Source organism: Polyodon spathula, unplaced genomic scaffold, assembly GCF_017654505.1.
Source record: "Polyodon spathula isolate WHYD16114869_AA unplaced genomic scaffold, ASM1765450v1 scaffolds_61, whole genome shotgun sequence".
NCBI classification, from domain to species: domain Eukaryota; kingdom Metazoa; phylum Chordata; class Actinopteri; order Acipenseriformes; family Polyodontidae; genus Polyodon; species Polyodon spathula.
In genome coordinates, this window is record NW_024471555.1 from 146,729 (window position 1) to 218,817 (window position 72,089).

The window sequence follows — 72,089 nt, forward strand, 5'->3', positions numbered from 1 at the left end:
CTGCTGGTCTGCATTCAATAGCACAATTTTTAACAGCATCGGTGCAGAGCAGCATTTTTAAACTCAAGATTCTACACTGCTTCAGAGACCAAAATAGCAGGGGGGCCAAGTCTATCCACCGTGCAATCAGCAACACAACTCTATCTGCAGACTGCCTACAATAGCTGTAAAGTCTAAAGATAACCCACAGTTTTTCCAGGACATCACACACGATTCCTAGAGTTTGTTACAAATGCTTCTGAAGGAAACCTCTCAATAAGTCCACAATACATTGCATGTGCTTTGCTATCGCATTCCATATTCTCTGAACTAACATTCCCAGACAGATCTGTAGCTTGAGGCCATCCCTCTAGTTTTAAGGACCACATGATAATATTAGTGTTCCAGTTTTTTTTTTTTTTTTTTTTTTTTTTTGTGGGTGGGTAGGGTAGTAGGAGTTTCAGAGGGTGCTGGGGAGGGAGTGAGCAGAGGACAGGGTATGGGTGAGGGAGGAGTCAAGGGCTGCAGAGGGTGGTGGGGAGGGAGTGAGCAGAGGACAGGGTATGGGTGAGGGAGGAGTCAAGGGCTGCAGAGGGTGGTGGGGAGGGAGTGAGCAGAGGACAGGGTATGGGTGAGGGAGGAGTGTAGAGTTTGCAGATATCTGCGATTTTGGATGAGAAGAAGGAGGCAAAGTCATCAGCCGAGATGGAGGAGGGTGGAAGAGGAAGGAGGGCTGAGGAGGGAGAAGGTAGAGAAGTTTACAGGGATTGCGAGTGGAAAACTGAATGATAGAGTGGAAGTAGGAGCATTGGGCAGAGTTTAGTGTAGTAGAGAGGAGCGAGCGATAGAGATCCAAGGCAGCAGGGAGATTGGTTTTATGACTTATTCAAGCCCACTTTTCTGTGCTCTTTCTAAAACTCTCACAGCAGTCTCATGAGACTCAGAATATAATAATACTTTTTACAGCTTTGCCTAGATTCCAGAGAACATGTTTTCTCCTTTTAGAAAAAAAGGTTTTAAAAAAAAGCCCTTGTAAAAAAAAACCCTATAGATATAAATTTACAGAAAATTAAAGACGTGTATTGCCATTTTCACAGATATGGAGAAAAATGTGTATGTCTGTATAAACGGGTGAACATTTGAAAAATATTGTAGTTTTCTTAGACAAAAACATGTCATTTCTAAATGAACAGAGCTAACGAGGGCTGCCCTGTACATAGTAGCAAACTACCGTCCACCAGCTGTTTCCTGCTGTCTTTTTCTGTCGGCCAACACACAAACCCAGGCCGACTGGCCCCTCCCCTTTAATCTCCACCTGTCGACCCCCGTGTGGTTTCAGGAGAGATGGCTGCTGCTTTAGAGTGGTTTTGTCGAGCAGCGAGAGATTGATTAATTAGACACTGCGGGTGAATAATAACAGTGAACATAGTGATTCGGGAGACGAGGATACAGGGTCACATCAGCAACCCTGCCACATTACATAATGGCATTGGGGACCTGTGACGAAGTGTCTAAACACACACACACAATATCGTCTGTGTGACACGATCCAGATAGTGAAGAACGTGACGACGTGGCAAGCAGGTGAGTGCTTTTATTATAATCTGCGACTGCTTTTCTTTTCTATGTTTTTAGTCGTACCGTCTTATTATTGTCATGTTTGGGATATTGTATCGCGCCTGTCGGTGGCAGAACGGGACAGGTGCAGAATTGTCACTCCCGTAGTACTGTCAGTATCTCTATCTGTAGCCTGTAGTTTTTGCATTTAGAAAATGACTATTCTTAATAAAACAACAACTTCAATATTTACTGATAATAACCCCCAAAAATGGCCGATAAATACACTAAAGAAAGGGCTGTAGTGTGTTAGCTCGAGTGACACTAGGCTGGTTATGTTTTGGGACTCTACGGTTGCTTTGGTAACAATATTATTTTATATATAGCGATAGAGGGAGCGAGAGATGATTTCCTATTTTACTTTTTTTTTGAATTACTAATTCAACCAATTATTGTTGAACTAAAACGTACTTCTTAATGGCCGTATACTGCTCAATAATGGCATACAGACGGTACAAAGGTTATAATGGAGTTTTGTGAGTCCTGTATACTGTTGTGTGAGTTGCAGATCATTATCTGAACAAGTGACCGGATAGAAATAAAGCAGGCGCGTTTCTGTTTGAGCTCAGACACTGGGTGGATTCAGTTTAGGGACCAAGCATAGGACAGGAGAGAAAGAGAGTTGGGCTGGTGAAGCGGGCAGAAAATTGTTATTGCAAACAGAGGGTCTGTCTGCGTGGCTTTTGTTTGTATGTGGGCAGATAACGTGACATGTCAATTTTGCTGTCCGATGATAATTATGTCTATGGAATAAATGAATATAAAAATCTGCTATATATACAATAAATGTACAATATTTTATTTATAAAGCAACTAGTGTATTTGTCTTGAATTATTATCATACTTATGGTTTTTGAGCTTTCAAAGTGTAAAAGTGTCCTTCAGTATTATTGTCCGAAAGCTTATTCATTTTCATAAACTTAAAAAAAGGGGGAAAACTCAGAATAAAACAATTAATGAAATACATCAGCATGATTCTTTGAGGGTCTTTTGTTATAAGGATACATGCTGCCTGATTATTTAAATTCACAATGAGCTTTTTATGAGAAATACTTTTGTCCGAGAAATTGATGTCCTCAAATGTCCTGAGGTGCACCCAACATTAAACAGCCATTTTAGACCATATTGCCTGAAGATTTCACGTGACCTATGACCTCAGTATACTCCGAAGTCAGAAAGCGACCCAGCACATGTGGAGCAAGGTCAGTGTGTCTCTCATAAATGTTAAAGATGCATATTCATGGCCCCTTCAGTGTAACTCAAAAAATAAGGTGATAACAAAGAAATATTTTAAAAATGAACATCTCTAGATATTTGATTGTTATAGAATTTCTTCAATGCCATTGCTTTGCATATGTGGCCTAATAATTGTCTGTTACATTAGCATTAGATGGAAAATGTCCTTCAGTGTAACCGGAAATGCCCTTTGGTGTAACCAGACTTAGGGTGCTGATTACACTGAATGACTTTAGGCATGATCTCTCAATCTAACAGATTTATTGATTACTTATGATGAAGAGCCAATAAACTTTTTTTTAATTTTTTTTATTAATAGCCAAGTTTAAAATGACACACTTATATACATTTTTCAATTTTTCTTCATTTTCAGATGCCCTTGTCAAGCAGGGAAAAGGTAGCTCATATAGAGCCTGTGTTAATGAAGACCCAATAGCAAGAGCAACCTACCTTTCCAAAAGGCGCTGAAGGTGCTTTTTCATGTTTTTCACTTTATAATACAGAATCTGATAACACATTATAGTCCAGCTAATAAGCACAACAAATAGGCAAGACTGCACATTTTTCAAATGTGAAACTTTGCAAGTGTAGCGTGCACGGGGGAAGGCAGCAGCAGGGCTGGTATGTGACGGAATCACATACAAAGACATAAGCCCGATATATGCTCCTTGCAAAGGAGCCGGCTCTTTTGTACAGCGGTGTTGGCGCTGTGCTTCAGTGCGAGAGGTCCAGAGTTCGCGCCCGCCCTCCGCCTGTGTGTGGATTGCCTCGCCCTGTGTAATGCACCTGCCTGTGGGAATTGGGATCGCTACACATACAACTTGAGGATCTGAACACTGTCTGCTGTCATGGCAATTGATCAATGCCCCCTAGAGCCCACCTGTAGTTGCCATCTTGTGGACAGCATAAGTAAGCAATTTACCAGCGGAAGGTTTTTGACCAAAGTTTAATTAATAAAAGGTCAGTTAAGGCTCAGAATGTGTACATGAATGGGAGGATTATCATACAGCAATCAGTAAAGCAGCTCTTGAATTGACAAGGGAAGCAGTCACAAAAATGCATAGCAACTGTTTCATGCATTTTCCATGTTACTGCACTAGCTTTATGTAATTTACTCTACAATTGCATTGATAAATGGTATAAAAGTATATATAATATTTTCATTTAAAAAAGTAATACATTTTGACAAAAAAATTACCCCAACCCTTTTCTTAGGAACATGAAGAAAAATGACATTTCCCCTTCATGCAGCTCAAATGTCCCTGTCCCTGATGAGATACTAGCAGGCAAGTTTGTTTGTTTGTCATGTACGATGAACTACCATGCATTGGACAAGCTGTTAAGGAGGTAGAAAGAGAAGGTTGAAGTAAACTGCATGAGTCAGTTAACTGATAAGAGTTAATTTGTCCTGCCTAGAGTTTCTGATGTCATTTTTATTACAGGTCAGATATTGTTGCAGTAATTACTGAGCCAGAGCCTTCCACTTCCAGATATTCCACTCTGTGCAGCGCTGACTGGATGAAACGTGCACAAGCCTGCTAGCTGTTGACTTTCCAGTATGATACTTTCAAAGTGCCTAAGGCAAAATGTTATTGTTGTTTTTCTCATGTTTTGTTAAATTTCTGTTCTGTTCCTGTGTTCACCAATGTTGATTAGTAGTAATTAAAAAAAAAAAAAAAAAACAATGCAAATGACCAATAAAGTTAAACAATGATTCACTACTGATGTGTCTGTTTTCCTTTAAGATGATAAATATATAATTTAGGTCTGTATTTTAATTAAATAGGCCATGGTTTGAGTATAACAATCAGAAGTCCTCTGGGGTAGCCTGCTTTGCTCCTATGATGTAACCCATGTGTTAATTGTATTAGTGCAGATATTTTTGTGAAACTTGTTGTGTCTATACAAACACATAGAATATATCAATTAAATGTGGTAATCTTGTGAGCTCATGCTAAAAATGTGGAATCATCACAAAGAAAATGAAGAAAAATAAATAAATATGGAAATATAATTGTATGCTTGTGAAGCAGGATAGCTAAATAGTAATATATGAATGTTTTTGTGGATAGAAACTGTACATAAGGTTATTTATTTCTAGAAAAATGTGTAGTTACACCAAAGAACAAGCAGAAAATAGATAAATTAAGGTGTGACAAGCATATATATGGATGGTACACATTCACAGGAAACCAAAAATACTAATTGCATTAATTTTTAAGACATTAAAGTTTTTTTCCACTTTTGAAAACCTTATCCGTCACATGCCCATGTGCATATCATACCCAGTACTTTGACGCATTTAAAACAAGTGTCTAGGACAGGGCTTCCCAGCCCTGGTCCTGGGGACCCCCTGCTGTGTCTTCTGGTTTTCATTCCAACTGAGCGCTCTAGACCCTTCATTGCACGAATAATGTGCTTAATTAGACTTTTATTGCTTGTTTTCAGCTCTCAAACAGTTGCAGATTTCAAGTTAGCTATAACATTTTATAAGTAACTTGAACTCTGCAACTTTTTAGGACCTGGGAACAATTTTAAAAATGTCTAATTAAGCAAATTATTAGTTCAATTAACGGTCTAGTTAAGTAATTGAGAGGTTGGAATGAAAACCAGAAGACACGGGGGTTCCCAGTAAGGATGAGGCGATGCATCATATCCATAGTCAAGCCTGTGCATCATTTTTGTGTAATGGGTTTAAGCAAATAAAAGTGTTTATTTTGCATTAAATTTGGAATCTGCAAATATGTTTTGCATTAAGCGCAGAGCTTCTCTACTCCCCTCAGGTCTCTCATCGAATCTGCATGTGATTCAGCTCCCCCTCTCCCCCTGCCCTGCACCCTTTGAGTGTTTACTGATGGAATTGCATCTGTGAGGGCAGGAGTCTTCAAAGTAACAGAGCAAGTTTGGCAATTATTTTCTAAAGACAGCAAGACAGTAAAGTAATGTTTGGGATACTCCGGTAACACAACTAATCTGAGTGACCATTTAATGAGATTGCACCCTCCAAAAATTCAAACAAAATCTGCATTTATTCATCTGAACAACCCTGGAGAAAAAATGAAGAAAAACTACCAATAATGCTGAGCAGATTGTAAGCAAGTGCCAGTCATCGCTTAAAACTAAATGTGGACACTATCATGTTCCTTAACACAATTAAAATAGAAGCCATGGACAACAGTCTTGTCACTAAACTGCTGTGGACAGTGATAACTTTTTTAAAATTAGTTTTTTTTTTCTTCTCTTGATTGGTTGTTACTCTGACTTCTTATGGATATAAATAACTTTTTTTGGATTTTGCTTTGACCTCAACTGGTACAAATCAACATGAATAAGGTAAAAAGGTAAAAAAAAAAAAAATATATATATATATATATATATATATATATATATATATATATATATATATATATATATATATATAGTATTTGTACATTAATAGTGCAAAATTATTACGTATTATAAAAAATTCCACATGTATTACTGTCGAGGTTTTTTTCCACAGCTCCACATGTATTACTGCAGGGGTTTTTTTATTTGTTTTTTGTACACACTTTCATAATGTCAATAAATCAATGCATCTGCTTTTTATTTATCGATAGTGAAAAATTAGGCATCATCCCAGCCTTGGTCTTCAGGACCAGGGTTGGAAAGCCCTGATTTAGGGGCTTGCCCAATTAAAACAAGCTTGCTATAGTAAAAGCATAGAAAAGTGTGCTGGAGTACACAGTAGGTGAACATTGTAAAGTCTAGAGAGGTGTGGTATAGCATGAATGGCAAACCATGGTACCTTCATTGTATAACTACAGTGCAAATGTACCGTGGTTAATGTAAAAGGTGACCAAAGTGAAAGTATGGTTTGATCTCGGTAGCAGGGCTTGAATACCACACAGGTGAACTTCAGGGGAGTTTGTGGAAAGGAGGGTTTGACGAGTAGGCTTGGTGTTACACAGTTTGATTGAGTAAATCATTTCTCCATGAAAATGTCTAATGGAATCATCTGGCATTCGGGACCTATTACAGCAGGGGTCTCCAACCCTGGTCCTGGAGAGCTGCTCTGGCTGCTGGTTTTCATTTCAATCAATCTCTCTTACCAAGATTAACAAGTGTTCCAGATCTCTGCCACTGATTATGTAAAGACACATATAAAACCTGCTGGATTGGGGCTCTCCAGGACCAGGGTTGGAGACCACTGTATTACAGGGATGGAAATAGCAGTTTGATCCATTCCTGGTTTTACTATGAGTTTAAGAAGACACACATGACTTGTACACACTGGGGCTAATCAAGCTTTTATTAAAACCTGGAATGGTTGAAACTGCTGTGCAATAAGAGTTTTATTTCCATCCCTGTGGAATGATTTGCTGAGAGTGGCTTAATGGTTTATAGTTGTTACACTTCAGCACATTCCTGTGTCTGTTAAACCAGTTGATATTAGGTGATCTTTGTGATGGCTGACACCCTGTTTCGCTCACTCCCTATGGCAGGTGATCTCTTGCCCTGACTGCACTCTGAGATGGAGGCGGCGGTGTTGGAGGAGGACCCCAGTGGTGCCCCGGGCCTCGACTCTCTCTCCCTCTCCTCCCTGCTGTCTCCAGACCTTGAAGAGGGAGAGGGGCTGGGCGGAGGGGAGGGGGATGTGGAGTTGAACCCCTACGATGGGCTGCCCTTCTCCTCACGCTACTACGAGCTGCTGAAGGAGCGCAGGCAGTTGCCGGTCTGGAGCGTCAAGTACGAGTTCCTGGAGAGCCTGGAGAGCAGCGGGGTGGTCGTCGTCTCAGGGGACCTGGGGGCCGGCAAGAGCACACAGGTGAGGGGCGGACAACCTGCGCACTGCAGCTCTCGCACTGCATCACTGAGGAAGTGTTGCCTCACAAGAAATCGCATCACGTCTGGTGTGTGGCTGCCTCCCTGCAGCTGTGCACTAAGGGAGACCCACATCAGAACTAAGACCGGTCATCAGATCTCACTCTGCTCGCTCTAGTAGATCCTGCAGCTCTCGGCACTGAGGGAGACCCACATCAGAACTAAGACCAGTCATCAGATCTCACTCTGCTCGCTCTAGTAGATCCTGCAGCTCTCGGCACTGAGGGAGACCCACATCAGAACTAAGACCAGTCATCAGATCTCACTCTGCTCGCTCTAGTAGATCCTGCAGCTCTCGGCACTGAGGGAGACGCACATCAGAACTAAGACCAGTCATCAGATCTCACTCTGCTTGCTCTAGTAGATCCTGCAGCTCTCTGCACTGAGGGAGACCCACATCAGAACTAAGACCAGTCATCAGATCTCACTCTGCTTGCTCTAGTAGATCCTGCAGCTCTCTGCACTGAGGGAGACCCACATCAGAACTAAGACCAGTCATCAGATCTCACTCTGCTCGCTCTAGTAGATCCTGCAGCTCTCGGCACTGAGGGAGACCCACATCAGAACTAAGACCAGTCATCAGATCTCACTCTGCTCGCTCTAGTACATTTGGACTGGGGGGTGGTGGTACCTATAGTGGTTGTAGTGCGCCATTAAAATATGTACTGAATACCTAGTGTACAAGACAATATAAGAGATGTGCTGTGATAGAATGTGTTTGAAACATACAAAATATACACTGACACTAATCATTTTACTTTAAAAAACTGAGCACCATCCGCCACTACCCCCTCTGGCTTGTGTTATCCAGGGGCAGACCTTTAATTTCTTCTTTCGCCGTCTCGACAGCAAAGATATAGTGTAAACTGTATTGAAAGAAATGTCTCAAAACCACTCTGCTCTTTGGGATTTTTTTTTGTTAAGTGCCCGGACAACCTGAAAAAAATGAATGTAAACTGTGCAAGCGACTTGTATCTTGGGGTCACCTGACAAGAGTAAGTTCATATTATTAGTTAGTAGTGTTAATATTTTTAGCAGCAGTAAAATGTGACTGATAACCTGCTTGGAATGGTGACTGTTAAATAAAGCTTTGTTTTGCCTGAGTCCGCTGCTGTTGGTGCTGCTGCAATGCAAGCTTACTGTATAGATCACAAGCAGCATCAATTGTTTAAATAAACAATGTGTATTTATATGTCAATTATAAAAAACATGATTACTGTCCTATATAACACATTTTAAACTATATGTGAATGTTTTATTGCATTTATATGGATTACCTGTAAAATAGGATTTTCAATCAAATAAACAAGTAGCTATGGTGACGTCACCAGTAAATTATGCAAATGAGTACCATCGACGGTTCAAACCTTCGAAGGTCAAAATGTACCCTTCGTTGCAGTCCTAGTGTTTTCCCTGCTGGTGACAAAGTAAAGCCAAGTTTAAAAGAGAAATCGATTTGTGTAGTGTTTAATATTGGAAATCTAGCAAAATGATTCTAATATGAACACTAACCCTGCCCCCACCAGCCCTGGTATTTAAGCAAATAAACCCTAAATAAACAAGTAATGTTTTAACATCGCAAAGACTTAACTGCAGAGTAAAAAAAAAAAAAACACATACACATCATATTGAAATGTTTATATTTATGGTTGTAATTACAGTTGGTAGTGGAGATATGTATTGTTGAACACATTTTTGGATAGTGTAATGTTTTTAGAATAGTGTGTTGCTTAAATCTTGCATCGATTTCAGACTGTAGCATTCATGATTCACGTGCACTGTCCTTGGAAGGGATAACGTGATCAGGTCCTGTTTGGCCAAATCTATAGCAGATGTTATGGATGTTTGCTTTTTATTGCCATCAGTAACTCCATCCACAATAGTTCTGAATGTTTTCATTTCAAATTGTGAAGCATTGATCTTGTGTTTTTGTGGTACGGCAATTTTGTTTGGCATAATTATTTACATACCACGGTTTTCTCGTCCGATTCCTCAGAGTACTTCCAAATATAGAACAAACTCAGAAAAAATGCTTGTCATTAACATTATTACCCTGCCTTGGAATTGATACCATACCACGCCTACTACAGGCATGAACACACACAGCGTGCACCAGTTAAGTGTCAATCTTTCTGTTGCACCAGTTGGAAAAGCTACTTGGAGGCACTTGCCAAACCCCTTCCTTTTGATAATGTCTGCCCTTACTGTGTCACTAGAGCAGTCTGATACGCAACGGACTACTGAGGATGATAAATTAGTAAAATGAATGTAAAAAAAAAAAAAAATGCGTTTGGTGAAATTTGTCACGTGATCGTTTATACGTCTAGCATATTATTAAACGTTTAAGCACTTCTTTAGCGTTTATACATTTTAAAATTCCCATTCCTGTGAGACCCCTTCCAGAGAGATGGAGGAAAACCTTAAATAACAGTTATACACGTAATATTCGATTGAATGGCAGAATGTTTTCACTCTTGTTCTGCGCAGTGCTCCAGTGAATGACAGTGTGTTTGTCTTGTTCTGCGCAGTGCTCCAGTGAATGACAGCGTGTTTGTCTTGTTCTGCGCAGTGCTCCAGTGAATGACAGCGTGTTTGTCTTGTTCTGCGCAGTGCTCCAGTGAATGACAGCGTGTTTGTCTTGTTCTGCGCAGTGCTCTAGTGAATGGCCTCCTCTCGTTTGTAAACTTTCTTATGTTCTGCGCAGTGTTGCAGTGAATGACAGTGTTTCACTCTTGTTCTGTGCAGTGCTCCAGTGAATGACAGAGTGTTTCACTCTTGTTCTGTGCAGTGCTCCAGTGGATGACAGAGTGTTTGTCTTATTCTGCGCAGTGCTGTAGTGAATGACAGTGTGTTTGTCTTGTTCTGCGCAGTGCTCTAGTGAATGGCCTCCTCTTGTTTGTAAACTTTCTTATGTTCTGCGCAGTGTTGCAGTGAATGACAGTGTTTCACTCTTGTTCTGTGCAGTGCTCCAGTGGATGACAGAGTGTTTCACTCTTGTTCTGTGCAGTGCTCCAGTGAATGACAGCGTGTTTCACTCTTGTTCTGCGCAGTGCTCCAGTGAATGACGATGTGTCTCTGTGTTCCTCTCCTCAGATCCCGCAGTGGTGTGCAGAGTATGCTCTCTCACTGCAGTTTTCCAGCGGTCTGGTTGCCTGCACTCAGCCTCACAGCCTTGCTGCCATAGGTCTGGCGCTGCGAGTGGCGGATGAGATGGAGCTGAACCTGGGCCTGGAGGTGGGATACCGGGTCCCTTACCAGGACTGCTGCAACTCAGACACCATGCTGCGGTACTGTAGGAGTTGCCTCGCCCTCACAGATGCTTAATCTATACACTGCACAGTGTAGTCTTCTGTGTTGTTCTGTTGAGATCCCAGTACAGTGTGTTCCAGTCTTGTTTGAAACCACTGCTTCACCAGTAAGGTGTGTGTGTACCTCTGTAACCCTAACCCCTAACTCTGTGACGCTTTCTCTCTGTGTGTTCAGGTTTGTGAGTGACTCTGTGCTGCTCAGTGAGATGATGTCGGATCCACTGCTTCACCAGTACGGTGTTCTCGTGATCGATGAGACCCAGGAGCGCACTGTGCCCACGGACGTGCTGCTGGGACTGCTGAAGGATGTGTGGCAGCAGAGAGCGGAGCTGCGTGTGGTCGTGGTGACGGCACCTTTTCTGCAGCCCAGGCTGGAGCACTTCTTTGGGGAGGCAGTGCCGCTAGTCATCGTGCCCCGGAACAGACCTGTCACCTTGGAAACGGTGTACCGCGACCCACAGTCACGGGACTGGCACTCTGCCGCCTGTCACGTGGTCCTGGACATTCATCGCAAGGCAGAGCCTGGAGACGTGCTTGTCTTCCTGCCCAGCTCGCAGGTACGGTGGGAGGGAGGACACTTTGTGATGAGCATTTTATAGCAACAGGCAGCTGACCTGTTTGACTCAGGATAATTTGCCAATAGTGAGTCTTGAAACATCTTTGTCTTGTACACACACTTAAATATGGTGCATGTTTTATCCTGCTAAAGTGCTGTTTAAAAACACAGGGCTTGATTCTCAGAGCTACAGTACTGCAAATCAGCATTGGCCCAATCTTTTTTTATTTTTTATTTTTTTTTTTTTTCCTAAAATGCAAAACAGCATTGTAAAACAAATTAAGAACAACTTAAAACTACTTTGAAATTTTGTGACTGGCTTAGCTTTATGGAGTGTGTTTTTTCTTTCTGAAAATTAAAATGTGCATGTCTTTGTGAATCTAGCCAAGTTTTTTTACGTGTTCAAGTACATTTAGGAGTATATACTGTAAGTATATAATTCAAGTACATATAGCACAGTGGGGTTTCAGAGCTTGCGCTTGAGGGGTTAAAAACTGATTAGGTGTAACATTTGGACCTTGTGTGTGCTGGTTGATGTGGTGACAAGAATACAAACCAAACCCAAATCACAGCCGGATACTATACTAGTAATGTAATGCGTTGCTAATAGCTGTGCAAAGGCAAGGGAAACAGAAATACTTTGTTTTATATGCTGTGTTACATACAGCTTTTGCCGTTTTGGACATTTGCTAACCATCAGAAATGTGAAATGAATGCAGTGCTGTTTGTGAGGAGAGCAGTGACATGTAAAGAGTCACCCAGCAGGACCAGCTGTCTGTGGTGCTGCTCAGCTGCTCCTCTCCTTTACCCTTTAAATCCTAGAAAAATCTGAGTGCAGGGACTGGATGGGAGGCAGTGTGGTCAGAAAGCTATGGGACTGGTATGGAGGCAGTGTGGTCTAGAGCTGAGAGACTGGCAGGGAGACAGTGTTGTCTAGAGCGGAGGGCTGGCAGGAAGGCAGTGTGGTCTAGAGCTGAGAGACTGGCAGGGAGGCAGTATGGTCTAGAGCGGAGGGCTGGCAGGAAGGCAGTATGGTCTAGAGCGGAGGGCTGGCAGGAAGGCAGTGTGGTCTAGAGCTGAGAGACTGGCAGGAAGGCAGTGTGGTCTAGAGCGGAGGGCTGGCAGGAAGGCAGTGTGGTCTAGAGCTGAGAGACTGGCAGGGAGGCAGTATGGTCTAGAGCTGAGGGACTGGCAGAGAGGCAGTGTGGTCTAGAGCGGAGGGCTGGCAGGAAGGCAGTATGGTCTAGAGCGGAGAGACTGGCGGAAGGCAGTGTGGTCTAGAGCTGAGTGACTGGCAGGGAGGCAGTGTGGTCTAGAGCGGAGGGACTGGCGGGAGGCAGTGTGGTCTAGAGCGGAGGGACTGGCAGGGAGGAAGTGTGGTCTAGAGTGGAGGGACTGGCAGGGAGGCAGTGTGGTCTAGAGCGGAGGGACTGGCAGGGAGGCAGTGTGGTCTAGAGCGGAGGGACTGGCGGGAGGCAGTGTGGTCTAGAGCGGAGGGACTGGCAGGGAGGAAGTGTGGTCTAGAGTGGAGGGACTGGCAGGGAGGCAGTGTGGTCTAGAGCGGAGGGACTGGCAGGGAGGCAGTGTGGTCTAGAACAGCGGGACTGGCAGGGAGGCAGTGTGGTATAGAGCTGAGAGACTGGCAAGGAGGCAGTGTTGGTCTAGTGATTTAAAGCTGAGTGACTGGGTGGGAGGCAGTGTGGTCTCAGGTTAGAGCGAGTGACTGTGATGGAGGCTGTGTGATCTCATGATTAGAGCTGAGGAATTGGGAGGCAGTGTCGTCTAGTGCATCAAGGTGAAAGTATCTTGTTTTATAATTGCTTTAGAGATTGTATTTGGATCTTACAAGAGGTTGTTAATGTGAGGCCTGCATGCTTTGATGCATCACAGCACCCTTTTATAAATCATTGAAATGCTGGAGTAAGACCAGTTGGCTTGCGTGCTGTCACAAGTCATAGGTCACATGCTAATTTACAAACAATATCTCCTTTGTCCACTGTTGTAAAAGAGGTTTGTGATTAAGAATACTTTACTATAAACTATCTAACCATAGGCTGCATCCCTGCAATGTGTGTTCTAAGGGCACTGTGCCTTTAAGGGTGCCCAGTCCTCCCCTTTAAGAGTAAAGCTCCCTGCCTGCCAGCCAGCTTGGGAATGCTGGGTTGCAATCCTGTTTCAAGGGGGGGGGGGGGGGGGGGGGGGGGGGGAGAGAACAGGGGGTGGGGAGGGGCTGGGGGGGGGGGTCCAGTTGGTGACACCATACGTCCGTAAACACTGTGTGGTATGCAACCATTTGTATATACACGATGTTATTATATCCGAACGAGTATAAACCCTTGTTTGTTTTGCATTTAAAACCTTTATAAACCAATTATTATTTTATACATAAACCCCAATATTAAACACACTACATACAACAGAAAACACTTATAAACATAAATGGGCGGGACACTCCGCCACAGGCTCTGACTGTGGTTTGGTGGAGCCCCAGAGCCTTAGAAATGGCTTTGTAACCCTTTCCAGATGGTAGGCATCAACAACTTTTTTCCAGAGGTCTTCAGGAATTTATTTTGATCGTGGCGTGATGTGCCTCTAGAACCTGTGTGCTGACAATTTCACTCTGATGGTAAGGACCAGTTATTCAGATTTATATTGAGAAGGGCTGGCCCAGATCAGGCCTGACTGTTAACCAAAGTATTCAAACAGCTGACCCTAATTATCCCTTTAATTGGGTTGAGTTAACTAGGGGGGGACAATAACTTTTTCACACCTGAAGATTGCATGTTTGATTACTGTGCACACCAAACAAATGAAAGAAGCACCAAACTTTGGTGTCATTTTTTCTCTCAGACTCCTTCTATCTAGTACTACAACCAACAAAAAGATCTGACCAAATTCAATGTGGAAAAATGTGCAAAAATGCAGAAAATCAGACAGGGGGCAAATATTTTTTCTCTGTACTGTATTAATATGTGTGTGTGTGTGTGTGTGTGTGTGTGTGTGTGTGTGTGTGTGTGTATATATATATATATATATATATATATATATATATATATATATATATATATATATATATATATATATATATACACACACACACACTTATATTTAGCCCAAATATAAGGCAAGTTTTTTTTTTTTTTTTTTTATGAAAATAAGATTTGAAAAATATAACTAGCCTTGTCAAGTCAAGGCTGTTGTGAAAGTATGTATTGAGTACAGTATACAGTAATGAAAATGGATCAAACTAGCTGCAGTGATCATGTGGAACAGAGTGGATTGAAAAGGGGTCAAGTATCACAGGGATTATGAAGAAGTTATGATGCAATTTAAGATCATGTTCATCACAAAAGCTGATTCATTCAGCAATTATCATGTCACTTAAAACAACACAGGCAGGGACAAAACAAATGCTGTTGAACGCCCAGGAAATTGTTTTGTGGACTATGGGTTGTCTGTGTTTCCTAATTTCTGGCTTACCTAACAAGTAAGTTACAATATGTAAACAGTTGTTATGGCATTACCATATAGGAATATAAACCTGTATTTCTGGATTACAAACAACTATCCAAACTTCACTGCATCAGAAATTGTGTACCACTGACGTATTGGTGAGCAAAGAAATGTTTGTTTTTCCATATTCACTGCTGAAGTTCTCATCTGCTTTATATAGTTCCGTCTTCACAGACAAAATATGACAAAATGGATATTATAGGTCATAACAGACAATTGATATGAACTAATTACAGAGTATAGATACTGAAGCGTATGTTATTGGTAATCAAACACCTAACAATTCCGTTAATTGCAGTGTTGCTGATCCACACAGGTTTTGCAGGGTCCTCAGTTCTATTTCTTGTCAATCCCCATTTAGTCGCTGCCTCTGTTGATGAGTGGGATCAGAAATGGAGGGTTGTGGCCCCTGTTCCCTAAGATGACTTGATCTTTGATGTTTTCAGCGGCCGTCGCATGCGTGTTTATACGTAACTTTCGGTTTTATTCCAGCCAGCACAGTTCTTGAGTGGGTGTGGCCGTACACCACACAAAATCTATCATAGCTTTGTTGTTCATTAATATGTTTAACCGCGTGAAAACTATCATTTCTATTGATGAAACCTATACAGAAATGTATTGGTGTGATTGACCTGCATGATACACTGTAACCTGTCCTGATCTGAGCTGATATGCCCTTGTAAAGAGTTACTGAACAGCCTGGAGGGATTACAACAAAACCTGTTTCTCTGATTATCATGCTTTCTTCACGGTTGTCCTTGTTCAGAAATCAATTTTAAGCAATGATTGTCAGGTCATGTCAGGTAAGTATTTGTCTTTGTATCTGTTCATTGTTCACCTAGAGCCTGTTCAGTATCACTTTTTAAATTCTACTTCTGGGAAATCTTTGATCTCAGACTTCTATGGGAATGAGATGATTTCAGGTGCTGATGACAAAGTAGCTTCTCACCTCCCTGTGTGTGTAATTTCATTGCATTAACCCTTTGCGGTCCATTTATTCGGCACTTGTCAGGCACGTCAGGTCCAATTTATTTTCACATGTGCTGTTTAAGAGTTTTCAGAGTAAAACAGGTTTAAAAGGCACTGAATTGCAAAAGGACACTTCAGTAACCAAGCCCCACCCCTTGTTCGCTGTGTTTTTCACATACCTCTTTATAGACGTGCATACTGATAAATCCTCTCCTGATCACTTGTTTTATCACCAAACTCTTCAATAATGCGATCCAAGTCATTATTTTGTTATTATAACTTCTCAAAAAGCTTTTCATATGTCCAGGATATTCTTTGAGCGCTTGATGCAGAAGCAGCTACCTCCTTTGTTTATGTCCGTGTTATTTCTTTGGTGCACGGGGTTATCAGGTACGCCCTTTTTTAATTAATTTTTTTGGCTTCATTCGGCTCCTATCGGTCTCACTCGGCCATTGAAAGGTTTTTTTTCTGCTTTTTCCGGAGAAAAACAACTAAAGACCTGTGCTTTACGTCTTTTTGATGATGTTGGACAGGGTCTGACATCGGACTGGAAAGGGAAAATTGTAATGTCGGACCTGGTCCAACATAGGGTCGCAGAGGGTTAAAGCTACATCACCCAGATCTCCTCGCTGCTTCTCGCCCACAGGTTTACAACCCTCGAATCAGAGCGGACTCGCAGGTGTTTCGAACAATCAGCAAGAGTCAAGCGGAGCTGCGGAGACAGAGGGTGAACAGCAGTAGTGCTGGTAAGATTCAGCGTCTACTGAAGTGGATGAGACTGCTTTTTGGACTGGTATGAAGCTTGGCAAGGACATCGTTTAGCAGCTGCCGCTGCATATGTACGCTTGTCGTTCACACTTTCATTTTTGTATGTGTTACTGTGGAAGTCGAGCATGGTGATAGCAGTTTTCATTATACAAGTAGCTCTAAGTGCAGTGTTTACACCAGTGCCAGTCGGGTGATGTATTGTACTAACACAAGCTACTCTTACTAACATAAGTTACTCTCAGTAGATCACTTTTAAAGGGTTAACAGCAACTATGCATTCCCAAACAAGTATCTTAACCACTGGCAAAACTGTACTAATGTATGCGTCCTGTGTGTACTGTATGTATTAGAATGGGCATGGTGGGGTAACTGCTGCTTGTACCTCAAGGGATAAAAGTAAATGGAGAGACTGCTTTCTCATGTTTAATCCATGTGGTGCGTGTTGTGAAATGCAATAATATTCTGCTATAATTAGTTATAAAAAAAGCAATGCACTGGTGTTCCCTTCTGTAACAACCAAAGAGAGCCCCCCTCACCCCTTACAACAATAGCTGAGCTGCAAAGAGAGCCCCCCTCACCCCTTACAACAATAGCTGATCTGCAAAGAGAGCCCCCCTCACCCCTTACAACAATAGCTGAGCTGCAAAGAGAGCCCCCCCTCACCCCTTACAACAATAGCTGATCTGCAAAGAGAGCCCCCCCTCACCCCTTACAACAATAGCTGAGCTGCAAAGAGAGCCCCCCCTCACCCCTTACAACAATAGCTGAGCTGCAAAGAGAGCCCCCCTCACCCCTTACAACAATAGCTGAGCTGCAAAGAGAGCCCCCCCTCACCCCTTACAACAATAGCTGAGCTGCAAAGAGAGCCCCCCCTCACCCCTTACAACAATAGCTGAGCTGCAAAGAGAGCCCCCCTCACCCCTTACAACAATAGCTGAGCTGCAGAGAGAGCCCCCCCTCACCCCTTACAACAATAGCTGAGCTGCAAAGAGAGCCCCCCCTCACCCCTTACAACAATAGCTGATCTGCAAAGAGAGCCCCCCTCACCCCTTACAACAATAGCTGAGCTGCAAAGAGAGCCCCCCTCACCTCTTACAACAATAGCTGATCTGCAAAGAGAGCCCCCCTCACCCCTTACAACAATAGCTGAGCTGCAGGGAGAGCCCCCCTCACCCCTTACAACAATAGCTGAGCTGCAAAGAGAGCCCCCCTCACCCCTTACAACAATAGCTGAGCTGCAAAGAGAGCCCCCCCTCACCCCTTACAACAATAGCTGAGCTGCAAAGAGAGCCCCACCTCACCCCTTACAACAATAGCTGAGCTGCAGAGAGAGCCCCCCTCACCCCTTACAACAATAGCTGAGCTGCAGAGAGAGCCCCCCTCGCCCCTTACAACAATAGCTGAGCTGCAGAGAGAGCCCCCCCTCGCCCCTTACAACAATAGCTGATCTGCAAAGAGAGCCCCACCTCACCCCTTACAACAATAGCTGAGCTGCAAAGAGAGCCCCCCCTCACCCCTTACAACAATAGCTGAGCTGCAAAGAGAGCCCCCCTCACCCCTTACAACAATAGCTGAGCTGCAAAGAGAGCCCCCCTCACCCCTTACAACAATAGCTGAGCTGCAAAGAGAGCCCCCCCTCACCCCTTACAACAATAGCTGAGCTGCAGAGAGAGCCCCCCCTCGCCCCTTACAATAGCTGATCTGCAAAGAGAGCCCCCCTCACCCCTTACAACAATAGCTGAGCTGCAAAGAGAGCCCCCCCTCACCCCTTACAACAATAGCTGAGCTGCAAAGAGAGCCCCCCTCACCCCTTACAACAATAGCTGAGCTGCAAAGAGAGCCCCCCTCACCCCTTACAACAATAGCTGAGCTGCAAAGAGAGCCCCCCTCACCCCTTACAACAATAGCTGAGCTGCAAAGAGAGCCCCCCTCACCCCTTACAACAATAGCTGAGCTGCAAAGAGAGCCCCCCCTCACCCCTTACAACAATAGCTGAGCTGCAAAGAGAGCCCCCCTCACCCCTTACAACAATAGCTGAGCTGCAAAGAGAGCCCCCCTCACCCCTTACAACAATAGCTGATCTGCAAAGAGAGCCCCCCCTCACCCCTTACAACAATAGCTGAGCTGCAAAGAGAGCCCCCCCTCACCCCTTACAACAATAGCTGATCTGCAAAGAGAGCCCCCCCTCACCCCTTACAACAATAGCTGAGCTGCAAAGAGAGCCCCCCCTCACCCCTTACAACAATAGCTGATCTGCAAAGAGAGCCCCCCTCACCCCTTACAACAATAGCTGAGCTGCAAAGAGAGCCCCCCCTCACCCCTTACAACAATAGCTGAGCTGCAAAGAGAGCCCCCCTCACCCCTTACAACAATAGCTGAGCTGCAAAGAGAGCCCCCCTCACCCCTTACAACAATAGCTGAGCTGCAAAGAGAGCCCCCCCTCACCCCTTACAACAATAGCTGAGCTGCAAAGAGAGCCCCCCCTCACCCCTTACAACAATAGCTGAGCTGCAAAGAGAGCCCCCCTCACCCCTTACAACAATAGCTGAGCTGCAAAGAGAGCCCCCCTCACCCCTTACAACAATAGCTGAGCTGCAAAGAGAGCCCCCCTCACCCCTTACAACAATAGCTGAGCTGCAAAGAGAGCCCCCCCTCACCCCTTACAACAATAGCTGAGCTGCAAAGAGAGCCCCCCCTCACCCCTTACAACAATAGCTGAGCTGCAAAGAGAGCCCCCCTCACCCCTTACAACAATAGCTGAGCTGCAAAGAGAGCCCCCCTCACCCCTTACAACAATAGCTGAGCTGCAAAGAGAGCCCCCCTCACCCCTTACAACAATAGCTGAGCTGCAAAGAGAGCCCCCCCTCACCCCTTACAACAATAGCTGAGCTGCAAAGAGAGCCCCCCCTCACCCCTTACAACAATAGCTGATCTGCAAAGAGAGCCCCACCTCACCCCTTACAACAATAGCTGAGCTGCAAAGAGAGCCCCCCTCACCCCTTACAACAATAGCTGAGCTGCAAAGAGAGCCCCCCTCACCCCTTACAACAATAGCTGAGCTGCAAAGAGAGCCCCCCTCACCCCTTACAACAATAGCTGAGCTGCAAAGAGAGCCCCCCCTCACCCCTTACAACAATAGCTGAGCTGCAAAGAGAGCCCCCCTCACCCCTTACAACAATAGCTGAGCTGCAAAGAGAGCCCCCCTCACCCCTTACAACAATAGCTGAGCTGCAAAGGCAGGCTGAAAGAACTGACACCATTAAGCCTATAATTATTTAAAGTCTTTAAAATCTTAAAAGAAGTTGATATGGTTAACTCAAACTAATACTAGCGCAGTACAGAAACGAGAATCAGAGGACACGGTTGAAAATGAAGTCAATCAATCAATCAAGCAATCTTTATTTTTGTATAGCGCCTTTAACGAGGGCCGCCACAAAGCACTTCACATGAAGACAATAAACAAATAAAGTAATAACAGTAATTGCAGTAACAAGAACAATACCCATAAAATAGTTGAACATGTTTCAAATAAATAAATCTGTAAAATAATGCTAAATTGTAAAATATGCCATATAGAGATGAGATAACATCATTTTAGAATATCACCTAGTCATGTTTCTGAAGGAGACTTCATCACACACAGAGTGGTGAGGGTGTGGAACGGGTTACCTAGTCATGTTTCTGAAGGAGACTCTTCATCACACACAGAGTGGTGAGGGTGTGGAACGGGTTACCTAGTCATGTTGCTGAAGGAGGCTCTTCACACAGAGAGCGGCGAGGGTGTGGAACGGGTTACCTAGTCATGTTTCTGAAGGAGACTCTTCACACAGAGAGTGGTGAGGGTGTGGAACGGGTTACCTAGTCATGTTTCTGAAGGAGACTCTTCATCACACACAGAGTGGTGAGGGTGTGGAACGGGTTACCTAGTCATGTTGCTGAAGGAGGCTCTTCACACAGAGAGTGGTGAGGGTGTGGAACGGGTTACCTAGTCATGTTGCTGAAGGAGACTCTTCATCACACACAGAGTGGTGAGGGGATGGAATGGGTTACCTAGTCATGTTGCTGAAGGAGACTTCACACAGAGAGGGGCGAGGGTGTGGAAGGAGACTCTTCTTCACACAGAGAGTGGTGAGGGGATGGAATGGGTTACCTAGTCATGTTGCTGAAGGAGACTCTTCTTCACACAGAGAGTGGTGAGGGGATGGAATGGGTTACCTAGTCATGTTGCTGAAGGAGACTCTTCTTCACACAGAGAGTGGTGAGGGTGTGGAACGGGTTACCTAGTCATGTTTCTGAAGGAGACTCTTCACACAGAGAGTGGTGAGGGTGTGGAACGGGTTACCTAGTCATGTTGCTGAAGGAGACTCTTCATCACACAGAGAGTGGTGAGGGGATGGAATGGGTTACCTAGTCATGTTGCTGAAGGAGACTCTTCTTCACACAGAGAGTGGTGAGGGTGTGGAATGGGTTACCTAGTCATGTTGCTGAAGGAGACTCTTCTTCACACAGAGAGTGGTGAGGGGATGGAATGGGTTACCTAGTCATGTTGCTGAAGGAGACTCTTCTTCACACAGAGAGTGGTGAGGGTGTGGAATGGGTTACCTAGTCATGTTGCTGAAGGAGACTCTTCTTCACACAGAGAGTGGTGAGGGTGTGGAATGGGTTACCTAGTCATGTTGCTGAAGGAGACTCTTCTTCACACAGAGAGCAGTGAGGGGATGGAATGGGTTACCTAGTCATGTTGCTGAAGGAGACTCTTCTTCACACAGAGAGTGGTGAGGGTGTGGAATGGGTTACCTAGTCATGTTGCTGAAGGAGACTCTTCACACAGAGAGTGGTGAGGGTGTGGAATGGGTTACCTAGTCATGTTGCTGAAGGAGACTCTTCATCACAGAGAGTGGTGAGGGTGTGGAACGGGTTACCTAGTTATGTTTCTGAAGGAGACTTCATCACACACAGAGCGGCGAGGGTGTGGAACGGGTTACCTAGTCATGTTGCTGAAGGAGGCTCTTCACACAGAGAGTGGTGAGGGTGTGGAACGGGTTACCTAGTCATGTTGCTGAAGGAGGCTCTTCACACAGAGAGTGGTGAGGGTGTGGAACGGGTTACCTAGTCATGTTGCTGAAGGAGACTTCATCACACACAGAGTGGTGAGGGTGTGGAACGGGTTACCTAGTCATGTTTCTGAAGGAGGCTCTTCACACAGAGAGTGGTGAGGGTGTGGAACGGGTTACCTAGTCATGTTGCTGAAGGAGACTTCATCACACAGAGTGGTGAGGGTGTGGAACGGGTTACCTAGTCCTGTTGCTGAAGGAGGCTCTTCACACAGAAAGTGGTGAGGGTGTGGAATGGGTTACCTAGTCATGTTGCGGAAGGAGACTCTTCTTCACAGAGAGTGGTGAGGGTGTGGAACGGGTAACCTGGTCATGTTGCTGAAGGAGACTTCATCACACAGAGAGTGGCGAGGGTGTGGAACAGGTTACCTAGTCAGGTCTTTAATGCTGAATTAGTGGGATCCATTAATACCCGACTGGACAAGTTTTGAGATCAATCGGATACTAGGAACTGGACGAGCGCTGATGGGCCGAATGGTCTACTCTTGTTGGAAAATTTTGTTATGTATGTTTTAAAAGAATAAATACACAATAAAAATCCTTCTGCTGGGGTTGGCTGTGTTGTTCATGATGTGTGAGTGTAACGGTCCTGTCTGTCTGTGTGTTTGCACAGGGCTGTGTTTCCGGCTCTACCAGCAGAGTTTCCACGACTCAGACATGCCAGATTTCTCCGCTCCTCGAGTGTCGGAGGAGAACCTGAGTCAGCTGGTGCTGCTGCTGAAACGCCTGGACATCGCTGACATGGGCCAGTGCAAGTTCCTGGACCGGCCAGGTGAGGGCGATGTGCGGCTAGCCAGCTTCATTACACCTGCAGTTTGTGGAGAGCTTCCCCCATGGTTTATAAAGGGCAGCTGGATGTTGTTGACTAGGAAACATAAAAGGACCAACTCCGAGGTTTCAGCAGTCATGCTGCGTTTATTCAGAGACAGGAATCCAAAGATACACATTGAACTTTCACGTGTTGGTCTCAGCATGTATTGAGTGAACATACTGCATGCAATGGACTGATGGACTGATAGAACATAGATACAGGTTCCTAACAGGCTTCTCAATACTGCTGTCTTACTTAAATCTATTTCATTACAGAATGATCACACATCCACCATACTCTGCGCCATGTTCCATCTCTCACTCACACTGTAACTGTGATCTAGCATGGAGAATAAGGGCTCCTACAGGGGTGTGGTTAAGCATAGTGCTGCACGTACCGAGATGGGAATAAGAGCCCTGTTGCATAGCAGTTTCACCCAGTTTCACAAGCTTGATCCTTCCCAGCAACAGCGAGTGGGAGAAGTATAGGCGTGGAAAAGTACAGGGCAGTTTAGAAGCAGTAAGGAGAAATTGCATCTTTAATTGCTTTAATCAGAAAACACAGGACATTGGGGAAGCACAGCAGCAGCTCAAAGTCAAACAGCCGCGTGTGTTTTTCTGATAACAAACAAGCTGAAACTCGGAGCAGCTGATTCAAATTCAGCGCTGTTCTGAGACACGGGCAAGGGGAGGAGCCAACAGCACAGCAGAACAACGCAGTTAAACGAGGCAGTCTTCCCAGCGACAGCGAGTGGGAGAAGTACAGGCATGGAAAAGTACAGAGCAGTTTAGAAGCAGTTTGAAAGCAGGCTGATTGCTGCAGAAGAAACTAAACTTCAAAAAAAAAAAAAACCCTCAACATGGTCTTCAAGCCAGTAATCTGTGACACCTGCTTGATGTGGGAAATCCGAGAAAACCCAGCGGAGCTAAACCAAGTGTGCGTAAAGTGCCGCGCGATCCAGGATTTGCATAAACTAGTAAGTACACTAGAAATGGAGCTGGAAGAAGTGAGACAGCAACAGGATCTTGAGGAACTGGCGCACCCACAATTCATGGAAGACTGCATCACCCCTAACAGACTGAAAGCCACCAGGGAGATAGAAGGTCAGAACAGCTGGGTTCAGGTAGGCAGAAGCAGGGAAAAAAAGAAACTTCGTCAAACACAACCACCAGAAATCAAAACAACCAACAGATTTGAGTCACTTCAGAATTTTGATGAGCAGAACCAACAACAAGAGAACGAAAGGAACAACATCCAGGACCCTATTGACAATGGTGACCAGACAGCAAAAAGAAGGGAGGTCATGATTCTTGGGGACTCCATATTGAGAAACACAGCAAGTTCAATTCGCAGTTTGGACCCCCTTACCCCAACAGTGTGCTGCCTTCTGGGAGCCTCGGTCAAGCACATCACTGAAAACGTGGACAGGCTCCTAGAATGAACAGGAGACAACCCGGTAGTAGTCGTCCACATCGGTACAAACAACATTGGAAGAGACGGACCAAAATCCCTGCAAAACAAATTCAGAGAGCTAGGAAGGAAATTAAAAGAGAAAACCAAAACTGTGGTATTTTCTGGTATACTACCGGCACCTTGCAAAGGACCATATGGACAGCTGGAAATAATTAATCAAAACGCATGGCTGAAGACGTGGTGCACAGGGGAAGGCTTCACCTATCTTGATCATTGGACCACATTCTACAACGAGGACTATCTGTATAGATGGGACGGATTGCACTTAAATAACAAGGGAACCAGTCTACTTGGAGAAAACGTAATACCGATCCACAAAAAGGGAAACAAAACTGAACCAGGTAACTACAGACCAGTAAGCCTGACTTCTATTATATGCAAACTTATGGAAACTATAATAAGATCCAAAATGGAAAATTACCTATATGGTAACAGGGTCCTGGGAGACAATCAACATGGTTTTAGGAAAGGGAGATCGTGTCTAACTAACTTCCTTGATTTTTTTGAGGATGCAGTATCGATAATGGATAATTGCAAAGCATATGACATGGTTTATTTAGATTTCCAGAAAGCTTTTGACAAAGTCCCTCACAAAAGATTAATTCTCAAACTGAACGCAGTAGGGATTCAAGGAAACACAAATACATGGATTGGGGAGTGGTTAACGTGTAGAAAACAGAAAGTACTGATTAGAGGAAAAACCTCAGAATGGAGTGTGGTAACCAGCGGTGTACCACAGGGATCAGTATTAGGTCCTCTGCTATTCCTAATCTACATTAATGATTTAGATGCTGGTATAGTAAGCAAACTTGTTAAATTTGCAGACGACACAAAAGTAGGAGGAGTGGCAAATACTGTTGTAGCAGCAAAGGTCATTCAAAATGATCTAGACAAGATTCAGAACTGGGCAGACACATGGCAAATGACATTTAATAGAGAAAAGTGTAAGGTACTGCACACAGGAAATAAAAATGTACATTATAAATATCACATGGGAGATACTGAAATTGGAGAAGGAATCTATGAAAAAGACCTAGGAGTTTTTGTTGACTCAGAAATGTCTTCATCTAGACAATGAGGGGAAGCTATAAAAAAGGCTAACAAGATGCTCGGATACATTGTGAAAAGTGTTGAATTTAAATCAAGGGAAGTAATGTTAAAACTGTACAATGCACTAGTAAGACCTCATCTTGAATATTGTGTGCAGTTCTGGTCACCTCGCTATAAAAGAGATATTGCTGCTCTAGAAAGAGTGTAAAGAAGAGCGACCAGAATTATTCCGGGTTTAAAAGGCATGTCATATGCAGACAGGCTAAAAGAATTGAATCTGTTCAGTCTTGAACAAAGAAGACTACGTGGCGACCTAATTCAAGCATTCAAAATTCTAAAAGGTATTGACAGTGTCGACCCAAGGGACTTTTTCAGCCTGAAAAAAGAAACAAGAACCAGGGGTCACAAATGGAGATTAGACAAAGGGGCATTCAGAACAGAAACTAGGAGGCACTTTTTTACACAGAGAATTGTGAGGGTCTGGAATAAACTCCCCAGTAATGTTGTTGAAGCTGACACCCTGGGATCCTTCAAGAAGTTGTTTGATGAGATTCTGGGATCAATAAGCTACTAACAACCAAACGAGCAAGATGGGCCGAATGGCTTCCTCTCGTTTGTAAACTTTTTTATGTTCTTATGTTCTTATGTAGTGTAGAGGTAGCAGGCTCAGGTGTGTCTTTTTAAACCCTTAGTAAAACCAGGAATGGATCAAACTGCTATGCAATGGGGGTCTTCTTTCCATCCCTGTGGTACAGTAAAATCATATTTTAAAACTGTAGTACATTTTAAGGAGGAGGTGTAGAGGTTCATTGTAATTACGTCAGAAACAGTGTGAGACTTGCTTCTTTGTCTCCTCCCCCCTCCATAGCGCCGGAAGCTCTGATGCAGGCGCTGGAAGACCTGGATTACCTGGCGGCGCTGGACGATGATGGTAATCTCTCTGAAGTTGGAATCATCATGTCGGAGTTCCCGCTGGACCCCCAGCTCGCGAAGGCGCTCATCGCGTCCTGCGAGTTCGACTGTGTCAGCGAGATGCTCACTGTGGCTGCCATGCTGACAGGTACACTCTCCGTGCACTCCTGCATTGTACTGCATCCACACTCATGCTGTGTGGCGGGTACACACTTGCTGTCAATCCAAGGATTATTTACCAGGTACCAGGAATGTGAGCGATCAGTTGACAAATCTGCTCCCCTCACAGAAAAAATAAGTCTCTCTTGGTCTATAAATTTACTATTAGGAGTTGTTCAAGCAGCTGTAGGGGAGGAACAGTGTATTAACCCTTTGAGTGGTGAGTTCTAAAATGCACTGCCGGTCCTACAGGAGTGAGTTTTCTGTTTACTGTATGCGCTTGATTATTATGAGTACAGCATACAAACAAGCTGAAAGCTATATGTTTGTATGTATGTAATGAATACTGATGAAATACAGACCAATCATTTTTACCATAAATAAACAAAACAAATATATATTAAATAAACAAAACAAATATATATTTTTTATTTAGTCAGGGAAAAGTTTTGACAAAAAAATAAATAACATGTAGACAATAAACAATAAATAACAGGGTGAAACAACAACATGTCCTAACAAAAAAAAAAAAAGGTTCGAGAGACATGAATAAATCATATCTGACTAAACATGTCTCTTCCTAACCTTTCTCTCTCTCTCTCTCTCTCTCTCTCTCTCTCTCTCTCTCTCTCTCTCTCCTCTCCCCTCTCCTCTCTCTCTCTGTCTCTCTCTCTCTCTCCAGCCTCTCCGTGTTTTGTGACCCCCCCTCAGCTCTCGGAGGAGGCGGCCGCTGCTCGACGCAGAGTCCTGCTGCACTCTGACGGGGATCACTTCACGCTCATCAACCTCTATAACGCTTTCAGACAGCGTGAGTGCAGTATCGGGGAATAGAAGCAGGGAAGGGAGGGAGGGAGGCAGGGATGAGCAAAGTCAACACTAAACATGCAAGAGAAAAAAATCTAACATACTGAGATGGTATACAACATGTTGGCTCAGAAATTCAAATGAAAAATTGAAAAAATGAAATCAAAATCAATATGAAGTATAGCCAACCCAGTGCTATAGACAAAGATCTTATGGTAGAGGGCAAAATAATGATCTGAGCATCGCATCTCATTTTACAGTGATATAAACAAGTTAACAGAAAACAGTCATTAATAGCCAACTATAAAGATACTCTTTTAAAATGAGGGGTGCTTGTGTTGCAGATAATGAGGACGAGGGCTGGTGCAGAAAGAACTTTGTGAGTCATTCAGCTCTGAAGCGCGCTGACGTGATCCGCTCTGAGCTGCTAGAGATCATGCACCGCATCGAGCTGCCAGTGTCGCCCCCTAGCTTCGGGACTGAGGACACAACGTCAAGAGAGCATTAATCTCGGGCTACTTCCTCAAGGTAGGAGTCGGGCTCCAGGGGGAGGGGTCTGCACTACTTCCTCAAGGTCAGGCTCCAGGGGGAGGGGTCTGCACTACTTCCTCAAGGTAGGAGTCGGGCTCCAGGGGGAGGGGTCTGCACTACTTCCTCAAGGTAGGAGTCGGGCTCCAGGGGGAGGGGTCTGCACTACTTTTCTCAAGGTAGGAGTCGGGCTCCAGGGGGAGGGGTCTGCACTACTTCCTCAAGGTCGGGCTCCAGAGGGAGGGGTCTGCACTACTTCCTCAAGGTCAGGCTCCAGGGGGAGGAGAGGGGTCTGCAGATACTTTCTTTAACGTGTCATTGTTTCGTCGGCAGGCATTAAATGAAACAGAAAATAAACCTGTTTTAAAATGTGTTGATATCAAAAAAGAAAAGCTGCCTTTCCCTCATTTACCCTTATCTATAAATTTAAGTACGGAGTGATTTTAGCTGGAAAGGGTCACCTCGCTAATTTGTTTTATGTAAATGAAGAGTTTAAAAGGTTTTATTGTATTTAATTAAACTTGAATTACTTAAAATCAGAGTATCTGAACACCCCTGTCAGTCACTAATGGATATTGGGGATATATCCAAAATAGCAGCACACCTGGGTCAGGGTACTGTTTTAAGATTTCTCTGTGATCTCTCTGGAAGGTGGCTCGTGATGTGGATGGTTCTGGGAACTACCTGCTCCTGACTCACAAGCATGTGGCTCACCTGCACCCCTTCTCAGGGTACCTGTCCCGCAAGCCTCTGCCACGCCCCCCCTGCTGGGTGCTGTACCACGAGTTCACCATCTCCCAGAACAACTGCGTCAGTGTGGTCTCCGAGATACAGCCCCAGATGTGAGATTCAGTGTGTATGTGTTTGGGTCTCTTTGTCACTGTCACAAATCTCTCCATAATAGCTGCACATACAGGTGAATGTGGGTTAGTGACATGAAGAGCTGGTTTGTACAATAAAACTGAACCGGTATGCAAGTTAGTGGGTTGAGTGAGTAATGCTATTATTGGCTTGCGGGGGATTGTGATTTGTTTGGTCAGACATCATTTATGGGGAGAATGGTAGATTAGTAAAACATTATGGCACGTGAAGGCTCCTCACATACACTAGCTGACAGTAAGGCTTGCAAACAGAGAGCTTTCTTCAACCACATAATACGGTAACAGGCTGTTTTGTTTTAAATTATTACTAGGAAATGCACCGGTAGTCAGAATTATTATCTACCTATTATTGATGTGGCATTTTGAAAGGGGTGCAACTATAATGATTCGCTCACTCACTTGCTCTCTCTCTGTTTCTGTCACTCTCTCTCTCTCTCTCTCTGTCTCGCACTCTCTTTCTTGTTTAGTTGTCTATGTGTAGTTGTACCTCTGTAAGCTGACGCTGTACGACTCTTGTTTCTCCAGGCTGGTGGAGCTAGACCCGCAGTACTACCTGGGTAACCTACCCGCCAGTGAGGGGCGAGACCTGCTGATGGAGCTGCGTCACAAACTGTTTCTCCCAGACCCCCAGCGAGGAGAGGGGGAGGAAAAGCAGGGGGAAGTGGGCGAGGCAGAGAATGCGGGGGCCAAGCGGCCCAAGGACCACCTGCACCAGGAGAGCCAGGAGCTCTGTGTGCTGCAGTAGGACCGGAGGGATGCCACACAGCCCAGCCGTGTTGGGAGGAATCCTCACTGCTGGAGTCCCTTTGTGGAAGGCTGATTCTGAGCTGCTGTACTCCACGCTTCCTACCTGTCTGTCTGACTGACTGACTGACTGAATGCTGAATGCAGCAGTGGGAATATTCTGTCCTCCTGACTGTCTTTTAAAAAGGGCACCTGGGGACAGGTCAGCTAAACTAAATCTGGTAAAAAGAAAAAAGCTTCAACATTTTCCAGTCAGAGCTAGGAATCATATTAGTAACACCATCCACACTACAGGTTTGTTCTGGACTTCAGCCCCATGGAAATTAATTCCAAAGCTCATGTGCACAGTAAGAAAATGCCTTGTAACTCTGTGCTTTGAGATGGTCTAACATGGTGGCCCTGACAAACCACCCAGAAAACAACACAGACACACACACAGACACTTGTGCTCTCTCAATTATACTGAAAAAGGGTCATAAACTGTAGCTGGAGTCTGGGCGTGGCTGTGTTGGCTGGAGTCTGGGCTTGGCAGTGCTAATCCAGAGAGAGGAGTTTCAATTTCACGTCCAGTAGAGAAACTGGCCCTGAAGTCCTATAAAGGCTCTGTGAAGTTAGAGCCCTGCTTGCTGTGCTTTTCATTAGTGTGTGACCTTCTACATATGCAGGGCAAGGACATTTTTCCATTGGCTCAGCAAGAGTATATAGAAACATGTTTGGAAACCGTTTTGCAGAGTGCCTTTCTATAAATGTATGCTTCACATTATGAGCTTGTTCTTTACCAATAACCAGCGGTTATGAGTTTAGCTAACTGGTAAGAGAGGATATGAGTTTATATTTCGAATTCAGAAATAATGTCAACGGTTCTTGGAGGCATAAATCCTCATAAGTTCAAAGAAGAGCTGTTTCAGCCCTCTTTTCATAACCTGGTAAAAGACCATTCTAGTGTGTTCTGTCACACTGTTTTCATAGCATAAGACACATCGACAGTCTTCAAGAGTCGGCCGTTCTGATTGTTTGAGAGAAGTTTTATGTTTTGTGCTGAAGTATTATTTAAAAGTTCACGTCAATCAATTGTAAGTATAATCACCTAGTAATTCCCAGTATTGGTGCAACAAAACATTGTAACTGCTGTGTAGCAAATGATGTTTACAAGCCACTTGATGCTACAGGGCAGGTCATCTCTTTAATGATTCTTATTATTTAATAACTGGTATAGTTAAATTAATATTACATTCTCCTTGAAAAGATTGTACATTACAGGGTTGAACTTGAACTTTGAGCACATGGTGAATACAGTATAGTATGTAAAGAATATTTGAGGCTGAAGTTTACAAATATATTATTATTTTATAAATATCTGAATCCTAAGTTATTAAATGTGTGCATTACAATATAATTATGGTACATGGAAATGTCACTGTAATTGTATGTCTGTGTATGCTATTCTTTCCACATGATATTTTCTCATCAACTGACTACAACTGTACATGTGTAGTTAGTTACACTTCAAATCCCTTTAAGTGACATTACATCTGTACAGTGCTGCTGCAAATGGTTTCTTATGTGAGTGCAATGTCTAGTGCAGAATGCACAGAACCCCCTGCTGTTCCACCCCAAGCGGGGTTCTCAAGCCTTCAGTCCAAGACTGCAGCGGTTATAAAGTGTAATACTGTGAGACCAGAGAGACCTGGTAATCTACAGATTATCTTCTTCCCTGGGACAAGCAGTCCGGTCAGTTCAGTGATTTTCAGATGTTGAAACAAGGAGTCTCTGGATACTGTTAGAAACAAGTTACAGCTTTTACTAGGAAATTACAATAAACAGACTAGATATGCAACAATCTTTCTTTCTTTACTTTAGAGGGAATGTTGTATGTATATAATGTTTTTTACTCATTATTAATGAACATAAAATGACATGGTATCTGTAATATAATTTGCCTTTTCTATTTATGATCATGAAATTAGTTATGCTGTGTAATGCTATATATATATGCATTATTAAATATATATATATATATATAATATATAGTATATATATATAATAATATATATATCATATATATATATATATATATATATATATATATATATATATATATATATATATATATATATATATATATATATATATATATATATATGTGTGTGTGTGTGTGTGTGTGTGTGTCTATATATATATATATATATATATATATATATATATATATATATATATATATATATATATATATATAACATATATCTATAAATTAATGTTGTCCCTGCTCAGATTTTAGGCCTAGTCACACATGCAACATTGACACAAGTCATGCGCAGTATTCTGTGCATGGGTTATCTTGCAGTAGCATGCAGCAAGCTGCTACGGTACAGTGAATCCAAATAGCTTCAATCTAGGAGTGTTTCAGAAAGGAAGTTAGTACAGCAATATTTCCTTTCTGTTGAATGTGTGTTTGACATGTTTTTTTTTAAATTTTTTATTGAATGCATAGAATTGTGCAGATCGATTTAGCCAGAAGACTGGCTGCTGGAGAACTTTTACAAAATCAATCACACAACAGGCTCTCCTCCACTGGGTCTATTTTCTTTTCTTTTTTTTTTTTTTTTTTAAATGTAAAGTGATTAAAACTTGATAAAAATTTGTCTGTCTAGCTTTGCTCTTAATGTCATTTTGTAATACTCCTTTAAAATAAATGTACTTAATAATTCTCACTATAATGTTTCTCTCTGCTGCCTGCTTCAAGTACTGCAATGTGACCACTGAGAACGTGTGCCCTAATTAATTGTTCCACAACTGATTAAATGCTTCCACAGATTACTCTGTGCTAGCTCGCAAACTGGCATTTAGCTGCTGAGAGTTTTGCACTAAAACCCATTGCAAGCAAAGGTTAAAAAAGACGACGTCACACAGACATTTTTATCTAGAACATGAACAAATTGTTCGGACCCCTCTACAAGTTTGTTATAGTAAAAATATAACAAATTGTTATAAACCACAGTGAAAGCATACGTAAAGCGTATAATTTAATAACCAACCATATAAATTTATATATTAAATATATATATATATATATATCATATCTATTATATATAATTGTATATATTAATACCAATTGGTCCCATATTGAGAACCTTTACATACTCTTGGAAATTGGTACAGAACTGGTGCAAATGGACCAAAACTGCAAAAGCATCTTTTTGACCCCCAAACATCCGGGTGGAACCTGCAAAACCATCAAAGGTGAAAAGACCAGCATTCTCAATGAACCAAGAGTGATTTTTACGTTCCGGGTGAAAGACCAGCACCTTCTCATTGAACCAAAAGTGAACTGCCAAACCAATCAGGTGAAAAGACAAGCACTTCTTTCATATGAAAGAAATTGCACTTTACATGGTGTAATGAATGGACATCTCAGCCCACTGGATTGAATGGAAAGGCAAGGGCTGGATGTGAACTGCCGACCATCCGGGTGAAAGACCAGCATCTTCTCATTGAACCAAAGAGTGAACTGCAAACCATCCGGGTGAAAGACCAGCACCTTCTCACTGAACCAAAGAGTGAACTGCAAACCATCCGGGTGAAAGACCAGCACCTTCTCACTGAACCAAAGAGTGAACTGCAAACCATCCGGGTGAAAGACCAGCACCTTCTCATTGAACCAAAGAGTGAACTGCAAACCATCCGGGTGAAAGACCAGCACCTTCTCACTGAACCAAAGAGTGAACTGCAAACCATCCGGGTGAAAGACCAGCACCTTCTCACTGAACCAAAGAGTGAACTGCAAACCATCCGGGTGAAAGACCAGCACCTTCTCACTGAACCAAAGAGTGAACTGCAAACCATCCGGGTGAAAGACCAGCACCTTCTCATTGAACCAAAGAGTGAACTGCAAACCATCCGGGTGAAAGACCAGCACCTTCTCACTGAACCAAAGAGTGAACTGCAAACCATCCGGGTGAAAGACCAGCACCTTCTCACTGAACCAAAGAGTGAACTGCAAACCATCCGGGTGAAAGACCAGCACCTTCTCACTGAACCAAAGAGTGAACTGCAAACCATCCGGGTGAAAGACCAGCACCTTCTCACTGAACCAAAGAGTGAACTGCAAACCATCCGGGTGAAAGACCAGCACCTTCTCACTGAACCAAAGAGTGAACTGCAAACCATCCGGGTGAAAGACCAGCACCTTCTCACTGAACCAAAGAGTGAACTGCAAACCATCCGGGTGAAAGACCAGCACCTTCTCACTGAACCAAAGAGTGAACTGCAAACCATCCGGGTGAAAGACCAGCACCTTCTCACTGAACCAAAGAGTGAACTGCAAACCATCCGGGTGAAAGACCAGCACCTTCTCACTGAACCAAAGAGTGAACTGCAAACCATCCGGGTGAAAGACCAGCACCTTCTCACTGAACCAAAGAGTGAACTGCAAACCATCCGGGTGAAAGACCAGCACCTTCTCACTGAACCAAAGAGTGAACTGCAAACCATCCGGGTGAAAGACCAGCACCTTCTCACTGAACCAAAGAGTGAACTGCAAACCATCCAGGTGAAAGACCAGCACCTTCTCACTGAACCAAAGAGTGAACTGCAAACCATCCGGGTGAAAGACCAGCACCTTCTCACTGAACCAAAGAGTGAACTGCAAACCATCCGGGTGAAAGACCAGCACCTTCTCACTGAACCAAAGAGTGAACTGCAAACCATCCGGGTGAAAGACCAGCACCTTCTCACTGAACCAAAGAGTGAACTGCAGACCATCCGGGTGAAAGACCAGCACCTTCTCACTGAACCAAAGAGTGAACTGCAAACCATCCGGGTGAAAGACCAGCACCTTCTCACTGAACCAAAGAGTGAACTGCAAACCATCCGGGTGAAAGACCAGCACCTTCTCACTGAACCAAAGAGTGAACTGCAAACCATCCGGGTGAAAGACCAGCACCTTCTCACTGAACCAAAGAGTGAACTGCAAACCATCCGGGTGAAAGACCAGCACCTTCTCACTGAACCAAAGAGTGAACTGCAGACCATCCAGGTGAAAGACCAGCGCCTTCTCACTGAACCAAAGAGTGAACTGCAAACCATCCGGGTGAAAGACCAGCACCTTCTCACTGAACCAAAGAGTGAACTGCAAACCATCCAGGTGAAAGACCAGCGCCTTCTCATTGAACCAAAGAGTGAACTGCAAACCATCCGGGTGAAAGACCAGCACCTTCTCACTGAACCAAAGAGTGAACTGCAAACCATCCGGGTGAAAGACCAGAACCAAAGAGTGAACTGCAGACCATCCAGGTGAAAGACCAGCACCGCCTCATTGAACCAAAGAGTGAACTGCAAACCATCCGGGTGAAAGACCAGCACCTTCTCACTGAACCAAAGAGTGAACTGCAAACCATCCGGGTGAAAGACCAGCACCTTCTCACTGAACCAAAGAGTGAACTGCAAACCATCCGGGTGAAAGACCAGCACCTTCTCACTGAACCAAAGAGTGAACTGCAAACCATCCGGGTGAAAGACCAGCACCTTCTCACTGAACCAAAGAGCGAACTGCAAACCATCCGGGTGAAAGACCAGCACCTTCTCACTGAACCAAAGAGTGAACTGCAAACCATCCAGGTGAAAGACCAGCACCTTCCATCCAGGTGAAAGACCAGCACCTTCTCATTGAACCAAAGAGTGAACTGCAAACCATCCGGGTGAAAGACCAGCACCTTCTCACTGAACCAAAGAGTGAACTGCAAACCATCCGGGTGAAAGACCAGCACCTTCTCACTGAACCAAAGAGTGAACTGCAAACCATCCGGGTGAAAGACCAGCACCTTCTCATTGAACCAAAGAGTGAACTGCAAACCATCCGGGTCAAAGACCAGCACCTTCTCATTGAACCAAAGAGCTAAAGAGAGTTCACAGCAATTGCATCATTGTGCTGCTCAGTTTGGAAATGCGGTTTCCCTTGTTCAGCCACCAGAGGGAGGTGCAGTCCATTGATATTGTTGCATGTTTCTGCTTTCCAGAGGAAAGCAACATTCAAGCAATCAGTCTTTTCAGGAGATCCATTCAGTTTGGGTTGAAATGCCAGTTCATTACACAAGCATTGATTCTAATGTGTATGTTTTACTAGCCACTGATCATAGCAATTAGCTCTGATAACCTGGCTCTAACTTGTCCTCGGAATGCTTGGTAAAACCAACTCCCAGTGCAAGGGCTGAACTACCTCACACAAGTAGACTTACTTCAGGCTAAAGTGCATTGCACAAGCAGTTTTGTTCATAGCATTTCCAGGATAAAGGGATATTGCAGAGTGTAGTAAAATCATGTTAAAAGCATAACAAAGCATAGTGAAAGCATAGCAAAGTGTAACAAACACAATCAGAGCATGATGAAAGCATATCAAAGTGTCCTAGTGAAGCGTGTTACAGTAGTAAAGGCTGTTTCTCAGCAGGGGTCACAGCAGACGCCATACTTATTCCAAAGAGTACTGCTGCACCTCTGAGATTTATGTCCACAGAGTCATTAAGTGCATAAAGAAGACAGTGTTTGGACTCTTGTTCACTGATCCTCATCCTGTTTTGAAATCCATTTATACTTTCAGTTCCATTTTTTTTTTTTTTTAAAACGATACCTTGTACACAAACCTCTGTTTGGAAGCCTTACTTTCAGGTTGTCTTAGATGTTCTTAGGCCATTTTTCACCAGGACAGTAAAATGGTCCCCACCTCATTCCCTCAACACTCTGTGTGGAGAACGGTCTTCCCTTTATTTCCAGCTGTGTGTCATTTGGGTCCTGGTTGTGTTTAAAGTTTTGATTAGGGGCCACTTTGTCAACTCCTTTTAATATTTCAGAGACCTGAGATTAGTCTGGTTGCTCTTTGTTCAAGCAGACACAGATCAACCACGGGAGAGAATAAATAATTTCTTAATAATACATCCAATTAGGGGAAAGGCAGAGTCGAACCTGTCTGCTCATGTGTTGCCTGGGCTGAGTGTAGGGAGGGATTGCCACATACCCAGCAGTGAGATCAACCCTGAGAATGTGAATATGAACCTGCATGACTCAGTGGGACTGCACAAAACACCTGGATCTTCGGGAAGTAGGTATTTAAGTAGCACACATATTTTTACAGAGAGAGTGAGAAGAGTTTCCTTGTAAAAAACATAATCTGAAGAAGGAAAGAAGCTGCTGGAGATCCTGAAGAGAGCTTCGCATTGGCTCTGATGCTCCTGTGGGGTAGGGAGGTGGGATCGAAGGACCCCCATTGAACCTTCGGTTATCCTGGCCTGTATGGGGAATTATCGTAGTGAAGGGTGGGGTGGGGGGGGGGTATTATTGGACTCCAAATTGGGGAGAAAATCTGTGGTAAAATAATCGAGCACACTAAATTAATAAATAAATAAATAAATAAAAGAAAGGCTAGCCCTCCAAACATGGACATGTATATGAATAGAAATGAAAGCGACAGAATCAGACAGCGCACTTAAATATGTCAGTCAATATGCTCTCCAACACAGGCCACAAAAACCAAGTATCTATTAATGACTCTGACACATGAACCAGAATCCCACTGACATGCAAGGGAGAAGGATTCAGAGAAGAAAGAGAGAGTGAGTGACAGACAAGAACAAGAACAAGAACAAGAAAGAACTCCCCTGCTTGTGAGGTATATCACTGGGGGTCTCCAGTAACATCACACTGTTTATAACAACATAGCTGCTTTGACAAATCTGCCATTGAGGAAGACTGCAACTGCATGATCATCAGTCTGTGCACACTTAAAAAAAACATGGCAAACCAAGGTAAACTCTGGTAAACTCTGGTAAATGCATTGTGTAACCATTGGAAAGGCATGGGAACACTGCAGAAATACCCTGGTAAACTTCTATAAGGGGATATTTCTTTGTTCCCTACAGTTTTGTACTTATATCCTAGATTTTTGCAACAGGCTGTTTCTGAGTCCCCATTAGCTTGTTATCATTTCAGAAAGTTACAATCTTGCCATGTGTATGTTGGTCAAAGTCATTTATAGAAATGAGGAACAGGAAATGCTCACTTTTGTTGAACCCCACAAAGTATGCCCCCCCCCTTCCAATTTCACACAACTTACAATTACTCCCTGCCTTCTGCTTTACTATTACAATACAACGATATTCAGACAGAGACCTTGTTAAAGTTCATAGAGTGAGGAGATACTGTGTTTTGTGTTATTCAGATGTGTTATGTCTCTTATGCCAATCCTGTTTCAGTCACATTAAACTCTTAAAAGAAACAGGAGTCGGGTGTTATGGCTGATGATGAAATCCAGTTTCACTTACTCTGCAGCACCTTTGTTAGCTTTCACCTGAGGCATTAAAACATCATCTCAGAGACAGCCGGGATTAAAACACACCCATGAATGACATAGGCATTGCTACAACCTTAAAGAATGGGCCCAGTCCCAAATAACTACATTGCTTTCATGCAATGAAAAAAGATGGTCCGCGTCTTGTTTGCAAATTCCCTCTTTCAAGGGTCTGTAGTTTCCTAATTCCACTCGATCTCTCTTTTTAAATATTAGTATCATGTCTGCCTCAAACCCAGATTCTGGCTTCTGGCTAACTGGATGAGACCCCACTATAGTAAATTTGATCAAGGAGTAGGTATGAGGGTGTTGAAGGGTGGGGAGGTGGGTCTGCAGTTCTCCAGTCTATGGGCCTTTGATGAATTGGCATCTTAGGCCATTAAATTAAATGGAAAGAAAAATGCTGGAAACAAAATATCTTCCAATTCAACTGAAGAGCAAGCATTGTAGTTGAGAGGTATAGAAACTATATTACTAAATCCTCAGCCGCAAGCACTCAGAATGACTGTGTGAAGCACAGTAATCGGGAATATTTTATTTAATCATGTATACAGTGTAGCGTGAATAAAATGTGCAAGTTCTGTCATTTTTGATCATTTTAGCGTTGATGAGTCATCCTGCAAATGATACAGCTCAGTCAGACAAAACTTACAAGAAGAGTACCAACAAATGTTTCAAACTTTACACTTGAGCTTGATTTCTGCGTACAGCGGAGATGGGAAGTCCTAACCCCCCTGGGTGCTTATGAAAGTGCTATTGACTAAGAGCACGTGGAAACACGGCAGTCAGCAACTTCCCAGCACATCACTGTCAGCAGGGATGGAAATACATTCTAACCCATTCATCATGCTTGACAGCGTGTGGAATATGTATATTACATAGACAGTAACTATAATGGTGTCTTGTCCCATGGAAAATATATATTTTTAAATGTTGTACTGTGCAGCTCAAACTACTGCTGCTTTCTCTGCCAATATAAAGTGTACAAGTGAGTCCAAAAAACAGGCAGCTAATTACAAGCAAGTAAATGGCATCTCTTTTTCAGTCAGCATTGTAACTGTGGCTCTTATTCAGTCTGGCAATAAATGATCTAGTGCAAGGTAGTTGCAGATGTAGCTGTGTACTTTGTTTTTCTCAAGAGACCGGTCTCTAATGCTTCTCTGAGTGGATTTCTACACAGCCCTCAGCAGTCCTTTGTCTTGCCCATTGCTACCCTTGCTATTTATTTGATCCTTATTATGTAGCCGATGGGATTAAGATATCACAGACGAGACTTGAGCGATGCGTCAGAACTTTAGAGTAAAATGCGACAATGTATCACAGTTTCAGTGTGTAGCAACGCGTTGCTCTGTCACTGTGAGGTTGCATTCTCATCCTGACTTGCAGCAGCCACATTCTGCAGATGGCTGGGAGAGAGTGTATAACAGGTAACAAGCCCAAGTTACTAAACTCATAGTAAAACCAGGAATGGATTTTATGCAATGGGAGTCTTATTTCCATCCACGGTTTTCCATTCTAGGCACCAGGTTTACAGGACAGACATTGTAACCCTGGAGAGAGAGAATGAAGAGGAACAAGAATAATCTCAAGAATGTGCTCCAGTATGAAAACAGACCGAGGGAACAATTTAGCCCAGAGCAAAGTGTGACAAACTTGACTGAAGTCTTTTAAAATCATAGTTGACAAAGTCGACTCTTTTATACACATTTGCTTTTTTAATTATTATTATTTTTTAATTCTCCACATGTAGCCTGGTTGCTGTCTTTGTTTCTGACTGCATTTAAAAAAAAAAAAAAGTTTGAAATCGCTGAACAATTATGTTATTCCGCTTCTTTCGCCCTTTTCTGACAAAAAGTGTATCTTGTTAAAACTTTGAAACATGCTGTCAAAAAAAGAGTTCTTGTTTCTAAAGAAAATGAAAGGAAACCCCAAGCCCTATGAAACAGACGCTTGCTGCATGGTGAGACTCGGGGCGGCTGTGCTGCCCACCTCCACAATAAACTCAATATTAATGAAGTGAGGATGGTATAAAGTGCCCCTTTAAAGTCTACTGTATCCTTATGTATTCAGTGGCTGCCTATAATCATGTTGTGTATTTTCCACACTGCAGCCCAGCACTCTAACCACTGAGCTACTCAAACCCACTAGCTTTCACACTGCAGATTATAAATTGTGTCTCATTTAGTTACTAAGCTACAATTCCAGCCCTGGTTTAGCACGCAGACAAATGGTTGACAGTATTTTTAGAAACTTTATCAGCAAATGACAACGTTGTGGTGTTAGTTCTGTGGTCGTGATCAGGAAATGAAGTTTGCAGCAGTGTGTATGGGTTTTTACTCTATTAGTAATGCAATACCACTAATATAGTGTTCGGGGAATGAGCTCTGTTAACCTTTGTGTTCTGAGGTAAAGCATGGGGCGGTAAAACTATTAGAAACTACATGAAGAAAAGAAAATGTCATAAACAGCCTTTGGGTATGAGGCTGAAAGCAGTCAGTGGTAGTGAGTTGCCAGACAGTGGTGGTTTGAGTTCAGTTGCGCTTGTTGACTATAATTCCTGTCCAGTAAAATGGATTTTACACTGGCGGTCCCACTAATGAAAAGATCTGAGTGTTAGGAGGTCGGGGTCTGTGTGATGGAGCACTAATGAACAGATCTGATAGATAGGAGGTCGGGGTCTGTGTGATGGAGCACTAATGAACAGATCTGACAGATAGGAGGTCGGGGTCTGTGTGATGGAGCACTAATGAACAGATCTGACAGATAGGAGGTCGGGGTCTGAGTGATGGAGCACTAATGAACAGATCTGACAGATAGGAGGTCGGGGTCTGCCTGATGGAGCACTAATGAACAGATCTGACAGATAGGAGGTCGGGGTCTGAGTGATGGAGCACTAATGAACAGATCTGACAGATAGGAGGTCGGGGTCTGAGTGATGGAGCACTAATGAACAGATCTGACAGATAGGAGGTCGGGGTCTGTGTGATGGAGCACTAATGAACAGATCTGACAGATAGGAGGTCGGGGTCTGAGTGATGGAGCACTAATGAACAGATCTGACAGATAGGAGGTCGGGGTCTGAGTGATGGAGCACTAATGAACAGATCTGACAGATAGGAGGTCGGGGTCTGAGTGATGGAGCACTAATGAACAGATCTGACAGATAGGAGGTCGGGGTCTGAGTGATGGAGCACTAATGAACAGATCTGACAGATAGGAGGTCGGGGTCTGAGTGATGGAGCACTAATGAACAGATCTGACAGATAGGAGGTCGGGGTCTGAGTGATGGAGCACTAATGAACAGATCTGACAGATAGGAGGTCGGGGTCTGCCTGATGGAGCACTAATGAACAGGATCTGACAGATAGGAGGTCGGGGTCTGAGTGATGGAGCACTAATGAACAGATCTGACAGATAGGAGGTCGGGGTCTGCCTGATGGAGCACTAATGAACAGATCTGACAGATAGGAGGTCGGGGTCTGAGTGATGGAGCACTAATGAACAGATCTGACAGATAGGAGGTCGGGGTCTGAGTGATGGAGCACTAATGAACAGATCTGACAGATAGGAGGTCGGGGTCTGAGTGATGGAGCACTAATGAACAGATCTGACAGATAGGAGGTCGGGGTCTGCCTGATGGAGCACTAATGAACAGATCTGACAGATAGGAGGTCGGGGTCTGAGTGATGGAGCACTAATGAACAGATCTGACAGATAGGAGGTCGGGGTCTGAGTGATGGAGCACTAATGAACAGATCTGACAGATAGGAGGTCGGGGTCTGAGTGATGGAGCACTAATGAACAGATCTGACAGATAGGAGGTCGGGGTCTGCACTGATGGAGCACTAATGAACAGATCTGACAGATAGGAGGTCGGGGTCTGTGTGATGGAGCACTAATGAACAGATCTGACAGATAGGAGGTCGGGGTCTGAGTGATGGAGCACTAATGAACAGATCTGACAGATAGGAGGTCGGGGTCTGAGTGATGGAGCACTAATGAACAGATCTGACAGATAGGAGGTCGGGGTCTGCCTGATGGAGCACTAATGAACAGATCTGACAGATAAGAGGTCGGGGTCTGCCTGATGGAGCACTAATGAACAGATCTGACAGATAAGAGGTCGGGGTCTGCCTGATGGAGCACTAATGAACAGATCTGACAGATAGGAGGTCGGGGTCTGAGTGATGGAGCACTAATGAACAGATCTGACAGATAGGAGGTCGGGGTCTGCCTGATGGAGCACTAATGAACAGATCTGACAGATAGGAGGTCGGGGTCTGAGTGATGGAGCACTAATGAACAGATCTGACAGATAGGAGGTCGGGGTCTGAGTGATGGAGCACTAATGAACAGATCTGACAGATAGGAGGTCGGGGTCTGAGTGATGGAGCACTAATGAACAGATCTGACATATAGGAGGTCAGGGTCTGCCTGATGGAGCACTAATGAACAGATCTGACAGATAGGAGGTCGGGGTCTGAGTGATGGAGCACTAATGAACAGATCTGACAGATAGGAGGTCGGGGTCTGAGTGATGGAGCACTAATGAACAGATCTGACAGATAGGAGGTCGGGGTCTGAGTGATGGAGCACTAATGAACAGATCTGACAGATAGGAGGTCGGGGTCTGCCTGATGGAGCACTAATGAACAGATCTGACAGATAGGAGGTCGGGGTCTGAGTGATGGAGCACTAATGAACAGATCTGACAGATAGGAGGTCGGGGTCTGAGTGATGGAGCACTAATGAACAGATCTGACAGATAGGAGGTCGGGGTCTGAGTGATGGAGCACTAATGAACAGATCTGACAGATAAGAGGTCGGGGTCTGCCTGATGGAGCACTAATGAACAGATCTGACAGATAGGAGGTCGGGGTCTGAGTGATGGAGCACTAATGAACAGATCTGACAGATAGGAGGTCGGGGTCTGAGTGATGGAGCACTAATGAACAGATCTGACAGGTAGGAGGTCGGGGTCTGCCTGATGGAGCACTAATGAACAGATCTGACAGATAGGAGGTCGGGGTCTGTGTGATGGAGCACTAATGAACAGATCTGAGTGTTAGGAGGTCAGGGTCTGAGTGATGGAGCACTAATGAACAGATCTGATAGATAGGAGGTCGGGGTCTGCCTGATGGAGGCTGGGGGGAATCATAGGTTTTGTTCACACATATCTCAGAAATTCTTTTGAAATGCTTTATTTTCTCCCCCAAGAATTCAGATTCATTTCTGAGTTCTCAGAAATGAAAGAAAGTACATTGCAGGATTCTGAAATGAATCACTAAGAGATTTTGAGATTGAGATTTTGAAATCCCATAGTTTAGAAGAATGTGTTTATAATATTGTCCTGTGTTTCAAGCTCTGGGGTCTTAAAGCTTAAACTCAGGAGTTGTATATTGATTATTTAGGTTAAATTTAGTATTTAAGACACAGTCTTGGCTGATTTCTTTAAAAACAGTTTTGTGAGTAATATTGACTACATTGTGAAGAAAATTAAAATAAAGAGCACTTCCATTTATTTCAATTGACTGATTTCCTTATATGAACTGTAAATCAGTAAAATCTTTGAAACTGTTGCATGTTGCGTTTTATATTTTTGTTCAGTTTATATGAAGAAAAGAAAATGTCATTAACAGCCTTTGGGTGAGAGACTGAAAGCAGTCAGTGGTGGTGAGTTTCCACTCTGCAGCCCAGCACTCCTGGAAAACTGTTTTTGTCTTTTTGAAACATTTTTACAAAGTGCCATTAATGAACAATATCCAGTGTTTCATTTCCAGGATGCATTTGTCAGAAGTTTGCAGACCTCAGAGTGTTTAAAGGCTAGCACTGTATATTGATGGGAGGCTTTTGACAGACAAATGTTTAACATATTCATACTGACAGCCCCCCCCCCCCCCCCCCCCCATACACAGAATCAGACATAAAGAATCAGACAGGGCTTTGAAATGCTCGTTGGTACGTGCAAAATGACAAACACACACAGAAATGGAAACACTGGCTATTGACAGGAGTCCATTAAGATTCTTACCCCCTTTCAATGAGCTGTCTTCAGATGAGCGCAAAGAAAGAACAAGAACATTTTAAAAACACATACATTAAAAAAAACAAAAAAAACCACATCAAATAAAACAACGTCTCTTTCATTTCTTTAAAGTGTGCATCAAGCTATTATCACCGCCTTGTTTTGAGGTGTGTGATTCTGCTTCTGTGTCCCTAAGAATCGAAAAGCTAAATGGCTTGTTTACTAAAAAAACAAACATATGAATCCAAATTAACATGTATTTATACTAAAGTGATACAAAAATGACTACAAAAGATTTAGAAGTGAGTAGTTTTTTGAGATTTACGATTATACTGTATTTACTGTATTTACAGTATAATCGTAAATCTCAAAAAACTACTCACTTCTAAATCTTTTGTAGTCATTTTTATATTACTTTAGTATAAATACATGTTAATTTGGATTCATATGTTGTTTTTTTCTGACTTTATGTGAATGAAAAGACACACATTTGCCCGTTTTCCCATTGGAAATAGTGATATTTTGAAATATCACTGTCCTGGTCACAAAAGCAAAGTTTGTGGGGAATAGTAGCCATTTTCTATACTTTTGAGGCATAAGCAATTAGGAAATAACACTTACTACCCAGGAACAAAAATTGTGTTACATAGTGGAATCATCAACCTCAATCGTATTCTGAGATCAATGAGCTACAGGAACTGGGGGAGCTTTCATGGGCTGAACGGCCTCTTCTAATTCGTAATGTTTTTTATGTTTGTGAAAGTGAACGTCATGGACGAGAGGAACTGCAAAAAGGGAATTTGGTTAAGGGGTGCTTCATGAAGAGAAAAGGAAAAAACACTGTTTTAGGGCTCTGTTCATCAATTTCTCAGGAGCAGTCAGATAACCCTAACCCTAACCCTATACAGTCAGACACAGAGACAGACACACAGTCAGACACACAGACAGACAGACAGACACACAGTCAGACACACAGTCAGACACATAGACATACACAGACACACAGTCAGACACACAGACAGACACACAGTCAGACACACACACAGTCAGACACATTCCATATATTCTGAAACAAGCTTTTTTCTAGACATACAGTATGAAAAAGTCTAAAGAGAACTGGAGGGACCACCCTGTCTCTGAGGTGGTGAGGGAGAGAGCAGTTCAGTCTCCATACCTCAAACCTGCCCTGGACTGGAGGGACCACCCTTTCTTTTTGCAGCCGAGTGAGTAGTTCATCTCTTCCCTGGACTAGAGGTTTTGTCCAGTTGGCAATGCATCACACAATTCGCCTGGACAAAACCACCATGTGACGAGTTTTGTTACTTCCTCCTGTGACTCGCACGGATGAAATTTGCCATTACAATTGTGCCACTGAAGCAGTTTCTCTTTAATGTCTCATAACAGAAATCTGTCGATCTTCACAATCCTACAAGAAATCAGCAGTGTGGTTTCTGAACACACCCTCCATAGACCCAACAAAGAGCTGCTAACCCCTCATGACAGCATGATACTGCCACCGCGATGGACACAGTCCACCCCACACACACATCCAGCATGACATGATGAGGTGGGAGCAGTGCTTCATGCTCAGCCTACCACATGTTGATTCTCAGCATGCTAAGGTTTGTAACTTCCGAAAAATCAAATGTGCTGTCTAGTTAAAGGGTTTTAAGCTCCCTGTGCTTTGGACTTTCCTTTTAACAGTCCTGGCTAAGCTTCTGCTCAGAGTCTGTCTGGAACAGAGTGTTGTTCTGTTGCAGGATAGCAGGATTTGGAACCCTAATGAAGTGAGTAGCAGACAGATTCCACTGGGCAGCTATCCCAATATTCTCACTCACTGTTGTTCTTTGGGTATCCCGAATATAAAGTTCAATGAAACCTGCTGAATAATGTTACGTTAGCATATTGAATTACATCCCGCTTTGTAGTTTTCCAAACACTAACAAAAAAATAAAACTGACAAATCTTGAAAAATGTGACATTTCGAAATCTAACATGGAATACTGCGCTACCATTATGGTTTCCGGTAGACTTTTGCGATATCATTTTGCAGTTTCTTTGATTACATGATGTTAAGTAAAAGATTTTTTTAAATTATGTCTCAATCCTAAAATTCTAGGTGATGCAACACTTTGGCCAGAGCTGTACATGCATGTTTGGTATTTCTCCTATTTGTATGTAGATTCCTCATGTATATTGCAACATGAGCAGTGCCTGCAGGCTGTTCTCATGTATTATTGTAGGTGTGACTGGACCTGTCAGAGGGGACTGGAGGTACAAGTTTAAGGTTAAGTGGTTTTAAAATGAAGGTTTTAGTGGAATGCATGGATATAGACTTATATGCAAAGAAAAATTACTTTGTTACAAAAAAAGGGGGAACAAATAACTAAGGTGAACATATATTCTCCGAGACCAGGGCTGTCAGTCCGGTGCATTATCCCAGTTCTAAACCAGTGCATGCATCTACAGAGGGGTCTCATAACAGCATCATACTTACACAGTACCTGAAAGGTTACAAATATTTTTATAAAACGGAGAGTTTATCAGATTACAGACAAATGCAAGCTGAAAGATCTATAGGATAAAGGTTTGGTAAAGATCTATAGGATAAAGGTTTGGTAAAGATCAATAGGACAAAGGTTTGGTAAAGATCGATAGGACAAAGGTTTGGTAAAGATCTATAGGATAAAGGTTTGTTCAGGATATATAGGATAAAGGTTTGGTAAAGATTGATAGGGCAAAGGTTTGGTAAAGATCGATGCAAAACCCAAACAGTTATCATGTTCACCATGTAGAGTATGACAGAGACAAACAGGCAGACAGGCAGACAGACAGGCAGGCAGGCAGAGAGGCAGGCAGGCAGGCAGGCAGAGAGGCAGGCAGGCAGGCAGGCAGGCAGGCAGACAAACAGGCAGACAGACAGACAGACAGACAGACAGACAGGCAGGCAGGCAGGCAGGCAGACAGACAGACAGACAGACAGACAGACAGACAGATAGGTAGGCAGGCAGCTCATAAGGATCCCCATTTTTTTTAACTTAGACAGAAGCTCTGAATCTTCCCTTGTTAACACATTATACACTGCTGAACCATTCTCAAGAAACCACTATTCATTCTTTCATCCCCTATCTCAACAAATGGGGACAGGGCACCTGCAAAACTATGCTCTTAAGACCTTGTTTAACAGTGCAGATGACAGTCCAATACCAAAGAGCAGAAACTGAGTAATACATGTGATGTAAAGTGTGTCAAAACGATTGATACAGCATGACTGAAGTTAAGAGTCTGCAGAGAACAGAGATTGGACAAAACGAGAAACCTTTACAGAAATATGGCATTTAGGTAAACAACAGTGAGTGTGCAGAAGGTTAACACTCCTGATCAGTGCTGAACTATAAATAATAATAATAATAATAATAATAATAATAATAATAATAATAATAATAATAATAATAAAGGCTTCTCTGAAATACAATCCACTTTGTTGCAGATACACAAAGTGTTCCAGTGCTCCCTCTAGTGTTAATCTGCGGTACTGTAACCCCTCTAAAGGCTCTGCTGTTCCACAATTCATCATTCTTGGAACTCTGTTGTCATCGTCCCATTGAAGGGCTGCATGCAATTCTTTGGTATTTTCGATGGGGAAATTTTGCAGGAAGATATTTTTTTGGATGGAGAGTGTAGGTGTGAATAGCCTATATAAGCAGAAGATACTGCTGTCTGTTAAATCACGACCAAGACAAGAAGCTCCTGAGCTGAGCCAGACTACACACTGTTAAAAAAGGTAAGACTTTTCAAAGTATTACCAGAGCTAAATTATCCTCAATATCTCAACACTGTAAAACTGCGGCACAGCTAAACCATCCTCAATATCTCAACACTGTAAAACTGCCGCACAGCTAAACCATCCTCAATATCTCAACACTGTAAAACTGCCGCACAGCTAAACCATCCTCAATATCTCAACACTGTAAAACTGCCGCACAGCTAAACCATCTTCAATATCTCAACACTGTAAAACTGCCCCACAGCTAAACCATCCTCAATATCTCAACACTGTAAAACGAGTGTAGTTGACATATCAACTGCCATGAATTGCAAGGAAAAAAAAAAAAAAACATCACTGGGTCTCTGAAATACAAGGACCAAGTAATAATGTTATTGTATTTCATTGCAGCCGTGCAATGTTATTATAGCATGTTTAATACAGTCGTGTTAAGCGGCTATACTGTATAATATTATTATAGCATGTTTAATACAGTCATGTTAAGCGGCTGTACTGTATAATATTATTATAGCATGTTTAATATAGTGGTGTTAAGCGGCTATACTGTATAATGTTATTATTCGGCATGGTACTGTACCTATGCTTACAGTACCTGCACGTCCTGTAGCTTGTCCTTTTAAAAGTGCAAGCAGTAGCTGGGCTGGCTGGTATCTACACAGCTCCAAATAATGCAGTAACATTCAGATATATTCCGCGATATGAACACGAGGACACTATCAGGTAAAGTGTCATGTGCACATAGCCTGTATCAGTCAATGCCGGGTGTCCTGTTGAACATCCTGAATACCTCAGTGCGTGTCTGACACTAACGCGGGGTTGGCATCGATTCTGCACAATGGCATACTATGCGTGGTACCTTGATTGCCTGTATTTGTCCATTCATTACGCCCCCTGGGTATAGTTTAGGACTGTAGTTTGGAGCTGTGCACTTGCGCGACAGCCAGGATGAAAACACATCAACTTCATATTCCTGAACCGCCGTGCGTTCTCATCTCCTGAAATTCATTCCTCGTTCAACTCAATACACGTATTAATCTTTTAAATGTATTTATTTATTTATGTATTGTTATTTTGTTGTTAAGGACAGATACCTGAAAAAATTAAAACAAAAAAGTTCCTAAAATGACTGATTCTTATTCCAAATGAGGAAGATCCGACATGTCTGATAAAGTATTATTCTAAAAAATAATGAGTTTAATTACACTGCGATTGTCTGTTATTAAGCTGTTAAAATAAAAAGCAAATAGGCAGTATAATTATTATTAATTAAACCAAGGAGGTCCAGGTTGGAATATTAATTGTTTATGTGTAACCCTTTTCTTTTTTTAAGAGACTGATGCTAGATAAATACATCAATAAAGCCGTATCCTTAGTACTGTATGTCACACTGCCTATTAGAAGAAAGAAACGGAATATTATATGACATTAAACAATTAATTAGAGTGAATCAGAACTACACATACGTTTATAAAAAACTTCTATATATTATCAGGTGTTACATTTCATTTGCCACGATAAAGAATGAGAAGTAAAAGTGTTGTATCGGAAATGTATTTTTTAATGGATTGAATTGAGAATAACACAAGGGGTGCGTTCTTTCTCTCTCTGAATGAACAGTATCAGCAATGTATCGTTATAAGCATCTTTATTATGGAAAATCAAAATAAAGTATGTAATATATTGGCACCCGATATATACAGAATCATTTTACATTTTGTCTGTGTGTGTTTTAGTCTTTTTATATTATTTTTTCCAGTTAGTTTTATCAATATAGCAACATATCAGAAGCTTTAAATAACACTGTGGGCTACAAACAAACAAACAAAAAAATACTTACAAGTTTCTAAATTTAAAAAATGGGCTCATGACAATTTGTAGTAAATAGTCTTGAGAATTGATCCCAGTATGTTATACCAACGCTGTTTTCATTTTAGATTCACGCAGCTCTTTATTGTAGGAGCCTGCTTTTTAAAGAAGCATTTTAAGAAAGTGTTATTGGACTTTCTCTTTGCTTAAATTAGTTGTTGCTTAAATTATTTCTGACTTCTGATAACTTTGATAAAAAGATAACATATGAATATATTACAATAGTGGTTGTGTTTATTTTCTAGCAGAACATAATTTCTAGAAAACTTTCATTAAAACAAAATTGAAAAAAAAGTTCAGTAAGTACAAAAAAAGCTATATAAACAAATTTTAAACCAATTGAAAAATCCAACAGTCCTGTAAAACTATACAGACCTGCTGTACAATACAGTAGATTAGTATCATAATGTAGTGTGTGTGTGTGTATATATATATATATATATATATATGGGAGGACAGATCTACAAAAGCATTCCACATAAAATATCACTAGAAACTACATGTTGTGTTGCTATTATCTGGACATATGCTATTTCCCTTTTTCTGTGAAAGCAACATGAGCGCTTGAATACACATTCACAGAGCTGCTACTATAAAAAGCTAAAAACTAGAAAACACCAAGCATACATATTTTGGGGGGAATTTTTGAAAACATTGGTAACTAGGAAACTCCCTCCACAGTGTTTTTTGTTTGTTTTAGTACTTTTCTAAAGTAAGGATTTTTACACAGCCCAGCACATTGCAGTTTTACTGTCAGAACTTCAAATAATATCAACACAAGGGAGCGGGATGCAACATGGGAAGAGGCTTTTTTAGTTGTCTTAAAATTTCAAAACAGATTACACTTTAAAATAAGTTTTAGTAATTCAAATTCAGCTATCTCTGAACTAACACATTTCCTAATGAATTCATATGAAGCAAACATTTATCCAGGGCACAGACTCACATTTGTGGTATGTTACAATCCATGTTTAATTATTATTATTATTATTATTATTATTATTATTATTATTATTATGCTGTTAGGGTGACATATAGACTGCTGTTTGCTTGACTCGAATTCCGAGGTAAACAATATGTGTGTTCATATGTAATCACACCTGAGTTAAAGCCGCTATTATAAAGTGCTAAATAAAGGATTAAATGACCTTGAAACTCCTTCAAAATACAAACAGCCCTTAATGAACGTCCACCACAGGGGGCATTTCTTCCTTTTACCCATTTTCATGAAGTCTGCTAATAAATGGAACACAAGTGCCTAACAGTGTGTTTGCAGCTGAGACAGTACTGCAGTTATTTTCCAGTACCGAGCCCAGTCTCAGCCCAGCTCCGACGCGCTGCTTCAGCACCAGAATTTCCATTTGCACCAATGGTTTAAAATTCGCACCAGCCCCGCACCCAGTCCAGGGGATGTTAAGGTATCGTATTGAAATTCCCAGGCGCCAGGAGTTTGAACAATCAGACCCCTGGTAAGTCTGCTCTCACTTAACTGACTGCATGAATAACACTCACCTGTGAGTCTGTGTTCATCTAAACAATATACTTCTCTGAGGGGATTTCGAAACCCCAGGACTGGGGGTGCAGCAGGGCTAGTGTGACTTTCAAGTGCTTCTCTGGCTTCCTCACCTGTGCAATATCAGGCTAACTCATTCTCCTCATGTCACCTGACCCGAATCTCACGAAAGTGCTTTCATTATATTCTGTTGTGTTGCTTTGTATTGACTGCCTTGCTTCTCTTCTGTTTCAGATGTGGAGTGGATCATTGCAAACTCTCGTCGTCTTCACCTCGATGCTGGTGGCACATGCACTTGACTCCTTTCCACATGCATGTAAGTGGAACCAAACTTGATGGCCTGAAAGTGGCCTGCGAACCTAATTTAGAGAAATCTGGTGTTTCTCGATCGTGGTGCAAGTTTTCAATATGAAAACAAACTCAAATCATTTTAGCAACAATTGAGAAAATATCAAGAAACTTTTTAATTATTCCTCAAAATTAAAAGAAAAGATAATGAGATGAAGTCTAATGAATACAACTAACATTGCAAAGTGAAATCAAGGGTTCATGTTCTATAAAGAATAATGTAACCCATTGTAGATTGCTGTCTGAATCCATGCTGCACTGACAGTGTCATTGTAAAGTATAATGTAACCCAGTGTAGATTGCTGTCTGAATCCATGCTGCACTGACAGTGTCATTGTAAAGTATAATGTAACCCAGTGTAGATTGTTGTCTGAATCCATGCTGCACTGACAGTGTCATTGTAAAGTATAATGTAACCCAGTGTAGATTGCTGTCTGAATCCATGCTGCACTGACAGTGTCATTGTAAAGTATAATGTAACCCAGTGTAGATTGCTGTCTGAATCCATGCTGCACTGACAGAGTCGTTGTAAAGTATAATGTAATCCAGTGTAGATTGCTGTCTGAATCCATGCTGCACTGACAGTGTCGTTGTAAAGTATAATGTAACCCAGTGTAGATTGCTGTCTGAATCCATGCTGCACTGACAGTGTCATTGTAAAGTATAATGTAACCCAGTGTAGATTGCTGTCTGAATCCATGCTGCACTGACAGTGTCATTGTAAAGTATAATGTAACCCAGTGTAGATTGCTGTCTGAATCCATGCTGCACTGACAGTGTCATTGTAAAGTATAATGTAACCCAGTGTAGATTGCTGTCTGAATCCATGCTGCACTGACAGTGTCATTGTAAAGTATAATGTAACCCAGTGTAGATTGCTGTCTGAATCCATGCTGCACTGACAGTGTCATTGTAAAGTATAATGTAACCCAGTGTAGATTGCTGTCTGAATCCATGCTGCACTGACAGTGTCATTGTAAAGTATAATGTAACCCAGTGTAGATTGCTGTCTGAATCCATGCTGCACTGACAGTGTCATTGTAAAGTATAATGTAACCCAGTGTAGATTGCTGTCTGAATCCATGCTGCACTGACAGTGTCATTGTAAAGTATAATGTAACCCAGTGTAGATTGCTGTCTGAATCCATGCTGCACTGACAGTGTCATTGTAAAGTATAATGTAACCCAGTGTAGATTGCTGTCTGAATCCATGCTGCACTGACAGTGTCATTGTAAAGTATAATGTAACCCAGTGTAGATTGCTGTCTGAATCCATGCTGCACTGACAGTGTCATTGTAAAGTATAATGTAACCCAGTGTAGATTGCTGTCTGAATCCATGCTGCACTGACAGTGTCATTGTAAAGTATAATGTAACCCAGTGTAGATTGCTGTCTGAATCCATGCTGCACTGACAGTGTCATTGTAAAGTATAATGTAACCCAGTGTAGATTGCTGTCTGAATCCATGCTGCACTGACAGTGTCATTGTAAAGTATAATGTAACCCAGTGTAGATTGCTGTCTGAATCCATGCTGCACTGACAGTGTCATTGTAAAGTATAATGTAACCCAGTGCAGATTGCTGTCTGAATCCATGCTGCACTGACAGTGTCATTGTAAAGTATAATGTAACCCAGTGTAGATTGCTGTCTGAATCCATGCTGCACTGACAGTGTCATTGTAAAGTATAATGTAACCCAGTGTAGATTGCTGTCTGAATCCATGCTGCACTGACAGTGTCATTGTAAAGTATAATGTAACCCAGTGTAGATTGCTGTCTGAATCCATGCTGCACTGACAGTGTCATTGTAAAGTATAATGTAACCCAGTGTAGATTGCTGTCTGAATCCATGCTGCACTGACAGTGTCGTTGTAAAGTATAATGTAACCCAGTGTAGATTGCCCAGTGTTGCTGTCTGAATCCATGCTGCACTGACAGTGTCATTGTAAAGTATAATGTAACCCAGTGTAGATTGCTGTCTGAATCCATGCTGCACTGACAGTGTCATTGTAAAGTATAATGTAACCCAGTGTAGATTGCTGTCTGAATCCATGCTGCACTGACAGTGTCATTGTAAAGTATAATGTAACCCAGTGTAGATTGCTGTCTGAATCCATGCTGCACTGACAGTGTCATTGTAAAGTATAATGTAACCCAGTGTAGATTGCTGTCTGAATCCATGCTGCACTGACAGTGTCATTGTAAAGTATAATGTAACCCAGTGTAGATTGCTGTCTGAATCCATGCTGCACTGACAGTGTCATTGTAAAGTATAATGTAACCCAGTGTAGATTGCTGTCTGAATCCATGCTGCACTGACAGTGTCATTGTAAAGTATAATGTAACCCAGTGTAGATTGCTGTCTGAATCCATGCTGCACTGACAGTGTCATTGTAAAGTATAATGTAACCCAGTGTAGATTGCTGTCTGAATCCATGCTGCACTGACAGTGTCATTGTAAAGTATAATGTAACCCAGTGTAGATTGCTGTCTGAATCCATGCTGCACTGACAGTGTCATTGTAAAGTATAATGTAACCCAGTGTAGATTGCTGTCTGAATCCATGCTGCACTGACAGTGTCATTGTAAAGTATAATGTAACCCAGTGTAGATTGCTGTCTGAATCCATGCTGCACTGACAGTGTCATTGTAAAGTATAATGTAACCCAGTGTAGATTGCTGTCTGAATCCATGCTGCACTGACAGTGTCATTGTAAAGTATAATGTAACCCAGTGTAGATTGCTGTCTGAATCCATGCTGCACTGACAGTGTCATTGTAAAGTATAATGTAACCCAGTGTAGATTGTTGTCTGAATCCATGCTGCACTGACAGTGTCATTGTAAAGTATAATGTAACCCAGTGTAGATTGCTGTCTGAATCCATGCTGCACTGACAGTGTCATTGTAAAGTATAATGTAACCCAGTGTAGATTGCTGTCTGAATCCATGCTGCACTGACAGTGTCATTGTAAAGTATAATGTAACCCAGTGTAGATTGCTGTCTGAATCCATGCTGCACTGACAGTGTCATTGTAAAGTATAATGTAACCCAGTGTAGATTGCTGTCTGAATCCATGCTGCACTGACAGTGTCATTGTAAAGTATAATGTAACCCAGTGTAGATTGCTGTCTGAATCCATGCTGCACTGACAGTGTCATTGTAAAGTATAATGTAACCCAGTGTAGATTGCTGTCTGAATCCATGCTGCACTGACAGTGTCATTGTAAAGTATAATGTAACCCAGTGTAGATTGCTGTCTGAATCCATGCTGCACTGACAGTGTCATTGTAAAGTATAATGTAACCCAGTGTAGATTGCTGTCTGAATCCATGCTGCACTGACAGTGTCATTGTAAAGTATAATGTAACCCAGTGTAGATTGCTGTCTGAATCCATGCTGCACTGACAGTGTCATTGTAAAGTATAATGTAACCCAGTGTAGATTGCTGTCTGAATCCATGCTGCACTGACAGTGTCATTGTAAAGTATAATGTAACCCAGTGTAGATTGCTGTCTGAATCCATGCTGCACTGACAGTGTCATTGTAAAGTATAATGTAACCCAGTGTAGATTGCTGTCTGAATCCATGCTGCACTGACAGTGTCATTGTAAAGTATAATGTAACCCAGTGTAGATTGCTGTCTGAATCCATGCTGCACTGACAGTGTCATTGTAAAGTATAATGTAACCCAGTGTAGATTGCTGTCTGAATCCATGCTGCACTGACAGTGTCATTGTAAAGTATAATGTAACCCAGTGTAGATTGCTGTCTGAATCCATGCTGCACTGACAGTGTCATTGTAAAGTATAATGTAACCCAGTGTAGATTGCTGTCTGAATCCATGCTGCACTGACAGTGTCATTGTAAAGTATAATGTAACCCAGTGTAGATTGCTGTCTGAATCCATGCTGCACTGACAGTGTCATTGTAAAGTATAATGTAACCCAGTGTAGATTGCTGTCTGAATCCATGCTGCACTGACAGTGTCATTGTAAAGTATAATGTAACCCAGTGTAGATTGCTGTCTGAATCCATGCTGCACTGACAGTGTCATTGTAAAGTATAATGTAACCCAGTGTAGATTGCTGTCTGAATCCATGCTGCACTGACAGTGTCATTGTAAAGTATAATGTAACCCAGTGTAGATTGCTGTCTGAATCCATGCTGCACTGACAGTGTCATTGTAAAGTATAATGTAACCCAGTGTAGATTGCTGTCTGAATCCATGCTGCACTGACAGTGTCATTGTAAAGTATAATGTAACCCAGTGTAGATTGCTGTCTGAATCCATGCTGCACTGACAGTGTCATTGTAAAGTATAATGTAACCCAGTGTAGATTGCTGTCTGAATCCATGCTGCACTGACAGTGTCATTGTAAAGTATAATGTAACCCAGTGTAGATTGCTGTCTGAATCCATGCTGCACTGACAGTGTCATTGTAAAGTATAATGTAACCCAGTGTAGATTGCTGTCTGAATCCATGCTGCACTGACAGTGTCATTGTAAAGTATAATGTAACCCAGTGTAGATTGCTGTCTGAATCCATGCTGCACTGACAGTGTCATTGTAAAGTATAATGTAACCCAGTGTAGATTGCTGTCTGAATCCATGCTGCACTGACAGTGTCATTGTAAAGTATAATGTAACCCAGTGTAGATTGCTGTCTGAATCCATGCTGCACTGACAGTGTCATTGTAAAGTATAATGTAACCCAGTGTAGATTGCTGTCTGAATCCATGCTGCACTGACAGTGTCATTGTAAAGTATAATGTAACCCAGTGTAGATTGCTGTCTGAATCCATGCTGCACTGACAGTGTCATTGTAAAGTATAATGTAACCCAGTGTAGATTGCTGTCTGAATCCATGCTGCACTGACAGTGTCATTGTAAAGTATAATGTAACCCAGTGTAGATTGCTGTCTGAATCCATGCTGCACTGACAGTGTCATTGTAAAGTATAATGTAACCCAGTGTAGATTGCTGTCTGAATCCATGCTGCACTGACAGTGTCATTGTAAAGTATAATGTAACCCAGTGTAGATTGCTGTCTGAATCCATGCTGCACTGACAGTGTCATTGTAAAGTATAATGTAACCCAGTGTAGATTGCTGTCTGAATCCATGCTGCACTGACAGTGTCATTGTAAAGTATAATGTAACCCAGTGTAGATTGCTGTCTGAATCCATGCTGCACTGACAGTGTCATTGTAAAGTATAATGTAACCCAGTGTAGATTGCTGTCTGAATCCATGCTGCACTGACAGTGTCATTGTAAAGTATAATGTAACCCAGTGTAGATTGCTGTCTGAATCCATGCTGCACTGACAGTGTCATTGTAAAGTATAATGTAACCCAGTGTAGATTGCTGTCTGAATCCATGCTGCACTGACAGTGTCGTTGTAAAGTATAATGTAACCCAGTGTAGATTGCTGTCTGAATCCATGCTGCACTGACAGTGTCATTGTAAAGTATAATGTAACCCAGTGTAGATTGCTGTCTGAATCCATGCTGCACTGACAGTGTCATTGTAAAGTATAATGTAACCCAGTGTAGATTGCTGTCTGAATCCATGCTGCACTGACAGTGTCATTGTAAAGTATAATGTAACCCAGTGTAGATTGCTGTCTGAATCCATGCTGCACTGACAGTGTCATTGTAAAGTATAATGTAACCCAGTGTAGATTGCTGTCTGAATCCATGCTGCACTGACAGTGTCATTGTAAAGTATAATGTAACCCAGTGTAGATTGCTGTCTGAATCCATGCTGCACTGACAGTGTCATTGTAAAGTATAATGTAACCCAGTGTAGATTGCTGTCTGAATCCATGCTGCACTGACAGTGTCATTGTAAAGTATAATGTAACCCAGTGTAGATTGCTGTCTGAATCCATGCTGCACTGACAGTGTCATTGTAAAGTATAATGTAACCCAGTGTAGATTGCTGTCTGAATCCATGCTGCACTGACAGTGTCATTGTAAAGTATAATGTAACCCAGTGTAGATTGCTGTCTGAATCCATGCTGCACTGACAGTGTCATTGTAAAGTATAATGTAACCCAGTGTAGATTGCTGTCTGAATCCATGCTGCACTGACAGTGTCATTGTAAAGTATAATGTAACCCAGTGTAGATTGCTGTCTGAATCCATGCTGCACTGACAGTGTCATTGTAAAGTATAATGTAACCCAGTGTAGATTGCTGTCTGAATCCATGCTGCACTGACAGTGTCATTGTAAAGTATAATGTAACCCAGTGTAGATTGCTGTCTGAATCCATGCTGCACTGACAGTGTCATTGTAAAGTATAATGTAACCCAGTGTAGATTGCTGTCTGAATCCATGCTGCACTGACAGTGTCATTGTAAAGTATAATGTAACCCAGTGTAGATTGCTGTCTGAATCCATGCTGCACTGACAGTGTCATTGTAAAGTATAATGTAACCCAGTGTAGATTGCTGTCTGAATCCATGCTGCACTGACAGTGTCATTGTAAAGTATAATGTAACCCAGTGTAGATTGCTGTCTGAATCCATGCTGCACTGACAGTGTCATTGTAAAGTATAATGTAACCCAGTGTAGATTGCTGTCTGAATCCATGCTGCACTGACAGTGTCATTGTAAAGTATAATGTAACCCAGTGTAGATTGCTGTCTGAATCCATGCTGCACTGACAGTGTCATTGTAAAGTATAATGTAACCCAGTGTAGATTGCTGTCTGAATCCATGCTGCACTGACAGTGTCGTTGTAAAGTATAATGTAACCCAGTGTAGATTGCTGTCTGAATCCATGCTGCACTGACAGTGTCATTGTAAAGTATAATGTAACCCAGTGTAGATTGCTGTCTGAATCCATGCTGCACTGACAGTGTCATTGTAAAGTATAATGTAACCCAGTGTAGATTGCTGTCTGAATCCATGCTGCACTGACAGTGTCATTGTAAAGTATAATGTAACCCAGTGTAGATTGCTGTCTGAATCCATGCTGCACTGACAGTGTCATTGTAAAGTATAATGTAACCCAGTGTAGATTGCTGTCTGAATCCATGCTGCACTGACAGTGTCATTGTAAAGTATAATGTAACCCAGTGTAGATTGCTGTCTGAATCCATGCTGCACTGACAGTGTCATTGTAAAGTATAATGTAACCCAGTGTAGATTGCTGTCTGAATCCATGCTGCACTGACAGTGTCGTTGTAAAGTATAATGTAACCCAGTGTAGATTGCTGTCTGAATCCATGCTGCACTGACAGTGTCATTGTAAAGTATAATGTAACCCAGTGTAGATTGCTGTCTGAATCCATGCTGCACTGACAGTGTCATTGTAAAGTATAATGTAACCCAGTGTAGATTGCTGTCTGAATCCATGCTGCACTGACAGTGTCATTGTAAAGTATAATGTAACCCAGTGTAGATTGCTGTCTGAATCCATGCTGCACTGACAGTGTCGTTGTAAAGTATAATGTAACCCAGTGTAGATTGCTGTCTGAATCCATGCTGCACTGACAGTGTCGCTGTAAAGTATAATGTAACCCAGTGTAGATTGCTGTCTGAATCCATGCTGCACTGACAGTGTCGTTGTAATGTATAATGTAACCCAGTGTAGATTGCTGTCTGAATCCATGCTGCACTGACAGTGTCGTTGTGTTTGCAGTCATTGTTGGCAAGGAGGACGGTGAGATTACTCTGAAGTGCAGCACCCAGTTTCAGGGAGCTGTAACCTGGAGACACGACGATGACCCTGTGCCTGCGTCCGGGTACAACGTGATGAACGGACACAACCTGACACTGCACAGCCTGGACTCCGAGGGCAGCCCAGGAAACTACACCTGCTGGGGCAACGACCAGCTGCTGGACCACTCCTACCTGGTGCTGGAGCAGGAGGAGGATGAGGAGGATGAGGAGGATGGTGAGGAGGAGGATGAGGAGGGGGAGGAGGAGGAGGAGGAGGAGGAGGAGGAGGGACCCTCCTCCCCCTCCACTCCAACCTCCCCTCTCCACCTACCCGTATCCTCCTCGGGGAGTGAGGAGGAGGAGGAGGGGGAGGAGGAGGAGGAGTGTGAGGAGGAGGAGGAGAGGGAGGAGAGGAGGTGAGGAGGAGGATGTGAGGAGGAAGAGGAGGAGGAAGAGGAAGAGATGAGGAAGAGGAGGAGGGAAGGAGAATGGTGAGGGGGGGTCGGTGGAGGAGGAGGGGGACCTGAGGAGTGGAGGGTGGAGGTGGAGGAGGAGAGGGAGGAGACCTAGCTCCCCAAGGAACGTGAGGAGGATATGAGGAGGAGGAAGAGGAGGAGGAGAGGAGGAGGAGGAGGAGGAGGAGGAGGAGGAGGAGGAGGAGGAGGAGGAGGGAGGAGGAGGAGGAGGATGGTGAGGAGGGAGGAGGGGTCGGGTGGGGGAGGAGGAGGAATGTGAGGAGGAGGAGGAGAGGGAGGAGGAAGGTGAGGAGGAATGTGAGGAGGAATAGGAGGAGGAGGGCGGGAGGAGTAGGAGGGAGGCAGCTCAGGTAGGGGTCATTGCAAACCCATTTTTCTTGTTTTCCTGTAACTTGTGGTTTTAAGTTTTTAGTTAGTTTTTTTTGTTTATATGGTCTTTTAAGAAGCATGTCAATGCTTCACAAGCTGCAGTGCACCTGTGGGCCTCAGTCTATATTACGATGCTAACATGCTTCCCCACCTTGAGGGAGGTCTTTTAGATCAGTTTTTGCTGGAATAGTTAGTAAACATGGCAAATGATTATCTAAGTGGAAATTTAAAAAAATCACACAGGACATGCATAATATGATTTTAACAGTGTGGTGCAAAATGTGTCCACACTGCACACTCTGCCTACAGCAGTTTAAGTTTTATAAATGCCCACCCCTATACAAGTTCCCCATAGTATTATAAAGCATAGTGAACGTATGGTAAAGCATAGGTAAGCATTGTAAAGAATAGCAAGGTATGGTGTATTCATAAGCATAGCAAACCAGGGTAAACTATGATAACAGGACAGTGTAACAATTGGGAAACATTACAACTGCAATAAACACTGTGCAAAAACACAGTGGGAAACTTCTCTAAGGGTCTCCCTCTCATTCCCCCCTCAGTCCGCCTCTCCTGCTCAGCCAAGACCTACAGCTGCTCCTTTCACTGCACTTGGAGACTGACGGGCTACGACGTGGCCAGGGTGAAGCACCAGCGCAGGTAAGAGTCCCGCCCGGTTATGGGAAGATGCCATGTGCTCAGAATTAGGGGGGTGCTGATACTCACTTGGAACTGCCTTTCAGAAGTATTTATCAGCAGGTATTACATAAATCCATTTATTAATGTGTTGATTTCGAAACAAGAAAAGCTGTCCTCTGAAGGCTGTCTGATGAACCTGCCAGACTGTCCTGACGGACTGGTTTTACTCTGAAGGCTGTCTGATGAACCTGCCAGACTGTCCTGATGGACTGGTTTTACTCTGAAGGCTGTCTGTGACCTGGGGCCATATTTTCAAAGCGTTCCTTTCATTTTTTAATGAACTCCTATTACTGGAAAGGAGATAAAAGCATGTTAATGTTACAAAATGAAGAAGAGAACACATTGGGAGAGCTGAAAAGAAGTCGAGACGTGTAGCTTAATTGTTTGGTTCTAGTTTTGTGAAATGAACAGGTGTTTAGCCTCTGTCAAAAAATGAGAGGTTGAGGGGCAGGGGGGATGTTGGCTGACTGGAATACTAGGAATTTATACCCTGAGGCATGTGACGTAGCACTGGGAAGGGATGTCACTGTGAGTCAGTAGGATTCTCAAAGCTTTGTTCCCATATGTTTTTCAATGAAAACTGTTTACTAAATGTGTTCTTGTCAACGGAACATGGGGTTTGCACTGTAGCTGTGGGGCTGACTCTCTTCCTGAACTCTGCTTACCGAGCACCACGTGCTGTCTGTGTGTGTTTCAGCGAGGCCAGAGGAGGCTCGTCCTGGGATCTCGGCACTCGGATGCAGGACGGGTTCCACTTCCACCTGTTGGACCTGAGCTCACCCTTCACAGAGGAGGACAGACCCATCCGCCTCACTGCTGAGGCGCTGAGCGGCCAGCGCTACAAGAAACACCAGCTGAGATTCTTCCTTCGTGAAATCAGTACGCATCGGCTGCTCCGTTTAACTAGATCACACAAGGGCTGCTCCTCTGACTCATATGGGTAGAGCAGCGCTCTCCTGCTTCTAGCAGAGACTTGCTAAACAAATGCTTGGGTGAGAAAGAGGGTCTGTGGATCTCTTCCAGGTGGAATTATAGTGTCTAGCCAGCGCCACCGCAACTGACAGCATATTGAATTGAGGACCTCTTCTCTCCTGCTCTTTCAGGCTCATATAGCTGTTTGAGCAAGAGGAGAGCTCCTCTGGAAGAGGTGGAGAGGATGATGGAGGGATGAAGCAGACTCAAGTGCTCTTCCAGAAGAGGCAAAACAACACACCCTTTATAGGGCCTGGTTTTATTTGCTGGGAGCTCATGGAGTAAACAGTGTGGTTCTTATTGATTTGGATTTCATAGAAACATCTACAGCACCCTGAATGATGTGTTAATGAGGTCAGCATAAATACTGTCCGTAACTATAGAGCACTCAATAGCTCTGAATTTAGAAATACTCAAATACACTTTTCAATACATCCAGTGTCAAGTGTTTAGATTAGAAGTCTTTTGTTTTTATGATAAAAGACACTGAGAAAGACGACTTCTAGTCGAAACAATTCCAACAGTAACAGCAGTAGCTGTGTTCACTGGTCACGGTGAAGAGTCCCTATACACTGTCCCTCAAGCTGTGGCCAGCAGACACATATTGGGCAGCTATTTCTGTTGCCTGCCTCTGCTCTGCTAGCAGAATTAGTAGTTTCTTAGAGTCAGGAAGGTGTTTGAATTGGGTCATCTGACTCGAGAATGCATTTCGGTGTATTTGGAGCAAGATAACAGAAAGTGCATCTCTGTCTCTCTGTGTAGTTGAGCCAGACGCGCCAGAGATAAAGGACTGTGTGCGGACTGGGGACAGCCTGAACGTCTCAGTGGAGCCCCCCTCCTCCTGGGCCAAACCGCATAGCTACTTCCCCCTCGAACCCGAGGTTATGTACGAGAACAAGGATGATGGCAAGGTAGGCACTCCGTGAACCTGACAACCCCCCTCTGCTGCTACTGCTTCTCCTGTCTGCCATGAGATTGAAGACCGGCTTCAGAAAGAGTTCAGCTTGGAAGCAGAACAATGTTTGTTACATGTTGGGTTCTCTTGTTAGTGTCTCTTCCTGCTCTCTCCACATGGAAGAGAAATTTATAAAATCATATCCCAATCGAATGAAAATTAATTCAGAAGTATATTAGGATTGTTTAGCATATAAATATTCTAAAATGGCTGATAAGATATATTGCAATGCAGTATATTTTGAAAGGATGCTGAAATAATATGGGAAATTATTAAGAAATTATTAAGGAAGCCAATTCCATCCACTCACCTCTCTCTGTGTGAATTACTGTCTCCTTCAACAACATGACTAGCAGCCCATTCTACCCCCTCACCACTCTCTGTATGAGGAAGTGTCTCCTTCAACAACATGACTAGCAGCCCATTCTACCCCCTCACCACTCTCTGTATGAGGAAGTGTCTCCTTCAACAACATGACTAGCAGCCCATTCTACCCCCTCACCACTCTTTGTATGAGGAAGTGTCTCCTTCAACAACATGACTAGGCAGCCCATTCTATCCCCTCACCACTCTTTGTATGAGGAAGTGTCTCCTTCAACAACATGACTAGCAGCCCATTCTACCCCCTCACCACTCTCTGTGTGAAGAAGAGTCTCCTTCAACAACATGACTAGCAGCCCATTCTATCCCCTCACCTCTCTCTGTGTGAGGAAGTGTCTCCTTCAACAACATGACTAGCAGCCCATTCTACCCCCTCACCACTCTCTGTATGAGGAAGTGTCTCCTTCCCTCTGTTCTGGGGCTGTCTCCACTCCTGCTCCTGTTTTTGTGCTGTGCTTAAACTACTGCTTGTGGTTAACTGCATGAGTAAGATGGCCGTGGTGGTGTTCATGTTGCCCCTACCATCCTCCCCTATGCAGATAGAGCGCTCCATGAACCTGGTCATCCCCAAGGATATCACAAGGCTGAGGGTGCGTGCCCGAGACCCCTACTTCAATTCCTCCTGGAGCAAGTGGACCCCCTGGAAAAAAGTAATCCAGTGATTTTAGTGTCAGGGTCACAGGGTCAGGGCCTCTGCACACAGCTCTGCAGTAAGAGCAGCAATAACAATCATAACAGCACGGTAAAGCCTTCCTTACTCCTGTCATCTGTCTTGCTGTGTGCATGTCCTCTTCTACCCTTTTTCATTGGAAACACAGCCCTCCATCTCCGGTACTGTATGACAGAACAGTTCAGTACAGTATGTTTGATATTTACACATAAAGGGGTTGAACTACATCTTTGTACGAGGTTTGGAAAAGAGTATAAACAATTTCGATTGTGCAAACTATTTGATTTTACAAACACCTCCTGATTACAATGAGTTCAGATAATAGAGGTTTTACTTGATGGTTGACTACCAACAATAATAATAATAATAATAATAATAATAATAATAATAATAATAATAATAATAATAATATATGTGTCACCATAAAGAATGCTAGATACTGCAGCTCATTCACGGGATCAAAAAGTGATCAATGAGTTCTGTTTTGTGATCTCAGTTGCAATAAACTAAGCGATACCTATATCTATACCTATACCTATACCTATATCTATACTATACCTATACCTATACCTATACCTATACCTATACCTATATCTATACCTATACCTATATCTATATCTATACCTATACCTATACCTATACCTATATCTATACCTATACCTATACCTATACCTATACCTATACCTATACCTATACCTATACCTATACCTATACCTATACCTATACCTATACCTATACCTATACCTATACCTATACCTATACCTATACCTATACCTATACCTATACCTATACCTATATCTATACCTATACCTATACCTATATCTATACCTATACCTATACCTATACCTATATCTATACCTATACCTATACCTATACCTATATCTATATCTATACCTATACCTATACCTATATCTATACCTATACCTATATCTATACCTATACCTATACCTATACCTATATCTATACCTATACCTATACCTATACCTATATCTATACCTATATCTATAAATATATAGAATATTAGATAGATAGAGATTATACCTATTACTTATAAAAATATCCTATATATAGATAAAAAAATATAGATATATTATAATATATAAATATAGCTAAAACTATCATATTTTATAAAAATATTTTATTCTGGACTATATTGTATTTCGAAATCTAGTTCCCCCGGCCATAAAGATATTATTTATTTTATAAGATACGTTGTATTCTTCTACCAAAGAACATAGTTATATCTATATCTAGATAGATAGATAGATATTTTTAACAATAAGCTAAGCTATTCATTTTTTTAACACTAAGACAAGCTATATATTTGTTTATAATTTGATACGTTGTGTGCAGAGTGTCTCATAATTTTAAGGTATAAGATAAGTTGTCTTGTGATGTTTGGGCAGTCTAGGGTTTTTTCAACACTAAAATAAGCTTAGATAGAGGCCGTTTTTTAAAATACGACATGTTACTGACAAACTTGTTTATTAATATTTAAAAAACAGGTAGAATATATATAAGCTAGTTTCTAAAGGGTCTTTTTTAAATTCGGGTTTCCAGCCACGTCTTTGTTTCAGGCAATGTTTCAACACTAAGTTACCACACAAAAAGAAAACAAATGATATGTCTAAAACAGTATATTATAAAGATAATAAAACATTGGACACTGACTCAGCCAATCAAGATGCAGCATTTCAGGTCGTCATCTACCAATGAATGCCCTCTAGTGTAAACAAAACACCTCATTCAAGCAAAATCGATCTACTTTAATTAAAAAATGACACCGAAAGATATACCGGAGTATCTGATGTGTTGAAAGCTAGTATTTTGGGACTTGACAGCTTAGTTGCAAATACTATTACAATCTAATGCAACCTAGACCCATCAAAATAAATACAGGTCTCCCTGTCAAGTCCCTGAATTGCATACACACACCCTGCAATCCTGTCTAACACGCAATAGTTATTCTCTTTTACCCGGGTTGCATAGGTCTCTGCTTGGTATTTCAGGGGCTCCTGTTAAAGATTACGTTTAACAGTGTTAACATTAGCAGATATTGCAACGGTAACCTTTTCTACTCCAGTAGTACCCGAAAACAACAATTTTGTATAACCAGTCCTCCGAATGGAACTGTCTGCCACGCCGGTCATTAACGTTTCATTATGACACTGCTCTTTAGGGGATCACTATATACCTATAACTGCTTCACTAGTCTGTCATGCTGTGCAAGTTAACTTTGCTAGATCTCATGCAGGTTTACATTTTGAAAGGGTTGAACGTGTCGTAGATCACGTGACGTTAACCCTTTATTGCCCCGGGTATCTTCCCATAACTATTTAATGGCTATGTTCTCAATGTCAGATATATAGGACGCTGGGCAGAAAAGGGTTAAAAGTGTTTATGGATCATCTGCACATTACACAGAATGCAGCACATTGTTTAAACCCTTGCTATCTTTTATGGATAAGTTCCTAGATGTTTTGTATCTGTCTTGATCACGAGAACCTACATTTCCTGCTGCCCCTTCTCTGTGGACTGACCTGTCTGTCTTCTGCACAATGACATGATTTTAATTCCAGTCAAGACCTTCTGCCTCCTGTCTGTCTCTCAGCCTGTCCTGTTCTGTTGTGGTTTTACTTCATGCTATTAAAATGCTCTGCCCAAGCAACCTGCATTGCCGGTTCTCTCTTTATTCTTTCATTTGAGCGTTTTACTGTTATTGAATCTTTCAGACACAACTCTGATTTACTTTATACTGGGGGTGTGCAGATGTTTATGGCAAGCCAAATGAACATTTAGAGACACTTCAAAATAGACAGGAAGTCCATTCAAAAGATAGAGCATTTTCACAGGAAGTAATTTAGAGATATCTTAAAATTACTTCCTGTTCATTTAGAGCTCTCTCTAAATGAAAAGGAAGTAAACAATAATTTACAGATATCCCAAAATTACCAGGAAGTCATTTAGAGATATCTCTAAATGACAGTTTCAAAATTAAATTAAGATATCTTCAAAATGGTTCATTTACAGATATCTCAAATTAATTTAAAGATATCTGCAAATATTTCAAGATATCTTAAGATGCAATTTGTAAATGATAATTTGACTTGTCAGAGATACTAAGGTTTTGCAAGTAATTCCCTTTAAAAATAAATAAAAAAAAAACAAACAAAAAAAAACCACTAGACACAGGTAATCCTTCAGAAACACCTATACCAAGTATCACCTACACAGGCCTAGACAAAATCTAATTCAGAGATGGAAATAAGACTCCTATTGCACGGCAGTTTCACCCATTCTAGGTTTTACTATGAGCTTTATTAGCCACAGAGTATAGGTAACAAGCTCAGGTGTGTCTGCTCAGGTTATTATTAAACTCAGTGCCATTTTAGTAAAATCAAGAGGGTTGGAGAAACCACTTTCATTTCTTTTCAGTTATGGACAAAAGTTTCACCCAACGTCACGCGTCACATCCACACTACGTTACGGTAAAGGTATGCCAATGCCATTTCATACTGTATGAAACGAAAATAAATACTCAACAGTTCTTAATTGTATATCAATTGTATATTTTTGAACATAAAGGTCGTCATGCTTTCATATATTTTTTACTTTCAAATAAAAAAAATATATATTGCAACAACCCGTACAATTGCTTTGTTGCAGGACTTGTTGTCTGTTCAGTTTGTCTCATCTGTCTTGTCTTGTGTTACATGTACTGTAAGGGGAACAGGTCACGTCGTTAAAATGGGAAGGGGGAGTGAGTGAGTGGGGAGAATGTGGATTGCTGTTTTCGGGGCTTGCAGAGTAGACATGTGACTGGTTGATGAGCTGGACAGTGGCGGGAAATGACAGGAGGTTATATAAGGGGACTGGAGACAGCCCAGGGCTGAACTTGAATGAGAAACTGTGGGTGCGACTGAGCGAGTGTGTGAGCTGTGACTGGAGAGAATATGCAGTGAAAGTACCAAGACTAAAATGAAGGGTTATTATTTTGGCGCTGTGAATTCCGGTCCCTGACAGGAATTCTCTGTAGTTTCAAATAAAACAAACATTTTGGGAATTCAACACCATCTCCATGAGCACTACTTCCTAAACATGAAAATGTTACAATATACTAAATGAACAAATCAGGCTTAGTATGATATATTGCAAAATCAGATGAAAGCTTTCAATACATCGGGATAATACATAATCATTATTTACAAAATCCTTTTCGTCTCGTTGCTAAACTGCAACTTTACTGCTTTAATACTTGCAAATGTTGTAAAATGGAAGGATTGGAAGCATGTGAAAGCTGGGTGTGTGCACTGCAAGCTGCATTGGAAGCATGTGAAAGCTGGGTGTCTGCACTGCAAGCTGCATTGGAAGCATGTGAAAGCTGGGTGTGTGCACTGCAAGCTGCATTGGAAGCATGTGAAAGCTGGGTGTCTGCACTGCAGCTGCATTGGAAGCATGTGAAAGCTGGGTGTGCGCACTGCAAGCTGCATTGGAAGCATGTGAAAGCTGGGTGTGCGCACTGCAAGCTGCATTGGAAGCATGTGAAAGCTGGGTGTGTGCACTGCAAGCTGCATTGGAAGCATGTGAAAGCTGGGTGTCTGCACTGCAAGCTGCATTGGAAGCATGTGAAAGCTGGGTGTCTGCACTGCAAGCTGCATTGGAAGCATGTGAAAGCTGGGTGTGTGCACTGCAAGCTGCATTGGAAGCATGTGAAAGCTGGGTGTCTGCACTGCAAGCTGCATTGGAAGCATGTGAAAGCTGGGTGTCTGCACTGCAAGCTGCATTGGAAGCATGTGAAAGCTGGGTGTCTGCACTGCAGCTGCATTGGAAGCATGTGAAAGCTGGGTGTCTGCACTGCAAGCTGCATTGGAAGCATGTGAAAGCTGGGTGGCTGCACTGCAAGCTGCATTGAAAGCATGTCTTGTGTTCAATTCCCACGGGGTTTATATTGCAAATGTAATTTTTAAAAAATGTATTCTAATTATGCGTAACTATGGCAAAGAGCCCCGCCCCTGGGCTATTTATTTGTGTTGTATGTTACGTGTAGCGTGTTAATGTTGGTGTATAGTCATTGGTGCACAGGATATAAATGAGTCTGTGGAACAAGAGTTGTTTAAAATGTATGTTTGGATTTAGACACGAGGATTGTGCAGCACTTCACGTGCAGGTAAAATATAATAATATGTGAGCACAGGGAATTGCACTTTATTAATTCACATGCAGTTGTACTGAGACTCCAATTTAATGATTGGTTAACAATCGAGTCTCGGTACAGCTGCATAAAAGCAGCATGTTTTCACTCACTCGGGGTTGTGTGTTCGTGAGTGGAGAACGGGTGTGGAGAGGAGGTAAAAACTAAGATTAACGATTGCTACGTGCTGGCTTACAACCAGCACCATACTTATTTGTTCGTCCACCATTTGTCTGTCTCTTCGTTTTGGCTACTGTGCAGTTTTATTTTACAAAGTGTTTTTCGTTTGTTCAAGCTTTTATTTTCTGTTTATTGATTAAACTGCGCAGCAGCCAAATTCACATTTCACCTGGCAGTACTGAGTGTTTTTCCGGGTCTGACGTCACCACACACACCATCCTGTTACAGAAACAAACACATTTTTGACCAAATTGCTACAAACTTGGCTTGTGTTTTTACAGGCACAATAAAAGCAGATCAAGCGAATCAGAAACACAAGCCAAGTTAGAAGAAACAAGTGGGGCAACCCCACCGCTTTGACAGTTGTGCCTATTTGCTTTGTGCTAGGCAAGGTTGCCACAATGATTTCTTGAAACTTGGCTTGTGTTTTTGATATCTCTTCTTTAAATGGCTGGACACTTTTGATAACTTGGTGTTTTACACATTTCCAATGTTTTTTTGTTTCAGTTAGTAAATACACTGGCATTTGTATTAGTGTTACCATACTCATGAGAGAATAATAACGCTACTTCATCATGAAAACGCACTCCCACCGTGATTTTATTTATAGATCCCTTTTTTTAACAGGTAAAAAAAGGAAAAAAGGTGAACGGACAGAGAAGAAAGTCAAGAAGATGTTGAAATCTACAGAAGAGTGTGTTCTTCACTGGAGTCTTGCTGCTGGAAGAGCCGCCACCCCTCCCCGGCTGGGGGATCCAGGAGTGCCTGGAGACCAAACTGCTTATAATGTTTCAGCAGCGCTCCAGATAAGCTGCACAGGAATGCTTTATACATTGAAAAACAAACAGCAATCCTGCTGCACTGCTTCAGTTCACCTGTTATCAAGCTGCTTGTACTTAATTGGTTCATGGCATCTCAATGGTCGATTGTGATTTTACTGAATGCAGTAGCTAAAGAATGAATCCTACACTGGCTGGGACAGCTAATGGTAGCCTGCCTGGGAATTGCCAGAAACAGGTGACCATTAAGTTTGTGTTTTTATAAAATTAAAAATGTGTGGTTGAAACCACTCACCTGCAGTGTGTGTTTCTGTCTGGTGAATAAGGGACTGGATTCTTGATCCTCAGCGCAGTCTTAGCTCCCCTCAACCTAACCTTCCATCAACTGAAGTTTTGGAACATAAATCTATAGAGTAAATACAATATTCTGTGCTTGGAGAATCGGGATGCTTTATATTGCTGTAGCATGGCTGATCTTAGGAATACAATATTATCATTTCTTTATGAATATACACTATGTTCATGCTGGACTCTTCTTATTAAGTACATTCCATCTGCAGTGTTGGAATTTTAAAAATCTATTTTCTGCTTATGTCCTTCACAGCTACATTGTTTTTGTCAATAAAGCAAATACAAATAATACTTTTTGTTTGTTTTTTACTGTAATACCAAGTTTTTGTACAATTGTTGAAAGTAACATTACAGTTAAAATGTAAAGCTGTAGTTAATGCAGACCCCATAAGTTATCATTAAAGTATGTGTACTGAAAGCACTCATGACTTCAAGGTAACAGTCAGCAGTCAGACCATTCTTTTGAACTTCTGTTTCTTAGTTGGACTTTGTTTTGGGTTCGGACTGGCCTCGTTCCCGGTCCTGTTCACAGTATGTTTATTTCAGTTGTTTGTTTTTTTTTTTTTTTTGCTTTGCAGATATTCCACTGATTTGATTAGCATTTTCTTATTTGTTTAATAAAAACATCCAAGATCATGCTGAGGTTCTGCACACGTCTTTTCCAACTTTAACAGCCACAGCTGCTCACTGGAGAGCTGCTCCATCTGCACTCCCCTCTGAGTGATCCTTGAATACATGTGCCCAGGTTGAACTGGCAATCACTTACCCAATCGAACCTGTTCAACAAATACAGATTTACTGGGCCCCTGCCTGCCAAATCTATTCATAATATAAAACCAACAACAATTATACATGCAAATATTGGAAGACATCACCTGCTTGAAATATCCCATCACTATCAGAATATGCAATGAGCCAATCTCAATGTCCCCTGGGTCCTGATTCAATAGAAGAGCCTCCCGTCGTGTCAGGTGAGCCACTGCATTTGCTCTTGGGCTGGGAATCCAAACTGGTGCGGGAATCGCAATCTGACTGTTCATTTGTACCAGGACCAGAAAGAGAAGTGATCATGTAGCTGCTGTGTGCACTGTATCTACTCCTGCGCTTGATTGTGCTGCTGAAGATATGGCACCCACCCTATTCTGTGCTATCCCTGAATAGATACCTTCCACTCTCGAAATATCGGACTTTCCACAGAATTGATAAGTGAGTATTTTAATTTATTGATGAACAGTAACTGCATAGAATCAAAAACCCAGAGTGTAAACACATGTCCTGTGCAAGATTTATTTGACTGAACTCAACAGCCTTACAATATTTGGCAAAAAACAAACAAAAAATAAAAGAAGGGCATTTCCATTGTTTTAAAAGGGAAGTGTTTGAGATGCACAAACCCCAAGCATACACACAGACCCCAGGTCCGAGACCCCAAGCATACATACAGACCCCAGGTCCGAGACCCCAAGCATACATACAGACCCCAGGTCCGAGACCCCAAGCATACATACAGACCCCAGGTCCGAGACCCCAAGCATACACACAGACCCCAGGTCCGAGACCCCAAGCATACACACAGACCCCAGGTCCGAGACCCCAAGCATACACACAGACCCCAGGTCCGAGACCCCAAGCATACACACAAACCCCAGGTCCGAGACCCCAAGCATACACACAGACCCCAGGTCCGAGACCCCAAGCATACACACAGACCCCAGGTCCGAGACCCCAAGCATACACACAGACCCAGGTCTCAGGAGCAGACGGTGTCACAGGTCAGACCTCCAGTCCGGGTTCCACCCACATTAACGTGAAATAAATCAACATATCCCAATAGCAGATTTTAAAATACATTTTTAAATATACTTCAAAGCACATTTTTAGAAACATTTGAAATATTCATAAATGGCCAATACAATATATTGCAATATATTGTAATACTTAATGCAATACAGTACATTGCACAATATAACATTATGGAAAAAGGAAATACACACGTATTGCAACATATCTGAAATACATTCTAGTGCTTTGAAATATACTGCAATATATTTCTCTTCCATGTGGGCAGCGGGTAATGAGAGAGCAGGGGTCCCTCCCTCCGTCCCTCCCTCCCTCCCTGTCTGTCTGTCTGTTCATCGTCTCCCGAGGGAGGGGGTCTCCCAGGTCCCCCCCGACGTACTCGACCTTCCTCCGTTACGGCCTGTGATACTGTCCCTATCTCTACTGTCGGGTGCC

General features: G+C 42.5%; 2 protein-coding genes across 2 annotated transcripts; both read left to right on the top strand.

The window, feature by feature from the left end:
• The first annotated feature begins 1,311 nt into the window (after positions 1-1,311).
• LOC121307918 (putative pre-mRNA-splicing factor ATP-dependent RNA helicase DHX32) lies at positions 1,312-31,196 on the top strand. The gene is given in 12 exon segments (XM_041240240.1): positions 1,312-1,563; positions 7,317-7,639; positions 10,789-10,982; positions 11,179-11,560; positions 16,688-16,787; positions 22,537-22,695; positions 26,126-26,317; positions 27,011-27,136; positions 27,477-27,617; positions 27,620-27,660; positions 28,312-28,502; positions 29,067-31,196. Coding segments are annotated over 11 exon segments (2,040 nt in total). The 5' UTR covers positions 1,312-1,563; positions 7,317-7,345; the 3' UTR covers positions 29,287-31,196.
• Positions 31,197-48,130: 16,934 nt separating this feature from the next.
• LOC121307915 (interleukin-12 subunit beta-like) lies at positions 48,131-63,491 on the top strand. Its single transcript, XM_041240237.1, has 6 exons — positions 48,131-48,152; positions 58,812-59,066; positions 60,240-60,336; positions 61,073-61,254; positions 62,110-62,258; positions 63,223-63,491. The coding sequence occupies exons 1-6, from the start codon at positions 48,131-48,133 to the stop codon at positions 63,343-63,345; spliced, it is 828 nt and encodes a 275-aa protein (XP_041096171.1). The 3' UTR covers positions 63,346-63,491.
• The last annotated feature ends 8,598 nt before the right edge of the window (positions 63,492-72,089 follow it).

What these genes read in the sequence shown, in the direction of transcription:
- LOC121307915 (XM_041240237.1), top strand. Translation starts at nt 48,131, where the DNA reads ATGAACACGAGGACACTATCAG. An exon ending in GAACACGAGGACACTATCAG is followed by an intron (nt 48,153 to 58,811) that starts GTAAAGTGTCAT and finishes TTGTGTTTGCAG; the next exon opens with TCATTGTTGGCAAGGAGGAC. An exon ending in ATTCTTCCTTCGTGAAATCA is followed by an intron (nt 61,255 to 62,109) that starts GTACGCATCGGC and finishes CTCTCTGTGTAG; the next exon opens with TTGAGCCAGACGCGCCAGAG.